Here is a 70069-nt window from a genome sequence, read left to right as displayed (position 1 = left end):
GTGTGGATAGTGACTTACCTCACTAAGGCTTGCAAAAACCTTAACCTATCTAGGGATTCATCCACTCAACCATTATATAGGCCCATTTGACGTTACCCACCACGACAACCTCCAACACTAGGTTGAGGGCCTTCTTAGGACTTCCAACTTACATGCTTGCTCACATGTAATGTCATTCATCAATGCATGTATGTTATGGTCATTCAAATCAATATCACACGTCATCACAAATTCATCCACCAATCTCAACATCATAAGAGGTTATAACATCATAAAATCACAATTCATACGTTCAACTCACCAAAAATTCACATGAATGTGAATCTCATGTGGTGCTTTGTTGCATTTTGCAAGGGTTTATAACCTAGAAATCATAAAAAGAGAATATTTAATTATGAGCCAAGAAGGAGAGAGTAACAAGTAGGTATGGGATTTATGGAGTCTAGCTCTAGGTCAAAAAAATATTAAATTTTAATTTTATTAGAACGAAAAATTATTAAAAATTTTACATGGAAGAATTTCAAATTTGTTTATATTTATGAAGATGAAAAACATATTTTATTCTCTTTTAAATGGAATTCCAAATTTAGAATAAAAGTGTGTTTGTTCGAAGTAAAAATTTTAAAAAATGTACTCATAATATTCTCATGTTTATTACAAATTTTTAAAAAATATTCTAGTATATCAGTGATTCTTGGAAATGTTAGAATTTTCTTTTTTAACATATTTTCCTCCATTTCTATTCCCATGGAGAAGGATGGGTAAGTGATATTGTCATGAAAATATGAAAAAATTATTGTCTATTATACATATAACTTCCATTTTTATTTATTTTTAAAAAATTATTTCCAGAAATGCAACCAAATATATTTTTTAATATCCAATAATGATATTTTATGTTATATTCTAGGAAATATTTCCGGAAATGGAAAAAGATGTGATGAAACGCCCCATAAAGATTTGAAAATAATTTTAATAGGGTTAGGAACGAATCCGGACCAAACACTTAAATAACTAAATATAATGAATTCGAATTGATTCAACTAAAAAATGGGGTCAGTTCAGATTTAAATATGCAAAATTTGAAGGCATGGATATCGAGTCTTATAAATTAAATATGAATTGAATTAAACACGTACGTATCTATGATTTCTTTAAATAATGTTCAGTTTTCGATCAATCTGTTTCCCATTCATAATTAATTTCAACTCCAAACTTTGATTCTATTTTTTTATCTTCATTCTTTCAATTGATTCATTGACTTTTTTTTTCAATATATCACATCATTCCTTTTATTTTTCGTCATTCTTTTTAGTTTTCTCCCTTATTTAATGTGTTCCTATTACAAGGTGCTCTTTCCTTCGGTATCTAATAAGAATAATAATAGATCCAAAAATTATTTCGGAAATTTTCTCTCTCAATATTTTAGGATTAAATCCTATGTCTTTTTTATGTGATTTGTGACTAAATTTAAGAGTTTTTAGGGACTGAACTGCGTTTTATAAGCTTCCGTACCAAAAATAAGAATTATTTTGAGTTTTTCTCTCAATATTTTAATATTTGTGATTCTTAAGAATTATGATTCCAAGACACTCATTATTCTCATGGGAATCAGGATTCTTGGTCAGGAAAAACTTTTTTTTTACCAAAAGACCCTAAAGTAAAAGTTTGATCATTAATTTTAAACTAAAACATAATTAAGATGTATATTTAAATTCATTTCTGGAATATATTTTATTTTAAAATGTGTCACGATTAAAAATGATTTTAGTAATTTGTCAAAGGGACGCGGGTGCAATATCAAAACTTACCCGAGAAAATTATCTACTATATTAAGAATGCTCGCTGGAAAGAATTTTTTTTTAATGTTCCTTTGTTCACGAATTCTGATGAGAAATTTTATTGCTAATGCTATGTCCAAGGAAAGCGTTATTTACTTTCATATCATGTACATGCCTCCTTCAATACCTTCTGAACACGCAGAAGCTTAAAGACGTAGCTTTCAAACATCACCTGACCCGACAAGCTAATTTTACCATTTTTATGTTTTCCACCACTCATCGTGGTTCTTCCTTCAGGTGACCAAAATTTCACTTCTGTGAAAAAAGAAATGAGTGTGGCATGTACATCCACAGCATAAGGAAATGTGAACTGAATTTTGATTTCAAAAGCAAAGCAATTAGATGGATAAAGCCAAATGAATCGCATACCTTCTTTTGTACTCTTATTACATTTAAGAGGAGTTTCAGCATCACAATTGTTCCTGGTCAAAATTTCAGTTTCCTTAGAATTGTGTTATGAGAGTGTTGACCCAGCCACCAAGCAAAGAAAAAAAAAAACTATATATATAGAATTAAGAATGGACATACTTTCTTTTATCTACTTGGCTTTCTTGTTTGTCAGGCTTCTTCAGTAAGGATGATATCTCCTCCACATGACCAGAAGAGTCAGCTGCTACAAAACACTGTGTTGTTGTCTTTGGATTTGTGTCCTCGGTGCCTTCACATTCTTTCGTGTGATTTTTGGAAGATGGAGCATCTTCTGACATTTTCTTTTCTGAGGACAATTCATTATCTCCCAGGAAAACATCTTCTTGCTCAAAACTTTTGTTGGTGTCTTTTTGCATTTTCACTTGTCTCTCCCCTTTGCTTACACTTCCCTGCACTGACATATCAGTAGATGAAGTCTCACAATCGAAACCACCACAAGCATCTTCAGACTTTCCCTTGGGCTGAAAATCTGGAGATAAACTTGGACCGGTTGGCCATGAACCAACATTGGGGAATGCGATTGAAGAATCAAATGCAAACTTCTCAGAGGTGAAACTGCAAGGAGGTGAATCTGCAAGAGGTGCAGCTTTTCTAAATCCACCAAAGGAAGGACTGGCCTTGTTACTTAATTCAGGGGTAATAAAGACGCTAAAAGGATCTTCAATTTTATTCTTGGATCCGAAGACTGCAAAATCTGCCTCCAAATCTAGACAGAATGAGGCGGCAACAGAACTCTTATCAACTGAAGGATTTATTTCCTCAAACTGCCAACTGTTATGTGCGTCCAACTCTTCCTGTAGAATAGAGTTTGAGTCATGAGATGGCATTCGCTTTGATGAATTTGGCATACTTCTGTACTTTTCGTCCTTAGTACTGTACTTGTTTCTAGTGCTTGCAAAAACATTTCTATGTTTTCTAGGGCTTGCAAAAGCATTTCTGTGTTTTCTTCTGTTCTCTCCCGTCAATATTGTTGATGGTGAATGCGCAGTGGACACACCCCTCTCTGACATACAATGCAGACATTCCAATTAAGAATAGCACTTATGCCTTATGTATCAAATAGAACTATTAATCATATGCATAACCCTAATGAGTGTGCTTTTATGAGACAGAGAGGGATTGATGCGTTATATTACCGGCAGTGCGTGAGCTTGACTCTTCGCTGTCAGAAAGTAGACAAATAGTCAAACACAGGTGACAGTATAGAGAAACACAAAAAAATTACCACGAAACACGGGACTATTATGGTTATACCTCAGCAAGCTCGAATTATCCCTTACATCTTCTGGAATTAAATTTTGAGCATTGAAGTTCCCACCTAATCTATAAAATTAACGACAGCACAAAAACATAAAAAAATGCTCATCCTATTACAGAACTTCTAAGAATAATGCTCATACCTTGAGCTGCTAGCAACGTAAAAGTCAAAATCATTCTCTAATTCATCTTTGGAAAATGAAGACCGTGGCTCTGAAGATAAAGAAAAAAATGCATAAAAGTAAAAACACCATCATGGAGGGATATATAAATCGTTACTTACGTCAATATGCGACAGACTAACAAACCAACCAATAAAATCATACGTGCCAGATGCTCATTACACGACATCAGATCTAAGAATAAGTGAATCACATTTACTATCAGTCTAGTAGACCAAATTCTGACCCGTGAGCAGTTTAAAATGGCAAGCTTGGCTTGTAGATAAGAAAAATGAGTAATGATTGGTGGACACCTCTTCACTCCAAACATTTCACCAATACCTATCATTTTCTTTATCTCTCTCTTCCTATCATATTATATCATCTATCATACTTACATGTCTCTCTCTTTCTCTCAATAGGTATCGAATAGCTTTTCTGTGTCCAACAATAACATTCAAGTACAAAGCAATCACAAGTACTGCCATGAGTTTTTGTGTTTGAAAAAAACAAAATAGTACATACTACCCAAATAGTTAGTCCCGTACTAGAAGTAACTTTTGGCCAGAGAAGATGCTTAGTATTTACAACTAGCTGGTAATAACGGGTTTAGGGTTGAGAACTTGAGATACTATTGGTCAAGCACATAACCTGACTTGTCATCACGCGCATAATTGTAGCTCAAATTGAGTATATATAAGACATAAGTTTCCCGATATGTTTCATGAAGTGCAAAATGGCCAGGCAATTCCTAACATAATTTTTTGGTGCATGATATAACTGAAGAACAGAAACTCAAAGTCATAGTAGCGAATTAATTCAAATAGGTAAAAGGAAGTAAGATTCCATAGAAATAAAATCATCTTGTCAGTGTCATTGGTATTCCAAGAATAATTTCTAAAAGTTGGAAGTAAGATTCCATTTGATAGTTTAAGGAAGCTAAGTGTACCACTCATGTCGATCTCTTTCATCGCTATAGCTGAAGACCTGCACAGCCATACATACAACCATCTTTAAGTCAAATATCTTTATCGGAAACAGGAGAAGGTACGCTCTAGTACAGCAAATACCATTTCTTTGGGAGTAGGTCTTCAAAAGCATAATTTTCCATTTTGTAGGCCCCACTTTTCAATAATTCAGGAGATTTAGAACCCATTTGAAAAGTCTTCTTACAAGAGGTATCATATCCCATCTCGTTGTCAAAACTCTCATCAAGGAAGCCGGAATTTGCTATATTACACAAAAGGCGGAGAAACATTTTTTCAATATCCAAACAGATATTCAAGTCATTTACTAGAAACACTAAATATGTGACCGTGAATCGATGCCAGCTCTGGTATTTTTCAGATTATGGACCAAACCTAGACAAATGTGGTGGTCCAGGCAGGTTTTAATTGAATCATTGACCCAGGAAACTATATTGATATATTAAATATGAATGTTGCATTTCAGCGGAATCCATTAAGCAAGTGATGCAATAGCTCAATCCCTCTAGTGCATAAAAACAAATGATCCAATCTCTCAAGTGTGGTCATTGCTAAAGTGTAAAAATTATGCATCTCACGTTTCGTTCCTTCCTTTTCATTTTTTACCCTTCTTCAGTTTTATGGTTTCTTCATCTGTCTCAGCTACTTTTTTTCAAACTTTTCCGAGGGGGAGGAAGATGTTATTAGTTATTACATTTCATACAACCTTGATGTAACAAATGGTTACCAAGTTCACAAGAAATCAGTTGAAGTTACAGCAAATGCATGATGTTTTTAGCAACGTGTTAGCAAACAAAAGTATTAAACAAAAAGCAATACGATATAACAAAGAAAGAGAAAAAACAAATTAGCTATAGATTACCATTCCACAAGTCTTCATCTCTATTTTTAGTCTTGAAGAATTCTTCAATAACAGAAAAGCCACTTCTCTTACTATGGTCATAAAAATGCTTGTCGTTTCCAACAATTGCCGAGCTTTGCCTTACTTTGTTAAATGGGTAGTCCGAAGAACATATAGGTGAAACCTTGATATCTTGCATCATTGTATCCTATAAGTAGTGTGTCACATTTTGAATTAAAATAGGAAGAATGCAAGTATATCAATCAGAGGGGACAATATTATAAGTCCATTTCCAACTGTGATCTGATCCAAAGACTAAATAAAAGAGGCAGAATAGACTAAAAGAACGAGGAAAGAGGTTCTAGAAGAATAGAAATCAAATATGCACGTTGATATCTTGGATAAATTGCACTTTACCAGTTTACTTCTTTTTCAAATAACTCCACTCAGCATTTTTTTCGTAACTCAATCAGTCAATCCCTCAATATCTCAATTAACATTAACAGCAGTAAAACATTTAACTTAACCCCCTCGCCCCCTAAAATTTCCTATTTTTTTAAGCGGAATGTGCAAGTGGCATGGGTCTAAATTTCATTTTTCTGGGGGTAATGTAATATGTAAAATTAGTGACTTGGGCCTTGGGCCAAATCGTAAAGGCAGTCTTGGCTTGCGAAGGTAAGGCTATGTTATCTATCCTCTCTAGACCTCACTAGTCGGAACCTCACGGTATAGGGAACCTTTTACTAAGGGGGTTACGAGATAAGGAAAAAAAATGAGAATGATTACTTTGAAAAAGGGTGAAAAGGTTGGGTGTAATGTGTAATTTACCCTGATATCTTTTATCATATTACCGTTACCGGTAATTACTAAATCAGCTGTCTCTGCTTAAAACAGACAGATCTGTCAACCTTAATCATGATTGTTTCTAATTAAAATACCATAGCCAAGTGATGATTCACTAGGTCAATTCCCACTGCTTATATTATACTATTATATATTATATATTATATATTATATGTTATATATTATATATATACAAATCTGGCTTTTCCAAAGCAGACTCTCCATACTCAATGTTGTGGATAAATTTCATATTATAACTAGATTGAGGACTAACTCATCGTTCAACTCATCAGTGTTTAACAACTTTTCAAACACAATGGTCATCATTGCATACTGAAATTTTATTCCATGGAAAAGGAATAAAATAAAATACTCAAGATATAACAATTACGAAAGCACGTTAATAAAAGAAAACTGAGTATGGAAGATTTATATCAAGTCAGGTATCAACTAATGATCGATAAAGAACAAATAGCTATAGAAGATGCAGATAGGATTATTAAAAATGCATGTGTGTGTGGTAAGATGATTTCGATATATGCTTCACCACTTCAAGTTCTATGTCATTCAGCACATGGCTAAGTTTCTTTAATTTTGATTTCCTTCCATCCTTCTGCAATGGAGAGTAGCTATATGGATTTCTGCAAGCAACAAATTCCAAAACACATTAGAAAAGATTCAATTTGTCTATTCTGCCAGCCAGTGAAATGCTTGAATGCTACTAACGCTTTTTGTAAAAGGACAACAAGTGAGGTTATGTTGTTCATTAAAATATGGTCAACCTAATAAAATTTCAATTTTATATTCAATAACTTACAAGTGGATGTTGCTTTGTGTGAATGACTAAGCCTACCTTTCATAAAACGGAAGGGACAAATCCCCCAAACATTTACAGCTTGCAAGTAGTATAAGATATACTATTCAAAGAAATCTACTTGGGCACCATTATTCGTAAACAATTAAAAATGCCCTGATGAGTATTAAATGGTAACAGGTCATGTATAAAATGACAAAATGCTTAACTAAAATCTTCAAAAATGCGAGTGAGATGATATGATGATACTTTGAATTGAAGCTCATTTCAACATTGTAATTCAATCAAGATTTTTAGCCATAAAGTCATGCAACTGGCAATAGTTACACCAATCACACGCTGGGAATACTAAAAGTATTTAAGGTTAACGGAGTAATCTTACACAAAGAAGGAACAAACGAATGAAATCGATTTAATTACCTAGCCTGCTGTTCTGGAGAATGAACTGGTGTCTCTGTACCAACTTTACCCAAACCTAGAAGGATTCAGTTAATGTTATATATATGGGAAAAAATGTCAGTGTGACCAACCATTGAATAAACATTGGTATATATAAAGTTTCACTTTATCTGAATGTGGAAGTATATCATGCAATCATCTTAGAAAAAACACACAGAGATGTATTGGAACATTTAAATTATGAATACCACAAATTAATTTGAGAGACAAAAACAAACACAGAATGTTTTAAGATATCAAGTTCCGGAGGAAGGAACTAACATTAAAAAATTTGGTTTCATTGCTACATTTGAAGATCACAAATTTAATCGTTATCATCAATTTTTTACTTCCATTATTATGTTCACAAGACACGAAATTCAACCATCACCTTTGCTTCCTACCAAAATTAAAAAGGAAATATCCATATATATTGTTGATGAGCATATAACAATAATCATAGAGATCCAATATGAAGCGTGATGGGAACCAAAATAAGTGAAAAGCAATATATACCTTCAAGTGAAAAAGAAACATGATCTTCACAGGTTGGACACTTTTCTGCAGTGGCATTAGGCTCATCATCACAAAACAAATCCATAACAGAAAATTCCGAGTCTGAGAACAAGGACAAATCAATAGGTGAGACGAAGAAAGTAAGGACAGGCAATTGATGATTTTGAAAAAGGAAAAGCAAAGATAGATGTTAAATAAATTCCAGTGTTGTGGCCTCGAAAGAAAAATTGCTAAGATAAAATCTAAAATTTAGTACTATAGCAAGAAACACATCCCCAACATACGTTTGTTGAAGATCTATGATATACTTCTTACATTGATCAGTTACTGTCTTCCATTGATTTGGGGGTCCATTAAAAGCAGTATTCTGGTGATCAGGAGCACTCCTGTTAAGTGGGGAAAAAAAAAGTATCAATTCTTTAAATGCTGAAAAAAATTGGGTTTTAGGTGAAACAAATAAGTATGGTTGCAGGTTAGCCTAGAAAGAGTCCGCTTGTAATTTTCAACATATTCATCCAACTCCCAAAAGGAGAAGAAAGAAGCATGAGAAGTGGGAAACATCTGGATGGAAATAAGAGGTGAAACAACCAAAGCAAACCAATGAAAGGTTTGGTTCAGTTCCAAATTCTGTTATTAGGTTTATCTTTAAACTGTTTTGATTAATTTCATCTAGAGTTATGAAAATTTCTAAGCCACAGACTGAACAAACTCAACTGATAAAAATCTTTAAAGCTTGGAACCATGCCAATCCAACTCCCACATGCCCATAAAAAGAAACAAAAAGGCATAATGGACTCAGAAGAAACCAGTGAATGACATTTGTTTCTAGCCATGGATATATTACTATGTGGAGCAATAAGTTGAGATGGAACAATTGAAATCATGCATACAAGTAGGCAATGCAGTCATTCTCCAACCTCATGAATTTGATCCATTCAATTGCTTTAAGATTAACTAGTAAAATAGTAATAATAAAGTAGAAGGCTCAACAAATGTAAAAGTATCACTCACTTCTTTGATGATGTTTCAATCTGGCAGCACAAAGGTGCCCCTGCTTCTGTATACATTCATTATATATTTCACATCTTAGTTCCATATTGCATTTAAATAAAACCAGTCAGACTTGACAGTTTTTGCGGTTGGCTAATGTACTAGATCACGTACTTGCCTCTTCAAATCTGCAAGAATTTACTGAAGTATCCACATTGGTAAACATTGTTGGTGGATTTGTTGAGACACTGCCTGGCATGGTAGAAATGCTGATTTCTCCATCATCCCTCCCTTTTATTGTTGTACAGGCAATATGGAGGGAAATTGATATTTTAGTAAACAGGACATAATCAAGAAAAGAAATAGACAAGCAACACAAAGCCATCAGAACAAAGGAAACAAAAACAAGCAGTATTAGCTACATGGTTGTCCTTTGGGAAGTCTATCAGAACATGAAATTTTTATCCTAATGACTACTTTACCAGAAGTCCTGAATTTGCAATCAGGTTTTAGCACAGCAGAACAATTTCCATTTTAGCTAATTAGTGAAACATCAAACATGGGAAACAAAAGAAAAGGAGTGGATAGTGCTAACCATCCATATGCTATTTGATCTAAATCTCATGAAGGAACCTTTTCTCTCTTTTTCATATAAACGAAGAAGATCTAGGATAGGTTTGGAAACATTTAATGCAACAATCAGCAACAAATAACCCTCCATTAGCTAGTAATAGTCCTGGCTTCATGATTCATATGTGATTCAAACATGACAAGATTTGTAAAACACTATTTTTATTGTAGCACAAAATCTACGTGAAATTATAAGGCCCACAAAATTAAGATAAGCAATCTAATTAATCAATATGTGCTACAATAAAAATAGTGTTTTACAAATCTCGCCTTTCAAACCTGTAAAGAAACAGCAGCAATAAAACTGCTATTCGGAAAGAATATTAGATGCATACCGTTAGGGCAGAATGGATTGCATTGCTGAGGATTTGTTGACAAGTTTAGCAAATTAAGAATGTCCAGAGACCTTTGTTCTTTGAGGGTTTGTCCACTTATTCCCTGACCATCAAAACAGTTATCTGATCCTATCATCTGCAGATTTTGTTGTTGTCGTTTCCTTTGTTCAAAGTATTGCTTCTGCCTGGTGGTAATAAGTTCATTACAATTCCACCATGTAACCACCAAATTTCAGCAAAACCAATCTTCCCAGCCACAACCAACCAAACTCCATTTAAGTATAGCTAACATCTAAGTTTTACCTCTTCTGTGTAGACTTCCTTGACTGAAAAATTCCCATCCCAGCGCCAGTGATTATCATGCATCCAGTAGATACAATGTTTGGACATCAGAAGAGAAGCGAATATCATTCAATTTCTTTGTTCAAACAAATTGCAATTTGGAATCTACTTTCTTTTTTTCTTACTCAAAACCTCACGATTTCAATAGCATCTACATGTAATCAATTTCCAGGGTATATCGTCTTCTGAACCAATGCAAGTGATCATTTCAATGCAAAAAATTACGTTATAATATAGGATATTGTTAAACTTTGAAATAATACACAGATTTTGTTTCTTCTTAATTATACAAAATTTCGCAATTTGATTGAAAGTACATTGCAGTATGCATCAAAGCTCATACAAATTTCATCAAAAAAATCCAACTCACAGTAGCGACTTTCCGCCTGGATCCTCCCATCCATTGCAACATCGTGCAACACGCGATCTATAACCTAACACGAAACAAAGTAGAATCGCAACGTTCGAACGATCGCATTCGGAATTTGCTTAAAAAACAATCAATACAGTTATCAAAAGAGAAATAGAAAAGGCAAACGCGAAGTCAGAGAGAGATTTTGCAATTACAGAGAAGAAGACGACCTGCAATGGCGGCGATTCGAGATCTGAATCTCTGTATCGGAGCGTAGTGAAGAGAATATGATCGTTGAAAGGTGGAACTGAAGAACCCGCTGTTTCACTTTCAGTGTTTCTACGAAAACCGAAAGTTTCAATTTTCAACTAGAATGGCATCGCGGGAAGAAACTGAACTGAGGAGCTATATAAAGAAATTTTTTTAGTACCGAGTTTAAACTTTAAATATTAAAAAAAAATACATGCTACGTAAAAAAAAATCGATTTATATATTTCATAAGTTCTGTGGAAATAAATATTAATTCTTTTAAATTATGTATTCCACTTAAAATTTGTACTTTTATAGCATCAGATATAATAAGTACTTTTGTGTAAACTTTGTAATATATATATGTTACACTGGTCGTGGTTGTGTCCTGCACAAGAGCTCTGATTAGAATCTATAAAGTATAAACTTTTTATATGATTACAATTTTTAATAAAAAAAATTATTTTATATAAATATATGTTAATATATATATATATATATATATATATATACAAATACTTAAAAAATATGTAAAAGTAAAAGATCAAATGACACCAATATATCCATTATGACTATTAACAAATATTTTTTCATTCACACAAGTCTTTGCGCATACAAATTAAAAATTGAAATCATTTAATTATAAAACAGAAATAGATATCAACAATACATATTGATTTAATAGCTTAAAAGTGATGTAGTTTCGTCTTTGTAGTTTTTTTTTCTCACCTTGTAAAAAACAAAATTATCTTATATGACAAAAAAAATTAAAAATGTTTTATATTTTTTGAAAAAAAAAATATTTTTTACAAAAATAAAAATTCACTGATTTTATAAAATTTAAAACATATTTAATCTTTTTTTAATAAAAAATGAAATCGCTTTGTTTGGTTTTTTTTTTTATATTCATAACCGTTTCTAGCTTATAAAAATGTTAAATATTCTGATTATAATCTTCTCTCGAAAATTTCACCCAAAAAAAAAGAAGAAAACTTCTCTCGAAAACAAACCTTCCCGATATAATATTAGTGGGAAAATCAAATAAATGCATGTAGGGCCAACATGAAAATTCCAAGAGTCCTCCAAGTCCTCAAGAAGTAAAAAAGTTTAGTTTATGAATAAATTGAAACACTGATTTAATTTAACAACTCAAATCGATTTACGGTCAATTTCATCTTTAATAAATAATTAATCAATTTAATCCTTTACATTTTAAAAAAATGATGTAATTATTACTACTATTAACTTCGTAACTGCTAGTTTTTTTTCTAATTTCATACATTAATTAATTAATTTACAAATTTTTAGGTAAAAGTAGAGATATACAAATTTTTAACTTTCATTTTCACAAAAAGAAAAAGAAACAAATTAAAACAGTTTCCAACTTATCTATGTTTCACTTTCAGAAAAAAATAATGAATTATCTGATTGATGAAGGTTTTTATTTATTCTTAGGAGAAAAAATATCACCAATTGAAGTGGATGCTGTCCTTCTTTTTCTCATTTTTTTCTTTTTGGGTTTTACTTAGTGTAATAAGTGCTCAAAAGTTTAGTAAATGACCATTTTTACTAATTCTTTGAAGTTTGTATATTGATCAAATTATTTTACCTTATGATTATTGTGCTGTCATCCCAAGAGAAGGATCAAACGTTGATGAGGCAGAGGTGCTAAGATTTAGCAAGACGAATCTTGTTAAATGTTCAAAATGCGATGCTTTCAATGTTATTATAGATAAATAATTTCTTAATCCTTTTTTTTTGTCTCCATTTCTTACTACATGAATAATGATATGTGGGAGACTGAAAATTTATTGTAACAGTGTAAAAACCCTACAACTAAAATCGGCAAAGCGTAAAAGGGGAAGAGTTATTGGAAGTGTAGAGTTAAGATTTAGACAGGTATGATAATAGCATATCAGTTCGGAACACTGATATATTCTTACAAATATAATATTAAATTAAAGTCAAATAAAATTAATCTTTTATAATTCGATCTTGTGGGGTTTTTTTTAAAATTCTGTTATCGTAATTTAAATTTATCAACTAAATCTACATAATTATGTTATATTATTTTAAAAATGAATTTATTTTTATTAAATTTTATTTAATATATTTAGTTAAAAATTATTATTTTTACTTCTATTTAGCATTAGTATAAAATAATATTATTTTTATGTAACATAATAATAATAATTTGTATATCATTTGATGTTGAACGATATTTTTTTATAATATTAGTACATTTGTTTTTAACATTTGAAAGTAAAATATACATCTTAATTATAAAACAAAAAAAATAAATTATTTAATACTTATTATTAATTGTCATAATAAAAATCAATATAATTATAAATGTGGGTTGTTTGATTTGATTTGTAAACAAAAAAAAATATATGTGTGGTTTTGTAGATTTTTTTATTTTGGTTGTTTTCAATTTAAGTAATTTTCATATATCTTAGATCCATTTGGTTTTGTTTTGTTTTGAGTACCCTAGTTTTGTCATTCAACTTTATGAGAATAGATTTTGATTCAGCAAAACTATATCGATGTATAACAGAGAACTATAATTCTATAAAGCAGTTTGTACATTGTATCCAATATTTTAAAGATAAACATGAAATTAGTCAGATATCAAAATGAAAAGCACTGAAAAGCAAAATTCCTAGATATAAAAACTTGTATATAGTTATACAATGTTATGTACTTTAAGAATCACAATCTACAAAGGTTGTCTTCATTGTCACAAAGATGATGTAGCACCAAAAGCTTTAGCTATACCTGGTCATGTTATGGCATTGTCATGGTGCAGTAGACAGCTAGCTATTGACAAAATACTTTCTCGCTCATTAATTAATTTCCAGGTATTTATATATTATAGTTTCTAACGTTTAAGTTCATAAATGACTCTACCAAGGACTGTGAATTTGGAGATGAAGTGACAGTGGCAGCACCAAAGAACCCTTTCACCAATAAAATTACACGTTATTGGATGAAGTGTTCACATTATCGCATAAGGGATAAAATTCCTAAAACAAAAGAAATGTATCTGAATTTGTTCCTTTCACGCTTTGAGTGGTTCCAGCAAGGCACCATGTATGCTCTAAAGAAAGGATTAAATATTGCAAAATTATTAGATAACAATATCCCTACAATCAAAATCAAAAAGACTAAGTTGAACGACCAAGAAGCATGCATAAGAAAGATAGATCTCAAATCCAACATGAGCAATGACACCATTGTTGGTAAAGCTTCCACCTTTCATTTCTCGACAAACAAGTAATCCACAAGTATAAATACCCCAAACCCACAAAGATCTAAACCATACATCTCAACAATCTCATTCTCAAATTAAACATATTCTAAGCAAGCCACACACTATACGAAGGGGAAAATGGCAGAAGCCAATGTAGTGCTGTTGGATTTCTGGCCAAGCTCTTATGGAATGAGAGTGAAAATCGCTTTGGCAGAGAAGGGTATCTCATATGAGTGCAAACAAGAAGACTTGGAAGCTAAAAGTTCTCTGATTTTAGAGATGAACCCGGTTCACAAAATGATACCAGTTTTGATTCATAATGGAAAATCCATTTGTGAATCACTCAACATTGTTCAGTACATTGATGAGGCATGGAACCTCAAACCTTCTCTACTTCCATCTGACCTTTACAAACGATCCCAAGCCAGGTTTTGGGGCGATTACACTGACAAAAATGTAAGTTATATAGTTTTACATTACAGTAATTTGACCATATATAAACTATATAAGATGTAATTTGTTGAATAACTATTTGATTTCTCAGTTATTCTTTTCTTCTTTCTAGTATATTAATAATAAAAATGGATTCTTTCAATTTATAAAAAAAATTTCACACTCATTTTCATTACAGTGAATGTTATCTCCAATTATATAAATTGTTTTGATCATAGTAAATATGAAATTTTCAATACCCTCTCAAGTTGAAGATTAGATATTTGTGAACAGATAATGTTCCTAATAACTACAACATGATAAGTTCAACAACAATAGTTATGATAGATTTTGATATCATATTAAAATTTGGGTTTTGGACAACTCCACTCTCTAACTCTGAATTAGTTTTTGAAATTGAATAAGCCTAAAACCTAAATTTTAAGATGATATCAAAATCTAAATTATCTATATATAATTGTATGGTTGATTATTTTTATGAGAATAGCTGTTATTTAGTATGTTAACCATACACATTAACTAATAATAATATCTATGGACATGATAAGGGGATAGATGTTTACTATCTAGTTGGTTGTAGTTCTGGTTCTTTGTTTTTCAAATTATTTTATAAAGTTGATTTTAAGAAGGGTAAAGAAATTTAAGTGACTGTTTGATGTAGGTATACAATGCTGTGAAGAAGGTATGGACAGGGAAGGGTAAAAAACAAGAAGAGTTCAAGAAACAATTTATACGATGCTTGAAGACCATGGAAGATGAACTTGGAGACAAGCCATATTTTGGTGGTGAGGACTTTGGGTATGTGGATGTGGCTCTTGTTCCCTTCACTAGCTGGTTTTACACGGTTGAGACCTGCGGGAAACTAAGCATAGAGGAAGAGTGTCCCAAACTTCTGGCTTGGCCAAGAGGTGCATGGAAAAAGAGTGTGGCCAAGTCACTCCCTCACCCACACCAGATCTATGCCTTTGCCATGCAGTATAAACAGAGACATGGACTTGAGTAGATAGATGTTGCTGCTGATCAAATGCATGAACTCATGGGGAAACAAATTCTGTCTTTGGGAATAATAATGCATGAGATTAAAGTAATATGTAATATAAAATTATGAAAGTGCTTCTGTGTATTTGTTTCGTTTGTAGCATGTTTTGAGCTTTTATTCCATGTGCTGCGAGTGACAAATATTGCATCGAAATTTCATGTATGATGTGGCTGTGACATCCTGAATAAACAAGCTTCCATATCAAATAATAAATCTTTATTGTTCTTTGATGTTACTACAAAAGGATAAGACTCAACATATATAGAGATACCACTCCACTCTAGAATGAAGTTGAGTGATAAGAGAGAGAAAGAAAGAAAAGAAAATGTAGAAGGGATCAAATTAGATTAAGGTATAATTATTTATATCATTTTATAACTTTTAATTAAATAATATTTTTTTAAAATTCAGTTGGATTGAAAGTTTTTTTCACATAAATTATATAGATAAAATTTTATATTAATCTAAAATCATTTGTTATTTCGGTTATATGAACTAAAATCAACATAGTATAAATATTTTAAAATAAATTAAAATATAAATTATTTGATTTTTTTTATTGTTATTCAATTTTGACAAAATTTAATATAAATGATATTAATAATACATAGATATAATTCAACGATTAATAAATTATAAAATTTGTGTTATTAGTATATATTTTTTATTATTAAATTACAGTGTAATTTATTGACAGTTATTTACACAACAATCTTTATCATAATTGCAAACTTAAAACAAAATAGAATAAAATATATTCTTATCTCTATAAATATAATTTAATTTTACTTTAGTTATCAATTTCTTTTTGTTGATTTTGGTTTTCGTGAGTTTTATTTTTAAAAAAAATATTTCTATCACACCGCCACTTCATACATCACCTTATTCGCATAATATGGTTAGATACATGTCATATTATATTACTACTTACTAATAATATAAATTATTTTTAAAAGTTTATAAAAATTAAAATTAAGTGAAAAATGTGAGTGACTAAAACTAAATGAAATTATATTTACAACATATTCAAGCTAATATAAAACAAAACTTAAGTCTTTAATAAGCTTAATTACCCTTTCCTGTTTCATTCCTAACTAAAATTCTATTTTCAAAATCAAATTATTGGACACAAATGATTAATATGTTGAAATTAAGATTAAATTATTTGGATAGTATCCAAATTTGATCATTGATAAAAATAATTATTGATCAAATTTTATCTACCTTTGAACCGAACTTCAATCCAAAAGGGTTAAAAAAGAATAAAAAGGTAAATTCTATTGTGTCACTATTAGTTGAAGGGTTTTCAATACCTTCATGAGCCAACCAATAATATAATGCCATGTGTACTAAATTTTTAATTTTAATATTTTATTAAATATAACTTACAAAATTAACATATTTATAAAATATTCCTGAACTAATTTGTAAAATCGAACCAAGCACGTTGGTCGGACCGAAAATTTTGCAAACTAATCTAGAATTTAGTTTGAATAAACCACTAAATCAATCTTGAGAGAGAAAAAATGATATAAAAAACTAAAAAAATGGGTCAAAAACAAGTAAAATTTATAAAAACTAGAAAAAATAAATTTATGACATGCACATAATACATCTACAAATTAAAAAGAGTCTTATGATTTATGAAAGAAACAAATAAATTTCTAAAAAGGATCTTATGATTAAGAATGAAGGGAGTAACAAGTAACACTTTGCCACTTCCAAAAGCAAAAACCCTATCACACTCTACTTCCATCCATAATCGCAATAGTTACATTATACAAATTGTCACATACTCTCCTTGGGTGGAAGGAGAAAAAGTGAGGACAATTACTATTGTCACACTTCAATAATAGACTTTTTTAGCGTTGTATCTTTTAACCAATACATTGATGAAAATGGGTTAAAGTATAATTAAGGTGTAAAAACATTTAACAAAATGTGTACGCCAAAAGATATAAATATTAAAAGTAAAAATATTATATAAGAAAATCCCACAAAATGTGACATTAAAATATTAATGAATAAACATTGATATCCAACATATTAAAGAAAATTAAAATATTACATCTAATAAAATGTTTTCGAGGCAGAAGATATAATCAAAAAGCACTATAACATAATTTACTCAGTGTTATGCCAACTTAAAACTGACCTTTCAAATATTTTTTTATGATTCAGGTTATGAGGCTTCAAAGCCAAGTCTAAAGTGATATTGTTGTAAAATTTAGATGTAAATTTTTTTCTTAATTGTTTTAAAACTTTTCTCTTAGTTGGCATCATTAAATCAAATTAATTAGTTAAAAAAAATAAAAAACACAAACACATAAATATTTTTTACAAAAGAAGTATGTAACCATGATTTTTATTGCACATGAAGATATGTACGTAGTAGGAGTATAGGATCACTCCTTTCAAACTAAATGATAAAAGATATATATAAACTCCTTACGTGTTGTTGGACGTTTTTTCTATGCGTAATTGATTCCTGACTTTGTTCTTTAGGTTCAAAGATCATTTTAAAGGTTTTTTCAAAAGTAAATATTGGTGACAACTCCTCTAATTTTTAACATATATTTTTTTCCATTTTGTTATGATCCCGATTGAGAGGAACAACATACTAATATAATAATATGTTATACGTTTAGAGTATGTTTGGATAGGGTAATTTAATTAGGTAATGTATTTTTTATAGGGACTTAAATTCTTTTTCATTAAAAGTAATTGTTTGCATATTTTAGTAAAAGGAATTCAAAATTTTAGAATTTTAAAAGGAATTTTAGTTAGTTGAAAGAATAGAATTTTAAATTTTATCTTTTAAGAGAGTGAATTTCAAATTCTCAAAAGCAAGTTATTTCCGTACTTTGAAGACATGAATGAACTCGAGACAGTCTTCAACCGCTTCGACGCCAATGACGACGGCAAGATCTCTGCTGACGAGCTCGACAGCGTGCTCCGATTGAGTTTCATGAAGCAAGTGCAAAAATCTAATTTGATTTTCTGCTTTTTTCTTCTTCTGATTCTTAGTTTTCAATACGAACTCGAACCAAACATGGTTCAGACATACGACAAGACGACCTACCTGAATTGCATCACTGATTATTCCGACAATGGAACCTTCGTGTACAACGGCAAAAGTCATGGTTTTGGCGAAGCATTGGTCGTCATTGTTCCGTTGACCATAGTTGGACCGAACTACTTCTTCTTCGACGCCGACAACGGTGTGCAGTGCCAGCACAACTTGGCCTTCGAGATCGACGTCCAGCACGGCCTCGGCTTGCCGCCAAGTCTCAACCAGTCGCCTCTGCCGTCGTACTAGGAGCCTTCGAGTCCCGACGCCGCTCAATCTCTGCTGATCACGGTGGCTAGACTCAGCGCTTTCACGAGGTGGAGCTCCGCGGTGGAGATGAGGCCGTCTCACTAGCACTACTACATTCTCGCGAGGTGGCGCTTTCACATTGTCACATTCTCTCTTCATTCTCCCCGACAAACACAAAATTTTTAAAATAAATGAATTTAAATTGAAGCATTTGTTGCTTCATCCAAACACACTCTTAAGGATAAAAATAATAATTTTACTTGTTTAGTTATAATTTAATTGTCATGTATTAACAATATAAAATAATTTTATATTATTATCTAATCATAAATCAACGTTGATATGACTCTTAGGATAATTATCATAAAAATCAATAAAATTATTATACATGATGAATTATGATTTAACAATAAGGTGTCACTTTCAATGCATAGCCTATTTTCTCTTTTAACCTCTTAACAACATTTCTAATGAATACAATTTAAACAATTTATTTTGAGTTCTTTACCTTCCTACCATCCCACATGATAGTTAAACAATTCATATATTTTACTCCAATAATATAATTTTAATCAACTCTTAAATTATTCCCTTAAATGATCTTTAAATGATAATTTTTTTTTACTAACAATAATTACTAATATAATGAACCAAAACTTAACTTTAAACAATCCGATCACGGTGAATGATAAAAAAAATTAAATATAAATATATAAAAATAAATAACTCATTAAGCAAATCATACAATATAGAATCCTATTTCTATTTCTAATCCTAATCGGGTCTGGACTTTTAGCATGTAAGCCCATAGCAAAGAGAGATAGAGTAAGCATGTTTTAGAGCTACGTGTGAGGCTTTCACTAATTCTTCGACACTCATCGTCGTCGTCGTCGTTTCGTTATCATCATTATTATCATATCACCAACTTCACCCATTCACCTCACTCACTCTTTTCTTCTCTATTAACCCTCTTTTCGACGCCAAAACGATGTCGTATGTGCCTCCGCACCTCAGAAACGCCACCTCCACCTCCGTCGCCACCGCCAGAACCCCCTCCGTAACCCTTGACAACAACAACAACAACCACCACCACCACCACAAGCTCGCATTCCCCTCCAACACCACCACCACCAATTGCTCTCCCTCTCTCTCCTTCCACAACAATGCCTCTCGCCGGAGCTCCGCCGCGCCTCCCTCGCCGCGGATTCTTGCCACCCCCGACGCCGTCTTCCCCCAATGGCAACCCTCCGAACGCGTTTCTCGCATGACTCCCGAGCAGGTTCCAATCCAATCGTCGTTTCCCCCTCTTTTCTGTTAATTTCGTATCTCACGTGCTTCTCTCTCCGTCTCTCTCTCGACCTTTGACGCGAATGAATGTTTTGATTTCGATTTTTTTAGAGTAATGTGAGTCTTTATCTTTGTTTTTTCAATTCACGTGGTTAGGATTTTTCTTGAATCTCGGTGGAGGAAAATTGTGTTTCAATTGGAGTGTTTGTATGCTTGCGGAAATCGGTATTCAGCTCACGAAGTTGATTATGAGATTTTGGTTCAATTGGAATGAGGCTTATAGTAAAATGTAATGCTTTGCTTGCAACAATGAGAATCAGAGATTTTTTTTTTGTTAACTGCATTTAAGTCGAAGGCTTTGTTTGGATTTAAAACTTTAGGGCAGAGTTGTATTGCCGTGGAGTGAGCTTTAAGCGGAGTGAGATGGGATGAGGTGACTTTTGGCCAAAGAATATGTAAAAGTTGCCTTTTTTATATTAAATTGTGTTGAAGTTAGATTCAACTTTGTGCGTGATCCATGGCTGGTATAGATTTTTCTTCAATGCATTGGGTGCTGATGATTTTTTCCTCTTGTTTGTCCTTTTCTTTTTTACTTGATGCCAATAATCTCTCCCTCTACCATGTGTTTTGATTCAACCGTTTAGTTTGTACTCTTTTAGGACGCCTTTAATAGAGTTGTTATTTATTGTCCTGTTTTTAGAAGTTCATCAGCTAGCTAGCTAGTTTGTTTGTTTTTTCTTTTTAATCTTTACGTTTTAATGCTATACTTATTTTATGGTGTCTTCCTGTTTTGTAACTACATGAGAAAATATTGATTGCTGAATTTCTATTGCTTGGTATGTGCAGATTGAAGAAATCCGATCCAGGCTTAATCTTGATGTTGCTGTCGCATCTGACTCTCCTCCTGCACCTGCGCCTGCTCCAATAGAATCGTTTACTGATATGGTATTTAATTTTATTAATATTTAATCATATTTATATTTCTTCTAGGTAACTATGAACTATCTTAACTGATTTTTTTATAGCTGTTATTGATTTATTGCAAATGTGTGTACAATTATGACCTTCTTTTGCTCAGTGTTTGCATCCGAGTATCATGAAGGACATTGCTTACCATGAATACACCAGGCCAACTTCGATCCAGGCACAGGCCATGCCAATTGCTCTCAGTGGAAGGGATCTATTGGGTTGTGCTGAAACTGGTAGCGGAAAGACTGCAGCTTTCACAATTCCTATGATACAGGTCTGAACTTATTAGACATGACATGTTTGACTGAACTCATCTTTAGATACTGTGTGGCGCAAAACAAACCAATTGTAAATGATCATCCTTTTCTTTGTGATTTAATTGTTTTTCCTTCCTATTTTTAGCATTGCCTGGCCCAACCTCCAATTCGGCGCAATGATGGTCCCCTGGCATTAGTTTTGGCTCCTACCAGAGAACTTGCTCAACAAATAGAAAAAGAGGTGACACGTAATTTTTTGTGAATTAATTGTGGATTATCTAGGGAATAATTTATTGTTTATTTCTCCAATTCTAGCAATAATTTTAGAACGATATCCTAATGCTTTTCATATACCTTGGTTCACAGCTTGTCTATTTTCTATGTTTATTAAAACTTTTTGAAATTTGGATCTTTATAAAAATAATTTGTCGGTACAAAATTCTTGCTATCTTACTATGAATTATATGTTGTTTCATTTTGTATTGGGCATCTTCTCTTATTATGCCTGACACTGGATCTACACCAAGTAATTTCATTCTTACTATTTTTCCCTTTTTGTGAATATCCTCTTTTGTTTTCATTTTCTTAAGCATCTTTATGGTGTTTTGATTTTGGTAGGTTAAAGCTTTTAGCAGATCTCTCGAGTCATTAAAAACTGCCATAGTTGTGGGCGGAACTAACATTGAAAAGCAGGTAAATAAATGTTGTCATAATCTTTATCTCTTAGTTATTTTTTCCTGGTTTTGTGAAAGTTTGGTTAAAACAAATGATAATGGTTATTATTTATCTTGTTGCCATTGCAAAATTCTGTTAAGTATGACCTGAGAGCATCATACAATTTTTGTGTAAGTTTTTGCCTTGGACATGAGTTAAAGCTGTGTTTTCAGTTTCACGCGGCTAATTCTCCTTATATGTGCTGATATTTGTGTTATTTATATGTTGCACATATATGATGTGTATCCAATTCACGGATGCAACTATTCTTAAAATATATTGTATACCATACATGTAGGATACATATATAGTTTAAAATTAATAAAATACAATACAATAAATATACAATTATAATTCTGCAAATGCAACCTAAAAAATACTTTTTGGACATTATTAAAAACAAAATAGACATTATTAATCACTGTCATCATTATTAATCACTTCCTGTTGCCTAAAAACAATAGTGTCAATCTCATTTTCTCCTAAAGAGGATAGCTTCCATGTCTATTTCAGTAAGAGACTATGCTTCTATATCCAAATACAAAGGAAAAAAATAATGTTACCCATTTTAAAATTTAAAATAAAGATTTGACATAGATGGTGAGGGCGAGCCCTGGTGCAGCGGTAAAGTTGTGCCTTGGTGACTTGTTGGTCATGGGTTCGAATCCGGAAACAGTCTCTTTGCATATGCAAAGGTAAGGCTGCGTACAATATCCCTCCCCCATACCTTCGCATAGCGAAGAGCCTCTGGGCAATGGGGTACGAAGTTTTTTTATTTGACATAGATGGTGATGTCTAACAATGGATGCTTCCAAGAAACATATTAGTGAAGTATCCAAGAGTATTGGATGTGGATATGTATTCAATATTGATTACTTGGATTGGAGCAAATGCAAGCATCATGTTTCAATAATTCAAAAAATTCAGACACATGGAGTCTGGAATAATTTTTATTTTAAGTTTATTTCAGCTCCACTTGAAGGTAACATAATTTTGTATGTTCTCCTTTTGGTCTCTATGACAGAGGTTTGAACTAAGAGCCGGAGTTGAAATAGCTGTGGCCACCCCTGGAAGATTCATTGATCACTTACAACAAGGCAACACTTCCCTCTCTAGAATTTCTTTTGTTGTTCTGGACGAGGCAGATAGAATGCTTGATATGGGTTTTGAACCACAGATAAGGGAGGTTAGTATTTTGTGAGTTTTTCTCCTATATTTGAGGTTTTTCTTTTGTTTTCATAACAGTTTTAGTCCTGATGTAAGATAACTAGTGTGACTTCTTCATTGTAGTGTTGGTGCTTTCCTTTACAATGCTTCCAAATTTGCTTAATTAAGTTTTTCATAGCTGGAATATAGGCCGTTTTCAGATTACTACCTAACATTCATTTTTCTTCAACCAAGTACCTGGAAATTTTTATGTTTCATTTTACTACCCGCCGTTAGTTCCCTTCCGTTAAGTGATGACGTGGTAGACGGAGTGTCACATCATTACGCCTTATCACTAACACCTTAGCGCCACATCATCACCTTCTTCCCCTTCTCTAATGAAAACCACCACCGCCACCGTCAACTGCCACCACCTCGCCGTCCAACCCCTTCTCCCCTTCTTCCCCTTATCCAACAGAAAACAACCCACCCCACGCCACCAACAAAAAAGAACTCAATATGAAGGTTCAACCAAAAAAAAAAAAAAGAACAAAGGAAAAATAAGAGGGAGAGGGAAAGGGGAGCATTGATGCTAGATTGAAGATACTTGTAGCGATGTCTTGTTTAATGCTTTCTCTGCAACCCGCAAATGGATCCGACATCCTCCTCCAGACGCGGGAGTGGTTCCCTCCCTCACGCACCCTCGGCGCCATCTCCACCTTCTACCACACTCTGCGTCTTTGCCTCCAACAAGCACTCCGCCCCCTGATGATGCCTATGCCACAGAATCCATCGGTGACGACCCCCTCGCGACGTCCAGCGGCCCTAAAACATGGCCCTCCATGGAGGTGCATTCCCTCGAACACCAGGCTGGGATCAACACCTTCACTTTTGCGACCTTCGAATTGCCATTGAAGACGCTCAAGGCTAGGGACGAGGTCGCCGCCAGCCTCGCCCCCGCTGTGCTGGAGCCTCAGGAGGAGCCGCAGCAAAAGCAGGATGAATCTCAGGTGGAAAAGGATCCTTTTGCGGCGAGTGATGTGTTGTTTTCTGTTGGTGAGGTGAGTTGTTTTCTGTTGGTGAGCTGGCCGCTTGTGCCTATGTGTTTAGTGATAAGGCTTGATGACGTGACACTCCATCTGCCACATCATCACTTAACGGAAGGGAACTAACGGCGGGTAGTAAAATGAAACAAATTTTTTTCAGGTACTTGGTTGAAAAAAATGAATATTAGCTAGTAATATGAAAACAACCTATATTTTAGATATGAAAAACTTAATTAAGTCTTCAAAATACAATTGTTTCCTCTTTACTCTTTTTTTCAACTGTTGCAATGATGCTAAAACAAGACGTATTTTGCCCAAACTTCTTTAAGAATTTAACAGAAGTCCCTTTGATAAGAAAGCAAATGAGGTTACAATTTCCAAAGCAAAATTAGCAATGAAAATGATACCTCTTGTCTGGATGGAAACTTCATTTTCATTCTACAACTTAAGCTTCTTGCACTTCGATTTTGTTTGTACCTTGTTTGGGTTGGATTTTCATGAGCTAACTGTTATGGCCATGCTTGAGGTTCTTGTACCTTATTATTGCATATATGATCTCATTTGAATGGGTTATAAGCATTCAGCAATAGATAACCTTTTCTGTTATTTCAATATAACATTCTTGTTTTAATTAATAGTTGCTAGATGCCTAGATTACTCGAGAAAATATGAATATTCTAATATTTTCCTTAGGTAATGAGAAATCTTCCAGAGAAGCATCAAACACTGCTGTTTAGTGCGACTATGCCTGTGGAGATTGAAGAATTATCAAAGGTCAGGTTTCCTTCATTCTTGACAGAATTTTTAATGCATTGTTATTTTCACCTTTGAACAATATTATAATAATGAACAGGTGATATTCGGATATTTTGAAATGACATTGTGTGCTAATGTTTAGACAAATAACAATAGTTCTATCATTCATTATTTGCTTTTCACAAACATAAATTTTTAAGCAGCCTTGCTGCTTGATCATAACAAAGAGTAGCACATTGAATTTTGTAGATGTATGATAATTGAATTATCATTATTCTTTTTATGCATCTTTATTTTATCTTTTTCGTCCATGATTTTCTTCTATACAATTAAAGCTAGCCCCAAAACACATTCTTTTGAAGAACATTATTTTTCATCAATATATTTCTTTGTAAGTTAAGTTGTGGAAGGAAATTTTTTGAAGTTCACCAATCATTTGTTAAATTTCAGGAGTACTTGGCTAACCCTGTGCAAGTGAAGGTGGGGAAAGTGAGTAGCCCAACAACTAATGTTTCACAAACTCTTGTGAAAATTTCTGAAAATGAGAAGGTACATTTACTAAGCTAACAAAAGGAGATATATACTTTTGTTAAGAGCTGGACTAAAAGTTATAAATTTAGTTTCATGTTTCATAGAATATTTGCTATCATTAATTTTCAAAGATTGTTTTTAATGTTTGTTGGTTTCTTATTTTCATTCCCCTTGTTTCTGGAGGGGGTGCTTTATTCTAGGGAATTGTTGCATGCTAGTTCTTAAATGCATGGCATGAGGCAAACGTTTGCATAAAAGTAAAGAAGTGACGAGAAAATGGGTCAAGAGTGAGAGAAGTTATAGAGATAAGAGTGAAGAAAATTGAGAAATAGTGGAGAAAGTGAATAAATTATCTAGTTTATTTGCATTTTAGTTGCTTTCCTCAACATTTTATCTTTAGCTTTTCTTTCTTTTGGCTTCTTTTCTGAAATCTTATCATGCTCTTGTAGATTGATCGGCTTCTAGATTTGCTTGTAGAGGAGGCATCACAGGCTGAAAAATGTGGCCATCCATTTCCATTAACAATTGTGTTTGTTGAGAGGAAGGTATGCTTTGTTCTGTGTCCCTGCTATGTATCAATATTGCATCTACATTTGTATCATCACATATACGCTTAGATGCAAAATGTTAATAGTTAAATGCTCATATTTTTTTAGTTAGCTGTGCAGAATTATCTCTCAAGAATGGCATACTTACACGTCCCTTTTTTTTTTATAATTTTCTCACTTTGTATTGCAACTTAACTGAATTGTTTGTTCTCTTGTCTTGCATATTGTATTATTGTAATAATGCACTGTGGAATTGAATGAAGCTCAAGTTAGGATTGTTGAATTTAGTTTCCAAATCTTCTTAATAGGAAAATGATATTTGTTAATTTGATCAGTGCACCAAATTTGTTACATGCATTCCTGGAACTATGATTTTGCAACTTGCTTCAATTTAACCTGGTGAATTCACCTGAATAACCTGATATTTTGGCAATAGACATTAAGGTCTAACAATATGCTTTATTATCCCACGCAGTGGGGTCTGCAAAATGCAATAAATATATAAAATCCCATTTGATCAATGATATTGAAAGAAATTTCATTTAGGGTCATGCTTGTTGTATGAAGTTTTGCCAGATTCAACATAATTGCCTTGCTTTATTTTTCTTAAGTGAAATAGGTGAAGTGGATTCAGGGATTGAAATGGGTTAGTTGCTAGATATTGAGTATTTAGGTGGATTAGTTCCAAAATTTGAAATCAAGGGTTAGTTTTGATAGAGTTTCAAAGTTGAAGTTGGTTATTTTTATTTTAGTCTGAATTGAAATAATCCTAGTAGATTGTTTGAAAATTGATATCTTCGTATTTCTTATTATTAGTTTTTTAATGTTTATATAGACAAGGTGTGATGAAGTTGCTGAAGCGTTGGTAGCTCAAGGATTATCTGCAGTTTCTCTTCATGGTGGTCGCAGTCAGAGTGAAAGAGAAGCTGCCTTGCATGATTTTCGGAGTGGCACCACCAACATTTTGGTAATCTCTCCTACATTGCTCAAATTTTATCAGTACATTATTTTTCCTATTTTAGTTTTCCTTCCCGTACAAAATCTGTTATTCTTGTCATGATTCATTGCAACTAATGGTTCTGGATGGATATTTAGTAGTTATGAAAATATTGTCAAAAAAAGCCAGCAGTGGCTTGTTTAAATACAGTGAAGCCATCTTTAGCTTGTTTTATTCCCTTTGTTTGCTAGATGAAATTTCTTGTTGTATCAAACGGAGAAAAGCAGAAAATGTTAAGGCTCAAATGGTTACTTTTATGATCCAAAATATGTCAATTGCTCTTCAATTTAGTAAACTCATTAAATTACCATGCATTGCATTTTCTGCATGCTCAGTATATGGACCTTTGATATCCATATGTACTCCTTTTTTCTTCAGATAATTCTAGTTAAAATATTGGTTGGATTCTTGGCAATTTTTGCCTTGCTTAGTTACATTAAATAGTTTGGCATTTTTTATCCACTAACCATATTAAACCATTGATACCATATCATTCAGGTTGCCACTGATGTCGCATCTCGTGGCTTGGATGTCACAGGAGTGTCACATGTCATCAATCTAGATCTTCCAAAGGTATTTCTGCTCCAAGCAAAAACTATGACCTAGTTTTATCTGTAATCCACTAGAAAAAGATTATCAGAAAAAGTACAGGGATTTTCCAGTTAGTGGATTGCCATTCTGTTACTGCTATGATGGCATCTCATCTGCCTGGTATTTTTCAGTCAAATTTAATTTCCTTGACAAATGCATACCTGAAGCTTCAGTTATGGCTGCCTCAATTATAGACCATGGAAGATTATGTACACCGGATTGGAAGGACAGGGCGTGCGGGATCAACTGGCTTAGCTACTTCATTTTACACCGATCGTGACATGGTACTTGCTATCCCTTTATATATATATATAGAAAAAAGTGAACTGTTTTTTTATCTTGATTTTAACATTAATATGATTCTGCTCATTAGTTCCTCATGGCAAATATAAGGAAAGCAATAGCTGATGCTGAATCTGGGAACACACTGACATTTGCAACTGGAAAGGTACTGTATTCATTCTTCCAGAATATCAAGACTCTTATGGTCCATTTGGCATACCCTTAAAGCTAAGGGTAAAAATTAAAGAAATGAGTTTTTACCCATTGATATATATACTAAACGTGTTAGTAGTTTTTACGCATATACTATAAATACAAAAAATTCAAGGTACTATATATTCATTCTGCCAGAATGTCGAAGACTCTTATGGTCCATTTGGCATACCCTTATATTTTAGGACTCTTATGGTGTTAGTTTTGTTGAGCTGGGCTTGTACTACTTGTACTATATTGATATTTGACTGTGATTAGTACTATACATACGTGTTGGAGGTTTGTGTAACAGTCCAAGATGCTCAATTTCTCCCGAGCACTCATTTTCAGTATATTATATATAGCTTTGTGTGTGATGGTCAACTTTGTGCTCTAGGTTGCTAGAAGGAAGGAGAAAGAAGCAGCAGCTGCACAAAAAGAGGCAAACATTGCTTTATCCAAACAGTTAGGATTGGGAGCTGCTTCAATGAACATTGAAGATAAATATAAATTCATGATTACTGCCACAAACACTAAAAGAGAGGGAGCAGCAGATAGTGCCTGGGATGATTAATGAAGTATTTGGTTCTTCTCATATTTGATTGATGACAACTGCTAAAGCCTCTTTTAAGGTTGGTAATATGATGGTTATTTATTTATGGGTTTTGCTAACCAATGCCCTTAGGCACTTGGTTAAGAAATTAAAAAGGAGATTTTTATTGAAAATCATATGGGGACACATTTAAAAATCAGAGTGCGCATTTTTATGCATACTAACAATTTTTTTTTTCTTTTTACTTCCTTAACCAATGCCCCAAGGGCACTAGAACACTGGTTAGCATATTTACCTTTATTTATTCTGGGGTTGGGTTGTTTCCATCTTCCGTTAGTGGTCCTGACTGGTTAGTCAAACTTATTTACCATGATTCCACTTGCAACAATTATTTTTCTCTCCACCCTATCTAATGGTTTCCTGGTGCATATTGTTTGTTTTGTAGTGCTGGTGCATAATTGATATTGAGTGCATTTATAGGTTTGTTGCTTCTATAAGATGCAGGAGATGGAGAAGTTTCTTGTCAAGTTCCCAAGTCTACGTATTGTTTCACACCGTTGTAACAATGTAGCTTGCTAGACGCCTAGGTGTTTTGTAGAGTTGTAATGTAGGTAGTGCATCTTATGTAATCATAGAAGTGCAAGTTTTCCTTAAATTTGTGTTGCGCCGAATATACCTTTATTCGCACAAATATTTCATCATCATTAAATGTATATGTCCAGCTTGCTGCATTTCACACACTCATGGTTTTTTTTTTTTTTGTCACCATGACATTAGTGCGAAGTATCAATCAATTTTGTTAATAATTAAATTTCGTTAAAGATCTTGATTGATAACTTTTAGTGAGATTTTTCTTTCTAATCATATTTTTTTTCATCCACATGACTTGAATCTGAGACCTTATTCAAGGGAAATCGAGTTTAGGATAATTCAGATCAACGACTTATTAGTTCCATGGTTTGTTTCTGTGTTAGCATTTTTTAATATTCATGTACCATTCATGAAATTGGGGTAATCTTTTTTGTTGGTATTCATTTTACTCGATATGTGTTTTTGCATCTCTGATGTGACAAATTGAGCAATTTAGTGTGTAGAATAATTCAAAACATTTAAGGGGCCTTTCTTCTGCATGAATTTTAGATATTCCTAATGAGAAATTAATACTATATAATAATTAAAATTGACATAAATGTTATATTAATTAAAATATGACAATAGTATGTTGGAGGTGACTGTTCATTACATTTATCACTTGAAAATTGGGATATCCCTTTGTTCAAAATGGCTATTCAATTAAGAACACATTTGAAAATTATAGTATTTTCTTGGCTTTTTTTATCAAAAGGGGTGAATATTTTTGTAATTTTTCAATCGAGGGTATATTTTAAAAAATTACTTAAAATAATTTCCTTACAACTTCAACGTCGTAAAAAAAAGAAAAATTTAACTGAAGTCGTAAATAATTTTATGACTTAAGTTAAAAAAATAGAAAATTCAAAAGTTTTAAAACCTATTACGATTTATCTCCTTTTGGGTAATTTTTTAAAACATATTCTCGGTTGAAAAATAACAAAAATATTTACTCCCTTTCGGTAAAAAAAGAAGCCTATTTTCTCCCTGCATACAAGACCATGTTTGGTATCTTATTGTATAACTAATACATATTTTTCTATTAATTTTCCCATAAAAAACGTGTAGGGATTGTTTGGTTGTGAGGAGAAAATAAGAGAGAAAAGAATAAGTGAGAATAGAACAAAGAAAAATAGCTAAAAATAGAGTGAAAATGATAGTGATTTGGTTGAAGAGTAATAGAGTAGAAAATATGAGAAATATTTGAATTAAAGTGATTTGATAAGTAAAAAAAATAAAAGAATTAATTTTAAATAAAATATATTATTGTTTATTTTTATTATAAATAATATTATAATATATTTTTATTTTTATTATTAATAAAAATATTATTTGCATTATTTTGTTTATTATTATTATTATTATTATTATTATTATTATTATTATTATTATTATTATATTAGAAAAAGTGAGAAAAAGAGTAGGGAATAGGAGTGGTTGTGGGTTGGTTCATGACGATTTTAGTCAAATTCATGACTCATCCAATTAAATTTGATAGGTTTGATTCGGTTCGATTTTCACAATTTTTTTTAAACCCAACCCAAATTATTCATGAACGATTTGGTCTAGTTCGGGTCAACGAGTTATCCATTTAAATTTGATCTTTTTTTTCTTCTTCTTAAAATTACTATTTTATATCATGATTCATCCAAATATCCAATACAACTAACACAATATTATCAAATGTCTCAAAGCAGTAAAGTTGATTAATCTAATATCGTTAACATAATTTGTTACAACCAGGTTTATTGAAACAAATGAATAAAATATGATCTATTAATATTATAAACATGATAAAAAAAATAAACATGAAAAAAGGTGAAATAACAAACGTACATGAAAGTAATACCTTAAAAAGTTTCAACACTAGTAGTCTCAATACTTACTATTCCAACACTTGGAGTCTCAATATTAGCAATATTTAAAGTCAACCAAACAACTCTAAATTTTTTTATCGGTTTTGATCAATTTGATTTTGATCGGATCTATAAATTTAAACTTGTAAACCAACCCGTACATGAACGATTTTGATTAGTTGGGTTCGATTTTGATCCAAATATATAAATGACTCAATTCAGATAGGTTTGAATCAATTCAGATTTACGTATAACTCGTATATGTGAACACTCGTAGCCCGTATTAGTGAACACTCCTAGCAGGGAAGACACGCCCAAGCAAGTGTCATATCGTGTTCAAATATTCTCGAATCTTCTTAAATTAGAGTGGATAATTTTAATTGTGGGATCTACCATCTTTTTTTTGAAAATTTCCTTCTCTTATGCACAACCAAATCATGCATGCTCCCCAAAACCATCCGAAATCGTTGCCAATTCTAAACCCTAAACCCAATTCTCACCCCTTCTCTCCTCTTCATCGGTACCAAATCATCCCATAAGTTTGTTTGTTTTGCTTCAAGAAGATAGGCATAAGATAACTTGTAGTGAAAAACCAAACACGATTTCCATGAATTTGGGTCCCTATGGACATCACGGCTGACTAGTAGTTAAGTCGGGGGATTTTATTTCGTGCATGTACAATTAAGTGTAAACAAAAAATATATAAGAATTTGATAATATGCATTTTGCATTATAAACTCTAGTCTATAAGAAAGGAAGCATTTCTTTGCAGTGACATGTGACATCGTGTTCCCTTTATCTTCTTCCTTGCGTTGAAAGAGGTTAAAAGGTAAGCAAGCAAGTTGAAGTTGACGATAAGAAAAATGTTGTCTTTTAAGATGAGTAACGAAATAGAGATAAAAAGAACACTATTTGTAAAAACAAAAAAGTTATTATATAAAAGAAAACTATGAATAGCATAGGTCTAATGATAATAATGATTGAAACCGAACGCATCACACTATCACAGAATTTCACACTTTTAATGCTACACAAAACCAACTTCCAATTCAACAGAAAGATGGCGAGGGTACAAATATCTGCAAATCAACGGTCCACAAACCTAACCAGTTTCTCAGTCTCTTCTAACTGAACTGAACCGGATGAAATTTAACAAGTCAAATTATCCCAAACCACTTCTAAGTTATACCTTCTCATAACCTTGGGTGATATATATTACACACCCCAAAGTATATGAAAGACATCTTAGACACATAAATAACAATGATAAGGAAAAAAAAATTACAAAACAGGAAGGTAGGGTAGTATTATACAAGTTCACATGCAAATGAATCAACAACGGTGCTAATGATAGATTAGGTGCACAAAAGAGGAACCCTCTTGTTTCCTATGAAAGCTTGGCGAAGTACATTGTACCCATTTCTGTAATGCTCAAGTGAGAAGCATAGTTGTCTTATGGCCTCACGTTTCTCTTCAGCTCCTTCTAAGATCTCAACCCTTTGCCTCTCAATCTCTTCCTCTTGTTTCTTAGCTCTTGATGTTAGTTCCTCCACTTGTTTATGTGCCTCTTCAATCTCATCATCTCTTGAGTTTATAACTTCCTTGAGTGAACCAACTTCTTCTTTGAGATTATCTCTATCTAACTTCATAGCATCAAGGTTTACATTGACATCTTCTATGCTTTTCTTTTTTGATTCAATCTCTTCCTTTAGCAGCTCAATTTCACCTTTGAGTGTCTCTCCCATCTCTATTTTTTCAATGTGGATTTTTCTTATTTCCTCTTCCAAAGATTGGCATTGGCATTCCCATTCCTTGAACTTCTCCTCCAAATGAGTTTGTTCCCCCAACAACTTGGACATTTCGGACTTCATATTTGCTCTCTCAAAGAAGATTTTCCGTTCTACATCAGATAGAGCAGCTTTTAAATCTCTAACCTCGTGATCCCGGTCGGCTACATTAGTCTTCATCCTTGCATGCCTTTCTTGGAGTTTAGAGTTCTCTCTTTTCTGAGAGTTGAACTTTGTTTTCCAACTTGCAATGTCCTTCTGAGCCAAGTCAAGCTGTTCCTGCAATTGCTGAATAGTCTCAAATGTTTTAGTAGCCCCGAATTTCAACGAAACAATTTGCATTTCTGAAGACTCAAGTTTTTCTTTAGTCACCCTTAGCTCCTCCCGAAGTTTCTTCAACTCCAAGGTTTCCCCTCCCACCTTGATCCCTTCTACAATTGAAGATAATCCAACACCACCCTTCAAATTTTTTGATTCCATTGACCTATATTTTTCAAGCTCAATCTTCAGCTTACCAATCTCCTCTTCTGATACCCTCAACTTCTCATTCACAATCCTTAGCTCTTGTTCATATGCATTAATCTTGACACGAAAATCTTCGGCGTTGTTCTCAATTTTCAATTCATCATTCTTCACACGTTCCTCCTCATGCTTTTCTTTCCCCTCATGTGGTATCTCAATATCCAATTCCATCACCCTTCTGTGGATACTATTATGATCATTTCCATTCCCAAAGAAGCCTGAAAAACTGTTCATGGATGAAGCATCATCATAATCCTCATCAGTCTCTGTCAATGTAGAAGAACCATCTCCATCCTTTTGACATGCATCAAAAGCATTCACATTCCCACCAGAACCAAGAAAAACATCAAACCCCGCGGCGCGATTTGTTGATATACGACGCCCCATCTTCCTAGGAGAAGGAGAAGGCACGTAAGAGTTTGGCTCAGAACCATAATCTGAAACACCTGAAGCCTGTGATTGAAGATCACACGGTGTGTTGATGTGATCAAAACGTTCAGCCATTGATTTGTAGGCACGGTAGAACTCTTCAACAAGAGAAATCAACTCTGGCCTCTTCTTGTAATACATCTCAGCTTTTTGTGCAAATGAGTCTCCATCCTCTTCCATCAACTTCTGCATTTGCCTCACGTTGCGTTCCATCTCTGAGGTTAAGGATCGTTTTGTCATTTTCTTTGAAGGCATTGTGGTGAAAAGTAAATAAAATATATATGATTATGGCATAAGAATTGAGATTTGAAACAAAAATAAAATAAAATAAAACAGAAGCAAGAAATGAGATTCAACCACCTTTCCCAACAACTGTTGCAATTGCAGAGTTGGGAATGGTGAATCCTTTTATTGGCAGTATGTTTTCTGAGGGAGAATATTGCAACAAGATGTTATATGACATGATACCAACGTTATTTTTTGTTTACTTGTTTTAACTTTTCCTTGTTTAGAATGTGGAAGTGCCCTTAAACTTGTTATGGGGAAGCTACAAATGTTTGGAAGAATAGAAGATATGATTTTGTTAAGGAAAGGCTTTTGGTTTGTTATATGGTGGATTTAGGCACTGGTACTTTGATAAAGGAGTTAATATAAATATTGTATGGTATAGTTGATAGATATACATATTTGTTGAGAAAGGTTTACTTCTTAAATAAAATTTCAAACTAATAATATAGCATAATTGATTGACTAAACTAGGACACTTTTATAAATTATTTATCAAAATGAAATTATTTTCAAACATACTATAAAAGTGAGATTGTTTAGCCATTAACAGAGTTAACTTATTAGTTAAAGTAATATTTTTTATGACATGCCATCATTTTGTTTTTTTTTTCCTTTAAATATCGACTTGAAAGTTTATGACCAGCGTGATTAAGAGACGTCATCTAGACTTCCAATTCAATATTTAAAAGAAATACAAAAATATTAATGTGTCATGAAAAAATACTAATACTATTTTGAATTATGTGTTGTCCCAATCAATGGTAAAAAAAATCCCACTTTAATGATATGTTTCTAAAAATTCTATTTTGATAAATAATTTCTAAAAGTGTCCTGGTTTACTCACTCAACCATATACTAACACTTATTTAAAAAATTATAGGCAAGCTTCATATCTATAGAATCAACTTATTGATTCATTTGGGTCACTTTTTATATATAAATTATTTTCTTTTAAATAGATCTCTTCCGAAACTAATAATGCATGGGTTTATTTATATCGTGGATAAGGTCAAACCGCAAGTTTGACTTGTCAAAATTGTGCCACATAATTATTTAGTTTATTTTATTAAAAAAGTGATAATGTGTCAATAAACTTACAAGTCAACCTTATCTACTATTAAAGCAAACTCATACCTATTTTTAAAAATAATTTGTAAAAAGGACTCAAATGGTCGATCAGCCCTATCATCATTTAACTATTATCACTCAATTTTCCCTTATCCCATTTGCATTTACACCCTCCCGCTTTCATGTCTAAATTTTGCTATTAAGAATGTTTTGTATACATATAATACATTTACAATTTATACATTTTTAGATGGCGCTCAATGCTTAAAGAAGGAAAATAATAATAAAAAAAAGACTTAGTTGTTAATTTGGTCCTTAATTATTTTTAAAAAACTCAATTATGTCCCTATATTTTCGAATGCTTCAACCAGGTCCTTTATTTTTTTTAAATGTCCCAAAGTAGTCCTTTATTTTTAAAAAATGTTTTAAAATGATCATTTCCGGCCAACTAAAGTTGACAACATTAAGTTAAAATAGATTAAAATAAATATAATTTAAAGGTGAGGTGCGGTGGAAACGTAATTAGAGAAAGAAATAAAAAAGTGAGAGAAGGGGACAGGGGGTGTAGGGATATGGCTAAAGGATAGTGAGGTCATTTCCTACTTTTTTTGAAACAGCTGGGTGGTGGGAAGAGTAAAACTGAAGGTGAGAAAAACAATTCCCCCGAATTGGGCACATTGAACATAGACATGGAAACCAAAACCAGTGGACATCCGCGTACAAGACAACGAACCTCGAAACTTAAGGCCCATCTGTTTCTTATTCGACGTTAATTTTAAATGATTTGACCACTTAAATGAAAATGACAATTCTAAATTAAAAATTAAATCTATAATTATTATAAAGGAAATAATTTCATTTGATGTCATCTTTCTTCGGAGTTTTTTTACCCTCGATTAGTATAAACCACTGTAATATTTTATTTTAACTTCCATCAACAATTACATATTTCAAAACAAATTACACCCAATTACATATATACGTAACTTTCAAGTTTAGACACGGAGTATCTTTTTTGTACTAGTATTCAATAATATCTATTGATAGTTCACATGCATTGTAATGATCATTTTTCCAATTCATATACTATTATAAAGAAAAAGTCAATGACAATGTATATATTGACATCTATGTAATAAAATATAAATATTATTTTCCTTAAATTTATATACTATTATTTTCAAGGATGAGATAAAAAATAAATTTATTATTTTCCTTAAGATGTGTAAATTTTTATTTAATAGTATTTCTTAAATTTTAAAAAATATATCATTAGTTATTTTCAATTTTTACATTATTTTTTTTTAATTTCAACCAATTTTATCATCAAGATATTTAACGTTTTTAGAAAACATATTTTTTTAAAATATCAATTATTTACACTATATTAATATTTTAAAAAATTTATATTTGATTATTCACATTAAAATTATTTTGCCTTATCCAAATCTGATTTATGTTTTATATATAAAATCAGAATGTTTCATTTAATCATTTATTCTATCCTCTTTTAAATAATGACATTATTATGTCATCTTCAATTTTAAAATTTATGTCCAAAATCTTTATATTTTATTTTATTTTTTCTTCATAATTTTAATTTTTATTAATATCATTTTTAAATCTACCTAAGTTAATTATGTGTACGATTCTTATAAATTCATATATTATTTTAAATATTTTTTGTGTGATTTATATTTTTGAAAATTTACTTAAATTTAAAAAAATGCACTCCATCCATCAAAGACATTGTTGTTCGTAGACACTTATCCTCATTGCTACTTTTCTTTGTACGCTACTCACGTTGCACTTGCAATGTCCTTATTTTCAATATCAGCCATTTATTCACATACTAATAATTACATTTTGTTCTTTACAATACATTAGCTTCCAATAATCCCGTGCCTAAAAAAATACTTAGGCTTTATTCAATATATATATATATATATATATATATATATATATATATATATATATATATATATATACACTTAGGCTTGGCCCCAGACGTGCTCATGATTACTTTTATCCTGTACCATTCATTAATTGGTATCCATATATCTTCCTATTTTTGTTCAATATAATGGAGAAGAAAAAAAGCTTTACAATCGGTTAAAGAATTAATAAATGGTTTTTTTAATTAAAAATTATGGTAAGTTGTATATTATATATTCTAGAATCTAGAGCCATTAGACCAATTCTTCTTGAAATTTGACTGGTATGTGCACTTAGCTGGTCTCAATAGAAAAAATTGAAAATTGGAATCAAGGGTCTTTTGTCAGAAATGGAAGAATGCAAAAGTATTGGGAGGTTTCTTGGAAGCTAGTGTAATGGGTTTTGATTTTTATCAAATGTCTCCAAAGGATTATTTTGCTTGTTTTATGCACTTGTTGCCAACCCATTCATCTTTTTTCTGAGAACGTGGTGGCTGTATTCATTAAGTTTTGGTGACTTGGGGAGCCACATGTTGTGCTGAAGTTTCCTACTACACATAAGCCACAGTGCACTTTTCAACATTTAGTCGTTTTTTTCCCCTTCTTTTTCTCACGTGTATCTTTAGCAATTTTGTTCAAAGCACAACATGGTATTAAATGTAAATACCTCTTTTAACATGAATTCAAATTTTTATTCATCACGTTAAGAGAGACTAACCTTTTTTGTTAGACTCAATTTAACCCTTATTACACATAAAGTTTGTTCATGGATGGCTCACAGGATTTTTTATTTCATGCTATCCCTGCATCATTCAATCAATATGCATGGTGTGGTATAGCTGATAAATAATAAAACCTGTATAATATGTGATTAAGAGTTTAATGCTTGAATCCATATATATAGAATGATACTTGTTATAGAATGTCAAATCTTTAAATGAATCTCAACACTTCAAGAAATTAGTCTGTAGCTAAAGATATTTTGGGCTAAAAAAAAGAAATTGCATCATCCATAATACCATGCTTTTCTCGTTAAAGCTATTTTATCATAGAAAAAATATCTTGGTACATGTTACATATAAATGATTTAATATAGTTATTCATGAAACTATTCTTTGCTTGTGAGTAGGGGTATTATATCGGTTAACCAATTCATATGCTTAATAGATATGAATTAATTAATTAAATTAAACCTTTTCTGAATTTTGTTGAGAGTTTAAAGTTCCAAAATAGCTAGTTGAATGACAGATTTACATTAGGAGAAGAGTCTCATTTCAATGAGGAATCTCAATTGTAACTTCTCTTAGTAGTAATTTATACGTGGAATGAAGAGTGCTTCAATGCTTTAGTCTGTTGACTTTTCGTTTATAACATCCAAAATATACTTTAGAAAAAAGCTACACCATAAAAAAATAGTATTAAATAATGATTTGGGTTTGACAAATATCGTCTTGTGTACAACTTCCTGAGCCTTGAATAGTCCAAACCAGCGAGACCACAAGGAGAAAGGGTCACTTCAAAGAGAAGGAACAATGAAATTTTGCATGTTCTCCAATTTTTGAATTATTTGAATTGATGAAGAACACAGCTACCCTTGCATTAACATGACTTGAAAAAGTTTGCTGTTACCTTCGTAGAACCTTCCTACGTTTGGCCCCTTAGGTACTTACGAAATTTTAATATTCCCTTGAATTGCATTTGGTTTGATCACTCATCACATCTTTCAAAGTCTCTGTTACCTTACCTATCTCCTTTGTCTCCTTGTCTCCCTCACATCATTCAAAGTCTCAAATAGCCTTTTTGATTTGTAAAACCTTCGAACCATATAATCCGTTGGCTCTATCTAGCTACTACCAAAACTAAGATTCAAATCAGATGGTTTGATGTCTTCTTCACTTCATTTGTAAAAAGAGCTGAAATCAATCCTTTCACTTGTAAAACTAAATTAATTATGGCAGCAACAAGTTTATTTAAAGCTAGGCTTAGAATAAATACCAACCATAAAATTTGAACTTAACTTAATAATTAAGGGACCTGCCATGCCTGGGTGACCTCACAACAATAGGAAATGTGGTATGAGTATTTATTAAAGTTTTACTATGGTAGCCGCCCTTTAGCACCACAATTTCAAGTGAAAAACTCTCATCATGTGAGTGTAAGTGTGTGACTGATTTTGTGCCATTACATGATAGCTAGTCCATCAATATGCTCCTCACTTTTATGTCAGCATTTCAGTGACTCTCCAACACATCTAATTGGGTGTTCCTTCAGATTAGGTACCTAGTACAACACTTGGATTGCTACAGCCGAAGGTGGCCTACGAATCCATTAAAGGCTATTTATAAATAATGTACTAGTTACCTATTTTCCCAAGCATAGGAAAACACAGAAAAATGTAATTGAAATTGTAATTATGTCACATGTCCAGCGCTGGATATGATTTTGTTTCTACTTGCTTAGAACGTACCTTGCTTAATTTACTTGCACCCAATAAGATCATTGCTTATTTTCTCTTATTACCCTTAAAAAAGAATAAAATATCTTAGAGTTGCTATATGATACTGGAGAAATCTAAGTTTTGGTATAGTTAACTTTTGGGTAAATAGTTAAATGAGTTTAATCACACTAAAAGAAAAGGAGAGAAAGTTTCTCAATAACAGTTCAGAAATCCTTATATTTCAGAACCAAAATTTCATAGAATATTTTAAAATATATTTGGAATTCACTTTTTCGGTCAAGTCTCCTTCTCGGCCACTTGAGAATATAATGGCTCAAGTCTTGTTGACCTTTACATGAAGAATAAAAAACGTAAGGAAATTATCTTATATATAGGCCTCTAGTGTAAGGTTTAGAAAAAAAAAAAGTGATAAAGTAATTACATTAATTAGGTTCATTATTCATTAGAGAAAAGTCATAAGATATCTAAAGCAGTGTATAAACAGGAAAAACAAAAATTGAAGTTGTTGGCATGGTTAATGAACAAGTTGAGAAATTGAATGGTGGTTAACAACAGCATGTAGCCACCACTTCAAAATGGTTATACTGAATAAGCTTTTTGCTCACTTTATCTTGTAGTCAAGAATGGGTCGAATGAGTGAAGTAAGAGACAAACAACAACTCCCAATAAGGCAATGACACTTTCTCTCTTTCATGTGCAACTGCAAGCTGCACAAATGCTAGGAATTAAAGAATTATTTGAAATAGACTGTAAATAGTGTGTCAGCATTTGTTAATGAAAAGTTGTGCATTTGGGTGGTCAGCACTGCAAAAAATCTCATCGCTTAAAAAAAAATTCATTTTATTTTAAGTAATTATAGAAAAGGAGAAATAAATTAAATTGTTGGATTTATGAAAATGCGGACTGTGTTGGTAATTTTAAATAATAACCAGGCTTCCTATTCGGGAAACTAAACAAGATTACAAGATGCGAATTCTTGAGTTATTATATTATTTGTATAATAAATTATTAAAGTACTTTTTATAAAAAAAATTCCTTTTTTATCTCCATCACATTAATAGTCTTGTAATTTATATTTCTCTTCTTATTTTTCTCTTTATTATATAAAAATTTGTGCAGAAATGATTTATAAATACATTTTTTTTCTTTATAACTTCCCTTAATTTCCACGTTAGGATTATGAGAATATTAAATTCTTTCAGAAATAATCTCTACTTTATTTTAAAAAATAATACAGTAACTTAATCTTTGAGAATTCTAATTGAAAAAAATCATTAACTCACCGACATAACGATGGTCTAGTACTTGAAATAGAATGAAAATTTGTTTTAGTGTTTAATAAAAAAAAATTGAATTGAAGATAGTGGAAGAGGCTGTGTTGTATAATAATGTATGTACGTATAAGGTAGTGGCTTGTTGTTAATTTGAAAATCGAGATAATACTGGATAAATTTGAAGTCGTGTATAACACTTTCAGATTGAATCAAATTTCGGGGTTCAATCAAAATTGTTCAATCGGATAAAATCAGAAGATTATAATTCAAGAGTTTTGTTTTGGTCTTGTATGTTTTGTCACCCGTTATGCTTTATGAACCAGAATGATTATTTATGATCAAAGAACAGGTGGTTTTTGGCGGTTGATGGAAGTTATTTCTTTTTAAAAATTGTCGTTGATGGAAGTTTTAGTAACTTTCATATAACTTCCAACCGTTGATGGAAGTTTTAGTAACTTCCATGTAACTTCCAAAATTTGCCTAAACCGAACATCTCGTTATTACATTAAAATAAGCGTGCATTCTTATTTTAACATAATAAAGAGATCAATTACACTAAAATGTCCAACAAACCTCCCCCATTTTAGTGTAATTACCGATCAAATCACCAAAGTCATAACATACAACAAACTACTGCATAGATGAAATATCGTGACGATTGAATTTCATCTTAGCAAATTACACGTTTCAAATATTCGAATATCAGGGTATCACTAAGGATTGAACCCTTTCTATTCATAATGAATACATGAAGATAAGTTGCACAATAGTTTATAACATTACTCTTGCTCGACACTAGTTTACTAGCCTGTGTCCCTATCCTTCATAAACATATCAAAGCTAAGTCCCAGCTTCTTGAAGCGGCTAAACTTCATGCTTATATAGGTAGTCCTTTTCTTTCTTGCACCTGCAAATGCAATTTTTCAAAAGAACCATTGAGAAGTTATACTTCAACCTCCTTAACTTACAGAATCGAACACATACCTTTTGGGATACTTTCGATGATGTGTTTCAATCTCTACATGTTAAGCTTTCCACATTGAATTCAGCACCTAATGTCATATTAGATGGGAATTGGGTATCTTAACATAAGAGATTTCAGATGGACTTTAATCCTAATCCCACAGCCGACCTTTTCACGAGATCTCTACTTAACCATTTGGTTAAATGATCGGTCAAATTATGCTGAGTTCTCACAGCCCTACATCCCCAAATTTTGAGATAACTCAAATTTGGTGTCTTTTTGTTCCAAAGTTCATATGGGGTAACCTTATTCCTTTTGTTAGGAATTCGATTCAACAAGTAACAGGCTGTCAACATAGCCTCACCCCAAAATCCTTCACTTAAACCCGAATAGGATAACATGGAATTCACCATTTCTTTCAAGGTTCTATTCTTCCTTTCGACTACACCATTCTATTGTGGTGTATAGGGAGCTGTAGTTTGATGTATTATTCCAATAGATTGAAAATAAACCGAATCATAATACTCACCTCCCCTATCCGTACAAAGAGTTTTGATTAGCCCATTTTGATGAAGTTCTACCTCTTTCTTATAAATTTTAAATTTATCAAGAGCTTCATCTTTTGTATTTAATAAATATACATAACAATACCTTGATGCATCATTAATAAAAGTAACAAGATATTTTTTATGACCTAATGATGGAGTAACATGCAAATCACACAAATCACTATGAATAAGGTCTGAGACTTTAGTCTCACTTTTAACATCCTTAAAAGGTTTCCTAGTGATCTTGGTCAACATGCAAGTTTTTCATTTTTCAATGTTCATATCAAAAGGAGGAATCATACTTGTTTTTGACATATCTTTTAATCTTTTGTAATGAATATGTCCTAATCTAGCATGCCAAATTTCTGATTTTGTCATATTAGTTATAGAACTACACGAGGCCATACAAACAGATTCATGAACAAAAAGAACATCAATGTTTAATTTAAACATTCCATTACAACGATAACCAAATCCAACAAACGAACCATGTCTTGACAAGATGTACTTGTCACTTTCAAGTACTTGCTTGAAACCACAATTATTTAAAACCATACCAGACAATAAGTTCTTACGAATACCAGGTACAAATAAGACATTATCCAAATACAAACTTTTTCCAGAAGTAAAAACTAAATTCACACAACCTAATCCTAGGATTGGTTCAGTTGCAACATTGTCCATCTTCACAATAGAGCCATCATCGATTGGTCTAAATTCCTTGAACCAACGACAATCTTTGCACACATGGCTTGTTGCTCCCGAATCAAACCACCAAGCAACGTCATCATCCTGCACATAGAATGCATCATATATTAGTGATACATAATTTGAATTCGTATTCGAATTAAAATTATTCACTACAATCTGACCTTGTTGCTTTTCAGGATCATTAGACTCACTTGGACCAGCCTTGTTCTTTCCTTTGAACACCCGACAATCCCTCTTTAAATGACCAGGTTTCCCACACTTCCAACATGACAATTTTGTTTGTTTGTTTGGACCTTTGTTCTTATTTCCTTGAAATTTTCGTTTGTTACCTTTAGCATTGTAATTTTGCTTAACTGTTCGACTTTCCTCTACCATATTAACGGAAGAGGAACCTGCTACGTTTTTATCATTGACTTTGTCAATTTCCTGAGCCCTCAGCGACTCCTCAATCATGAAATGACTACCAAGTTGAACCAGAGTCAACTCTTCCTTCTTATGTTTCAAGGTATGCTTGAAGTCTTTCCAAGAAGAAGGCAGTTTATCAATTATAGATGAAACTGCAATGGATTCATCCATTTTCAAATCATGTTGAGTAAACTGACCCAAAATCCGCAGCAGTTCATTATATTGTTCCATAACAGGCCTCGAATCAATCATTTTGTAATTAAAGAAATTACTAACTAAGAATTTGTTACTTGAGGCATCTTCTGCCATATACTTGGATTCAAGAGAGTCCCATAATTCCTTAGCAGACTCAACATTTTGATAAATATCAAAGAGAGAGTCAGACATACCGTTCAGAATGTGTCCACGACAAATGTAATCGTCGTTCTCCCATTTCGAACGCTTCCTTGTTTGATCCAGAGTTTCGTCTTCCATAAACACCGACATCGGTGTACTCAACACATACACCACATTCAATGTTGTCAAGAGAAAGTGCATCTTCTTCTGCCATCTTCTGAAATCCTGCCCTTCAAACTTGTCCAACTTCGCAAACTTGCTTGTCATCTTCGAACTATCGTTCGTCATCTCGAAAGATTTGATTCAATCTTTTGTTGATTAATTTGAAAATCGAGATAATACTGGATAAATTTGAAGTCGTGTATAACACTTTCAGATTGAATCAAATTTCGGGGTTCAACCAAAATTGTTCAATCGGATAAAATCAGAAGATTATAATTCAACAGTTTTGTTTTGGTCTTGTATGTTTTGTCACCCGTTATGCTTTCTGAACCAGAATGATTATTTATGATCAAAGAACAGGTGGTTTTTGGCGGTTGATGGAAGTTATTTCTTTTTAAAAACTGCCGTTGATGGAAGTTTTAGTAACTTCCATGTAACTTCCAACCGTTGATGGAAGTTTTAGTAACTTCCATGTAACTTCCAAAATTTGCCTAAACCGAACATCTCGTTATTACATTAAAATAAGCGTGCACTCTTATTTTAACATAATAAAGAGATCAATTACACTAAAATGTCCAACATGGCTTGTCACATTTGAGCTTTTTCTGCTTCGTATGATCGTATCTGTTTTGGTCACCAAATCAAACATTTCATGCATGCACTTTGAACATCGTTAACCCAATAATTTCGGGATTTTTATAACTTTTTTTAAAGAATGAATACAAAAACTAGTTTAGTCAATGCATTAATTTTAAATCATTGGAATGTAGATCAACTGCTATGAGAATATATATATATTTTTTATAAATTACATGTAAGACAATCTTATTTGAATTTGAGATTAAATACGATTATAATAGACAGGTAACATTATTATATCTTAACCAATAATCTCTAATTTCAAATTATGAATTTACAAACACATTAAATACTAAAAGTAAAAAATTTGTTGTCTATACTAGATTTACTATACTTTATTAAAAATATTAGCTCTACTACACTCAAACAAAATTTTCTATTGGCTGATACTTATGTCCTCTTATCCTATAAAATGTATTAATATCTGACTAGTTAACATTATGCTCACCTCTTAAAGAAAGTTATACTCATCATTTCTGAATATATATTTAATTTTTTAAATTGGTATATAAATATTTTTTTATTAAATTAGTTTTTAAAACTCTTAATCTAAAGATTAATAGGAATGAAGAAGAGTAAATTAAGTAGTTTAATTTAAATATAACTTTCAATATTTAAGGAATAAATTAATGGTTGATAACATATTTTTCAAGGACTAATTTAATTATTTATTTTAATTAGTTAATATAATTTTTCTTCTTTTTATTGCTAAAGCAGGAAAAAAAAGAATCTTCAACACTCAGCAGCAATATGCTTGTATCGTTTTTGTAATTTTTGTGTGTACGTTGTATACTTATATCTAGAATATGGTACTTTCTATCTCAAATGATTGGCCTAGACCTGGTCATTAAGGAGATATATTATCTGTCTAAATTATTGAAGTTGTGACCTGATATGAGATTTTTTAAATATGCAAAAAAAAATAGTACTTAATATGAAAAATAAATTCTTTAAAAATATAATTATTTTTTAAAATATTAATTAATTTAATCTTGTATTAATTTCAATTTACGTAAAAATATAGTTGAACAAAAATCCCCCAAAGGAAATGACAGTCATAATAAAAAATCATTTTTTTGTCGTTTTGTACTTGCAATGCCACTTAACACAAAAGTATATGAACATTATTAGATAATTGATATACATAAGATAAGATAGTGAAAGGTCACCTCTAAGGAAGCAAACCCTCACTTAAGATATTTGTTCCATATTTGTTATGTTAAAGATAATTGGCGGCAGATTTTGTAAAAGGAAGGAAAATGCTACTAACATGTTTTATCACTTTATTTTTCCCACACTCTTTTATTAAACAAAAGTTACTTAAATTTGATGAAATATGTGAATTTCAATCATTCCGGATGAATTAGTATGAGCATTTAACTATTAATTTTAAATTTGAAATTTGAATTTCAATATCAATATGTAATTGATTAAATATTTAAAGAAATAGGTTTATTATTTATAGTGGCTTGACTTAGGCCAACCAATGATGATGGTGAAACTTAAAGTAATTTTTGTGAGAATATTTTTTATTCTAAATGAAAAAATTACTGTATATATGTTAGGTTTTCATGTCAAAATATGTAACATTTTACTTAATAAAAATTAATAATGAATATTTTTTATTAACGTGTTTTAAATTTGAGTTTTAGTTATTTTCTTTTTAACCTAACATAATTTTATCTTGACTCAAATAGAATTATTAGACCTGATTTTTTTGTTATCCTTTTTCGTGTTATTATGATCTTATCTCTCCAAAACGACGTAGATTTAATTTAAAACGACGTCGTTTTGAAAACACAACTTTCTAAACAACATCATTTTACAGGGACAACATGAAAAAATATAACAAATAAACAAAAGCAAATAAGAGGTGAATCTTGATTGGGTTAATGCACCTATTACGTGACGTCCAAGGAAGCCAATTTCCCCTTTGCCTTTGAAATTTAAGAGTGCATAAGCCGGCGGCGGCCACTATGTTGAGTCATTTGAGAGAAGCATGAGCCAACAAGGTAGCCCACTACTATTATTAATTTCATTTCAACCACAAGCAGCCACCTCTTTGTGGGCTCTTGGGGGCCCACACCCCTTTTTCCATCCATGTCTTTAAAAACTATGGTCAATTAAATAAGATTTATTTAAGTTACCCTATAATTGCATTAGTGGCTAAAAGAGTTGCAATAGGCTGAACTTAAGTTGCCTTATAATTGCTTTAATTTAGTGGTGATGAGTTGGAATAGGCTGAAAGAGTAATATGGAGTTTGATTCTCAGTGAAATAAATAAATAGTCCACATTTCTTTTCCTAGCCTCTACTCTCAAGTCTCAACTACCAAATTGAAAGAAAATTATTACACTTTGATATGGTAATTAGTGGGTATCTATGAAAATTATTGATAAGGAGTATGATTATTATTCATTAAATGAGTTTGACTTTAAGTATGGGTAATTTTTCATAAGATTTTACAAGTACCAATGTAAGTCTAAATATTATTAAGACTAATCAGTAGCAAATTTCTTGCAAATTTGCAAGAGAGCAAGATGTACCAGTAGAAAAAAGTTGTTATGACCAAAAAAGTTGTACCAGTAGGAAAAAATATAGTAGTATAAAATATTGAAATACTTTATCATCCAATATAAATGTTCTTTATAACTATTTTTTATTTGTTTTTAATGTACTTTTTTTACTAGTATTTGATTATATTTACTACATTATTAAAGTCCGTGTTGCTGACATTCTAATTAAGATTAGTAAGAACAGAAAATTAACACAAACATTAGTGTATGACTATGAGTTTCAAATATTAATTTATTAATAACACGTAATCTCTGTTAACACACTAAAACTATGAGGTTGTAATATCAATCATTTTCTACCCTTTAATTTGTCCAATTTTTAAGTTAATGATACAATGTCTTTACCAAAAAAAAAAAAAAAATAGCGTTACAATTTCCTTTTTTTTTATGTACCAAAAAGATCATGAGAATGACTGTATCTTTTAGAAACAGAGTAAGCCTTGCGATGAAAGAGAATGCCATTTTTCTATAGGTCTGAAAATAGAGTTGGATTTTGAAACAGTAGGACCAGGTTGAGCACACTTATATGAATGATTGCCTTATTACCTTTCAATTAAAGAAAATTCCATTGAAATAAAAAAGTGTATCTTTCTCCCATATAAGCATTACCTTTAATCAATCTTAATTATTGTCATACATAAGTTGCTGTACTTATACTCCATCACGTTTCAAATATATTTTGATCATATCCATTATTCAACTATCAATTTTCTATTAAATTAAATAAAAAGCAATGAAGAAAAATAGAAAATCGAATATTTTGAACAATATTTTACGCTGAATTTGCAGGATATATGTTTCTAATTATGATTTCTCCCTCTAGATATCCCCTTCTTATTTTATCAAAAATAAAAAAAGACAACCCCTTCTTACGTTTTTCTGCCTATTTCACACAAAATATCTGAAGCATGTACATTGGCAATTCTTATTGGAATAATTAATTAACCAAATCATTCTTGTACCCTACAACTACCTACAGAATCCCACAAGGCGAACCTCAAAACTAAAATCTTCCAAACAAAAAGGCAATCATTAGTTTTGCCCTTACCAAACAAGGCATTATGCCTACACAATTAGAATAAACAAAAAAACTAATCATGCATGGTCCCAATATAATAAGATAATGGTTAAATTCGTTTTTTTTGTTTTTAATTTTTTTAAAAGTTTAATTTGGTTTTCTGTATTTTTTTTGTTTAATTTAATCTTTTAATTTTTAAAATTGATTCCATTTGATTCTTTAATTTTTTTTTCAATTTGATCCTTTAATTTTTAAAATCAATTTAATTTAATTTGATTTCGTCATCTAAATTAATTTGAGTGATTATATCATCTAAATTTGATCATACCGTCTAAATATATATTTTGTGACGATCTAAAATAATTATTTAATAGTTTTAAGTAATGATAAAATTTAATTTCTTAATATTGTTAGTCCAATTAAGATAATATGGTAAATCTATTTTTAAAATTGAAAGAATAAATTAATTACAAAAAATTAAAAAACCAAGTCAAATATAAAAATTAAATTAAAGACTAACCAACTAATTTAACCTAACATAATCTAACTTTAGACACCAAAATTTTAATTAATACTAATACTTTACTTTATAAAATTATATAAGAAACTACAATAGAATCATTCTAATACTTTCCATCATATCCTTTTTCTCCATAACAATACAATTAATTACACAAATTAACATAGGACAAAATTCTCTACTACTACTTGGATCACTCTATTGCTCTCTAACACTCTACTAAGCTGCACAAAAACTTAGTCACGAGGGTAGTTTCGGAATTCAATGCAGAATACGACAAAAAAACTTCATTAGAATTACTAAACATTCCCTGTATTTTTCTCGAAATGATAAATACGCCCCTTAACTCGGCCACGTCAAGAACTCGTCCGGGTCAAACTCGCCGAAATCTTCCTTCCCGAACCGCTGACTCAGCACCCCTAAGTTAACGTCTGTCAAACTAAACGGCGCATCGATGTCAAACCCGAACGCGTCGACCTCGCCGTAACGGAAACCGTAAAGTGGCGTCGAGTCTCCGTCAAAGTAAGTGAGAACCGAAGTGGGAGATGAAAAACCTTCGCCGGAGAAAGCCGCCTCCGGCGGCGCGGTATCATGTTCCGTTTTTCCGGCGGCGGAGAGGGGGAAGTTAGTGACGGCGTTGGGGCCCTTGAGCTTCAAGGCGGCGTCGTCGTACACGGCGGCGGCTTCCTCCGCCGTGTCGAACGTTCCGAGCCAGACCCGTTTTCTCTGATTCGGGTCACGGATTTCTGCGGTCCACCGTCCCCATGGCCGCTGCCGGACCCCGCGGAACTTGCTACGGCGACGAGGCACGGCGGGTCGTTTCTTGGGTAGGGTTAAACGGGTCGGATCAATAGAAGAAGACGAAGAAGGTGTTGGTATTGGTGCTGGAGTTGGGGCTTCTGAGAAAGAGGGAAGGTTTATGGTGATGTGGGTGATTTGTCTTTTCACCTTTTTGTGTTTCGGTGGGTTTTTTGGGTCGTCGTCGTCACCGGAGGAGTCAGAATCGGTGGCGTCATGGTCGGTGAGAATTACCCGGAGTAGCTTCTTGCGCGGAGGTTTGGTTTTTGCGGCGGTTTTGCATGGTGGGTCGCCGTCAAAATTTGAGCTTGAGGCTTGTGGGTTAAAGGGGTGGTGGAGATTCAGCGGTGGTTGTACGGACATGAAAGTTTGGTGTGTGTCACTCATTTTAGTGAAGAAAAGAGTGAGGAAATGGAAAAAGGTGGTAGTGGTAGTTTTAATTGCATGAAGCAAGTGAGAAATAGAGAGTGGTGGGTGATGAAGGAAAATAAGTTGATGGCAGTAATTTGCTAGGTGTAGAAGATGGGAGGGTTTAGGGTGGTTATTGCAAGGGGTAAGGAAGAGAGAGAGACAGAGATGTTATTGTTATAGTGAGTGAGGTTGGCGGGAAAGAGGAGAGAGAGTGGAGGGAAGAAAGCAAGGAGAGAGAGGTAGGATTAAAGGGTATTTATGGTGCACCACGGGGTGTGTCCCCATTGGAGGATCAAGGAAATATTTTTCTCGTGAAAGGTGGAGATTTGGGTAACGAATTGAAGGAGAGAGAGAGAGAGAGAGAGAGAGAGAGGGAGAAAAGAGTGAAGACAGAAGAGTAGAGGGAAATTGGAGGGAGTGTGAGTGAGTGGGGAGGGTCATGACTCACTATAGTGTGTGTTTGTGTGTACACGTCGCTGTCGGCAACACAAAAAAATCCTCAGCCTCTCTTAACATCTTCTCCTAACTATAATGATCATTTTAATTTTTTGACACTTTTTTTTTCATCTTGTGTTAACTCCTTCAAATTTGGGACCAAATTATCATTCAAAACGTGTCTAACAGTTCATTTCGTAAAGCGAACCTTCTTCTTTTGTGTGTGTAAATAGTAGTCTCTATTAGACTATTAGCAATTAAAATTTGATTTACGATAATGAGGGGGTACATTACAAGAGACCGAGAAAGTGAACAAAGTCAGGTCCAACGAAAAAACGATGCCATCTTTCCACGTTGGTGAATCTCAGACCACGCAATTGACGGGGTTCCATGTTGGTGGAATTTTTCTAATTAGGAGATTAGAAGAACAATGGCTGCTACAAATATACAAGGACGTGAAGCAATGACCTATATAAACTGGAAAATTGACGTGACTTTTTATAGTTTGTTATTAAAGTGGTCGCATCACATGAATTAAAAAAAAAATCAATGAAAGAAGATAAAAAGAAAAGGTACAAGTGAGGGACTAGTGCCAAGTATACCGTTGTTGAGCATTGGGCTTATCCAACCCATGATGACCTTGCAGATGCCAGTAATATCTTTTCAGTACAATTTTTTGCAGAGTTTGTCTATTCGCTGTGAGACACTGCTTGGATGGGATACCTTAATTAACAGTACCTGAGTGAGTTGGAATATCAATCACACAAAAGATTACAAGTCAAGATTTTTTTTTTCTTCTAATGTGCAATGTTACTTGAGTTATTAGAAGGCAAATATAGTCACATAATTTAAAGAGACAGTGTAAGACTACACATGCAACTTTGATCCTAAGTGTTGCAAGTATTATAGGACATGAACCTACGGCCTTAGATTTGCTTGAATCACTAGCACAGAAAGGATATGAAATTATGAACTAATAACAAGGGAAATTTTCATATGGGTAGATGTCATAAAGAGATAGTAATAAATTTGACAAGAGACATTCACAAATAAAGAAAGAGAAATGGGGATTTCTTTATTGCCTTTTATCATCATCATGTGAGGAAAGAGGCAAAAGAACAATAGCTAAGAATGAATTAAACAATTGAAAGGAAACGTTAACATCATAAGACGGGTCTGAGTATTTTAGGGAGGAAATTGCTTAAAAAGCTTTAGTTAGGTTACGTTTTGGCTTGAGGAGGAAGCAAAGACATGTAAGCATGCTAGCCAGTCAAGCACGTGTAATATTATCTACGTTGTGGCAACAATTTGCATTCGCTGATGAATGACCCTGACCCCTCTATTTTTTTGTTGCTCGTTAATTAAGTGATGACTCTTCTAATTAGCCTGTTTTTGCCAACTTTTCTCTGCCACTGTTATTATATTATTATTAACCATTGACTTCAATTCAAGCAACTTGTGATGAACTTGCCTCAAATGGGGGTGTCTTACATGCTGCATAGCTAGTGGTTTCCAGCAGGCATGTTTCTGTACTAAACATTAAATTCTGAAGTCAAACCCAATAATATCGTACAACAGTGTGTAAGGGTCTTTTCATCTCATTTGCATGATTTTGGAAATAAAATGGGTTTATTTTCCTTGGTAAGGAGTCTATTCAATTTACTTGCCTATTCCTTTCATTTTCCAGTGTGCAGCACGCATAAAACACGTCCAGTGTCGAGAATCACGACAGTGAACTTTCACTCTCCCGAAGGACTATTTTGTTCCTCAAAATTATGACTAACTTTTGGCAGATAATGTTGAAACGCTTGATGGATTAGTGGGTACTAACAAAATCTTAATCGTTCTTTCGAGAAAAAAATAGTGTATAAAGATAAAATTGACATTATTTCAATCCCTGGAATGGCCGAAAATACAACTTTGAATTTTGTTACCATTCACTACTTGATATCGATGACGGGTACCATTGTGCGTCCTCACATGTCACCAAAACAATTGCCCAAACGCACACCAATTTGAGAATCATTGATAGCAAGAGGCCAAGCTTCTTTTAAGCACACAATTGACAAGGTTTAAGGACCCTTTGGTGTTTGGACAATGAACTCAAGGTGTGACCAATAACACACAAAAAAGTCTACTATTATTATGGCTATTTAATGATTTTATAATCCCACTAGAGATTTTTTTTGTCCCAAGCCAAAAAAAGATCAAGTTCCACGACAATAGGCAGCTACTACCTGTTCCTAACTATAATTTCATTACCATCATTTGGAATAGCAAGTCAACAAGCAGAAAATTTGTGACATTTTACAACAATTTCTTCCATGACCGATGTCTTGCAAAGAAATATTCACAAGTAATCATCAATTCCCTTACCATGGTTGATTTCCACTGACAAAAAAAAGACAAAACATTCATTAAAAGTATATCTTGTTTCTTCATAAATCATGATTGCGCAGCTACAGTGAGCAGCTAAAGGAGGAGCATGATTATCCCATGGCATACTTCTGTGTCCAGCTACGAGCAGTGGCTTCATACTTAGCCTTGTCAGCCTTGTACATGTGGGCAATTTCAGGCACAAGCGGGTCATCAGGGTTGGGATCCGTCAACAATGAGCAAATGGACAAAAGGACCTAAAGTAGTGGATGTTAGTTTTTCCAAGTTTCAAAACAGCCCCATGTCACATAAGGTTGACGTCATCATTCCATATGCAGGTCCATTAAAATTTCCATTAATCATATGATTATCGCATCAAGGTGGCTTGAAATTTATATCGTCAACACAAAGAATAGATGTCTATTTGTTTTTTAGGCTAATTCTATACTAAATAGATTGCTACCATGAAAAAAAATTCTAAAAGTTGAGTAATGTATTCCCACTTCACATTCTCGCAACATTTTTTCTCTATCTCCTTCACATCACTCAACTTATTCCACACTCCTATCTCCTAATTGTAGAAAGTGACACGAGAATGTTAAGTGGGAATAACATAACTCTTTCTAACATGGTTTATAGTTTTCTCAATAAGCTTCTAAAACCTAAACAATAAACAAATCTTTAGTTAATTTTTTATACTAGACTCTCAGACATTAAAAACATTAATGAGACAACAGTTCCACACAATCTGTATCAATAGAAACTAAACAAGGACACAACACATGCATAGACAATTTTACGCATGAAAATAAGCCACATTCCTTGATTTGAGTATAAGCTCCAATTTCCTGACATTTAGCAAGGTTTGTATTTCTGAACTTAGTAGGCACAGACATTTACATGCCAGAAATACATATTTGTCCAATTCTTAAAAGTGGAATGACAAATCTTTCTATAAGAACATGGTAACACAGAAATTACAGCTAGATATGACCAGTAACTATGAAGCACGGACTTCAACACCGACACCAGACACGACATTGACATCCCGACACGGTTAAACTCTAAAACATAAGACACAGGGACACGAGATATACATACACACACATATAATAAGCATCAAAAAGTTATATTAAGTAGCACCATTATCATTCAAAAGAAAATTTCACAAGGCAAAAACTTTGTCTCTTTAAAAAATAATCTAAAAACAAACTTGCTAATATATTTAATAAAGAGTCTCACCTAAAAAAGAACCAAGATAAATCATCATAATTGAAAAGATAAATAAAAAACTGTTAATCTTAATCTATCTAAGTTCTTCCTCCTCTTACTACGCGTTGTATTCTAATTTGATTTAATCTAAATTCCAATCTGTTATTATAATTTAAAATATAATGTTTTATCTTTAAGATTTAAAAAAATATAGGAAGCATAAACGACGTGAAGAGGAAGCGTGAAGAGTAAATAATAAAAAATCTAATCTATTATTATAATTTAAAACCTAATCTTTTATCTTTTAAGATTTAAAAAAATATGATTTTGAAAAAAAAAAATAACAAAAGCCGTGTCGTGTCTGTTGGCTTCCCATGTCTAGAACGGTGTCTAAGGTTTTTTTTTTTAAAAAAAAAAAAAGCTGGACACGGTGAATGCATGTCCGATGCATGTCCGGCACATGTCCATGTCATCAGCATGTTGGAAACAGGGACACCGCTATTTGGGGCCGTATCGATGCTTCACAGACCAGTAAGTAACATGAGCAGAAACTTTGTGCAAAATCTTTAAATATCAAGAAACACAGGATAAGTAATTCAAACCTTAGAAATGGTTAGTGCTGGGCTCCATTGTTCTTTTAGAATGTCAAGGCATATACTTCCATTACTATTGATGTTTGGGTGGAATACCTTAGTCCTAAATGCAACCTGCAGTACTCAAAGATGCTAAATTCAGCATTTCTAAACTATTACTCTTGACAGATGTTCAAGATATTAACAAACTTGACTACCAGCCAGTATCTTGAACAAATTAAACTAGGTAATTCTACTGTACTTGGATGCATAAATTTATCAAATAACCACATCAAGAAGAATAAAAATAATGCATATAAAAAAATGAAACAGACATAACAACAGGAAAATTCATTTGACATCTCAACGTTTTAAGCAATCAAGTGATGGCTGTCATGAACAACATCCGAATAATTTAATTTTGCTATTAGCAATACTTTCCAACACCATCCTTCACCAAATGTGCAAGAAGATAAAGGGACAGCCAAAAACGAAAGACCTATAAACCATTTCAGAACAGAACTATAATCCAGCCAATCTGGCACCACAGTATCTCTGCAAAAATAATCCTTACTGATAATCATCAATTTTCTTATAAATGCAAAAAGGGATAGGAGGCACTAGTGTTCACAGAAGGAGCAGTTATGAGTATCAACCACTATACACAAGTGTCACCAATTGCCATCACCTTGACCACCAGAGCATTTGAGCCACTGAGGTGAGGCAGGTTTTTGGCTTTGCACCTCAGATAGCCTGAGGCACCACCACCCAAGGCAAATTTCCTTCCTCCCTCCCCAGCCCAATAAAATAACAAGAATAAATAATATACGCCCTGGCAGTGTAAAGGCTTTGTACATTGTTACCCAATCACAAATCGCAATATATGATAAATTTATTGACTTTTAAAACTACCTTCAAAGCCATACCAAGGTATGATTTCTGATTAGTTGACACTTGACAGTGTAAAAACTTTGACATTGACAAATGACAATGTATCAAATAATATTATAACAAGCAGAAGAAATAGAAAATACGCTCCTAAAATTCCAAGAGATTCCATTCCTCTCTTAGTTTTGACACTTTTAGGAACCAGGGATGACAAACAACCCCCTTTCACAACAGTCAGAAACCAGAATCATTAACCCTATTATGTTTTTGAGGCACTCCCACAGCCAGACAAGCAAGCCACAAGGCAAAATCAGTTCCTTACTTCTTTCATGTAAAAACTATTTTAAAATGATCATAATTTTTCAATTGTAACCATCTCAATATTGTTGAATCTAGACTGCACTCCAATCTTTAAAAATCATTTAATCTTCATTGATTTTTATATATTCCTACTTCATAGAAAATTGAACCACTATCACAATGAAGGATACCAGCATTTGCAGCAATGGAAAAACTGACCCTGACAAGCTGCTGAACTTGAAAGACTGGGTAGACCAGTATAACAAGGAACTGATCCACAATACAGTCTGAAACCTATCATGGGCACTCAATAAGCTGTTTTGGAAAGTGAAAGCCAGTCAACCTGGCAATAGTGCAGGCAGTGTCTGCTAAAGTTATCAAGAATTTAACTTGATCTTGCACTACCATTGTAGACAGGAGGAGCCATACCACCAAACTACCATTTGGTTTGCACTCTTTCTGCACAATCTCATCACACAAAATACATTTTCCATAATAGAGAACGATAAATAAAGATGCAACATCAAAACAGTACAAGCTCAACATGAGACAGTGCAAACTTATTTCTATGCAATATCAATATACATCGAACAAGTCTCAACATAGTTACGACATTAGAAGAACAGATAATACAAGAAATTAATGTAAGTAACAAAGTAGGATAGATCATTGCCTTTGGTGGTTTGAATGGATAGTCAGGAGGAAAATGAATTGAAACTAGGAATACGCCACCTGTATATGGGCTATCAGGAGGTCCCATGATTGTTGCCTGCCAGTGAAACATATCCTCCGCCACGGGACCTGATATTGACAACATCACCTTCCAAAAGTTAACACAAGAAAAACACATCACAAAAACTATCTTCATAAACAAACAACTTCAAAATTAGGAAATCCTGAAGGCTCGAGTAAAACTCTTAATCAAGGTTTTAAAATATGGTCCCTGACCGTGATTTCGAGTAATGGCCGCGTTTGTCTGCAATTTTCTGCAACATCAAGAACCATAATGCGACCACAATATAAAACCTTGCTTCTTCTAATCATCCCTAAGATCTTTGGATAACAATTATAACCACATCTTGCTAATATGATAAAAACAGAGACACAATAATGATACAATACAATAACAATGGATTAGGTTTTGTTCTATTGAAGAATCAGTTCAATTACATGATTATATAAGGTGAAGGGGCAAAAGAACGGCATCAGAATACGAATTATTCGAAACTGAAACGATTTTAAGATTTTGCAAACAAGGTCATGCATACACAGAAAATAACATAAAGGGTTCAATAATTGAAACTGGTAGCGTAGCGTTTAATTTTAGGGTTCTGACCTGCGCTGCAGGATGTAGGAGGGTCCTTCTGCAAATCCTTGAGCTCCTTCACGATGCGTTTCGATGCCATAACTCAAAATCTTGGAAACAGAGAGACCCAAAAACAAATGATGAAGAAAAAGAGAGCAGAGATAGGGTTGAAATTGAATGGGGGGTTGACTTGATTGACGAAGAACTGAGAGAAAAACTTTGGGTTCTAGAAGGTTCCGTTTAGCGTAGGATCAACGTCTACATTTGAAAGTTAGGTGCAAAGAATAAAAAATGAACGAAAAAAATATACATACATGAATAATTGAAAATATTTTTTTAATGTGTGTATTATTTACAGTTTAGTGAAATAATTAATAAGTTTAATTCTGGAATACTTTTATTTTTTATTTAAGGTTTTGTATTATAAAGTAAAAATAGGTTTCATATGAAAAAAATACTTTAACTTTAAAATAAGAGTATTTTCTATTAATAAGTTTTTTTTTTATTCCAAACAAGCTATCAATTTTAGATTTTTTATTTCAAACAACTTAGAAAATTTACTTTTTTGGACAGGAAATTTTTTACTTATTTTCTATTCATTTCATCTTTTTTTCCCTAAAAATTTAATTATAAATAATTTTTTTTCTAAAATAAAGTGCATATTAAGAATTTCGTTAAAATAATTAATGATAAAGATGTTAAAACTACGTGTATGTTAAGTTTCACATTGAATTATCCAAAATCATGTTAAAATAACTATTAACTTAATTTTAAGTAAAATTTCACATGCTTAATTTGTATGGGGAGGAATTAATTTTCGTGTTATGAGTTGAAGTAACTTTAAATTTAATTAAGATTAAAAAAGTTATTATGGTATAAAACAATTTTTAGGAAAAAGAAAAAATAATTCATGTTTGTTTTGTTTACAAATAGAAAATTCATTTCTTAAAAGAAAAGGATTTTATGAGATGTTGTTTGTGGATATCCCATTTTATCCGAGAATAATATGAAAAAAGAAAAGATAAAAATAAAATCTTTGAAGATTGAAAAAAACCAGGATAAATTTGAAAAAAAAAAAAGAAAAATCTTGATGATTTGGATTTTGGAGAAGATAGGAAACCTGAGAATAATCTAAAAAAAGATAAAAATAGAATCTTCAAAGATTTGAAAAAAAAAACAGAAAATCAGAGAAAATTGAGAAGATAAACAGAAGAGAAAATAAGAAATTATTTGTTTCCGATATGTTTAAAAGAACGATCCACGATCATGATTTGGACTGTAATATAAAAAAAAATTTAACTAAAAGCTTGTCTTCATATAATCAAAGATTTCTATAAATTTGTTTTTGAGTAGAAACTTATAGTTTGAAATGAGCATCGATGAAAAACCTATAATTCAGTAGGTTATGAATAAAAAGCATTACATAAAGACAAAACATATTGCAAATGTCCATTGTCAAACCCACCTATAGATAAGGCCATGCTTGTAAAAGAAGGTATTGTTATAATATGAAGGCAAGCTTTTAATTAATACCTTCTTTCTCAACCTTGAATTCGTTAATGTTTTCACGGATGATGGGAAAATAAACTCCAATGGTGGCTCTGATTTTTTGGGCATACCGCGAGAGGCAGTATCAGAAGCACTACAGAAGAAGGTATTCTTGGTGGCAGTATCAATTTTGTGATGTGTTATTTATTGAAGTTATTAAGCCTTACTTTATTGGCAATGATCCTTATTTATTGCAATTGCTTCATCCCTTTATGTCTTTTGTCATGGAAGAATTATGGCAGCGCCTTCCTTCACCCAGGGAATGTAAGAGAGCAGAATCTATCATGATATCATGTGATTATCCATCAACTATAGAGGTTAGATTTTTTTCTGTTGAAAGTGTTAAACATGACTCAGTTTAAGATACCTCCTATGTTTTTATGATGTGTGTTGTATTTAAGCATGCTTTGGCTATTCAATAATAGGATTTTTGTTTTTTGAACATCAGGGCTGGAATAATGAAAGGGTGGGGAGAATTAGATCGACATTATTGAGTCTACTGATAAGTCTAGGCATGACAACGAGGCGGTTTTTGTTTATCCCACTCCCGCCCCCGAATCTCAAAACCTCCCTCTACCCCACCCCCAAAATTCATTGAAATAAAGGAAAAATTTAATAATCCAACCGAGAAGGACATAAGAATTACAGAAACAAATTAATCCACAAGAGAGAAGCCACATATATATATATATATATATATATATAAAGGGTATTTTTGTAATTTAATAGGTACAGGGGCGAAACGGATATCAGCATTACCAAAATTGCCTCTGCCCTTGAATTTGAAATGCAGGGAAAATTGAAACTCGAACTCAATCAATTAGGTTTTTCCAATCAAAATTAGACGATTTGGATGGGTGTCCACGGGTGCGGGTCCCATTGTCATGCCTAGTTAAGTCTCTCATGTCATTTGCTAAGGAAAGACGTGACAGGTAGATATGCGAAAGTAACATTTGCTTTTTGTACAAGTCTCAGGTTTGCCGTTGTGTTTTCCTAATATCAGGAACCTCTCTTCTTTGGGGGATAAATGAGAAAACTTTCAAGTAAAATAAAAATTTGCATAAATGAGCAAAGGAAATCACCCTAAAGTAGCCAAAAACAGCAAAGCAAATGACACATGATACATTTAGGGAGACTAGGGCATGCGTGTAGTACTTTGTTTATTTGTTTCTGTCAAATATTAAAATTTCTCGACTAATTAGATGGTTATTCATTCTAACATTCTTATCTGATTCTAAAAATGATGCTTATGTTGCTAGGCAACCGGCTTTTGTTCTCTGCCGAACACCGTGGTTACAGAGATTATTAACAGCCACCAATTAGAGATTGTAACACTAGCTAATCTATCCTCTTTGACAGTAAGTTTCACAGTTGCTTTATTGTGTTCTCTTTTCATGTATCCCTTGTATTTTTGTTTGGTTATTTTTGTCATTAACCATATAACACCTTTTCAATTCACTTTATTGCCATATTTTTCACTTTTAATGATATGATTATGTGATTCACAGGTAATCACTGAAAATGATGCTGTTCCATTGGGATATGCTGACACTGTCGTAAATGAAAAGCCTTTCTGTTTATCTAGAGCTTCAAAGAACTAATTCTGCAGAAGCATAAAAGGGGAAGATCAAGAAGTTTGGTCAAATTAGTAAATCAATCTTCTTTTCTTTGTTAATTTTGTCTACTCTCCAACTATATAAGTGGTTGAAACATTGATAACAAGGTCTTTAATTAGACCATATATACATGTTCACAATGAACAGGACCGAATTTTATCTAGAATGAAAATTTTCAAAGATGTTTATGTCTCTAATGGCTTGTTAATAAACTTGGCAATTTGCAGAAACTCTCATCCCTATGAATAAATTACTCGTCCTCCTCCGATGAAGGATGCGATAAAATTGTGCTTAAGCAAAACTAGTTTGTAATTGCTTTCTTCAGTTTGTTGAAGGCCTGCAGCAAAATTGTACGTACACATCAACAATTAGGAAAGTCGTTAGTATATTAGTTAGTTTGCTTCTAAATTTTTTTTGTGTCGTATCCAAAATCTACGTACAAGATGATATAAGCATAATATGTATACATAATACATCTACATTTATATGTTACATTACATCAAAACAGAGTTGATTCCTCAAACCAACATCATTTAGGCGTGGAAAGTGCATGGTTAATTTCTAATGTTTCCAAAGGAGAACTTGTGTTTTTTTATTATATCATATTTGCATTACTGCAAACCAATGGGATCATTCACTACACAGATTACATAGAAATATTCATGGAAATCATTACCAACTTATGTAGATATATAAAACAAATTCATATTTTTTTCAAGACATTTTCTCACAAATACCGGGTCTGTTTGTTACAGTTTTGTTTTTAAGAATAACATTTTTTAATTTTTGAAAAAAAAAATATTTGTTTTTATATTTTCTTGTGTTTGTTTTAGCTTTTTGAAACAACCAAAAGCTAAAAACAATAATAAAAAAACCTAGCCTTATTCAGTATTTCCAACACAAACTTTTGAAAACAGACAATGATGTCAAGATAATTAATTTTACCTGGCAGCAAACAGCTTAACATCACATTCAGGCTTTCTTCCAAAATCCACATCCTCCCTCTTGATTTGATGACAAGATGCTAGAAAGGGAACATTATTCATCTGCAATTTCCCAACCTGAAAACCAATGTGTCCACCCACATACAAATCAAACACCATCTCATAGGCTTTGATGTCTGATATCAAGTCCTCCGCAGCATACTTGTCAACATCAGCATTTTCCAATGTCATGGTCATGTCCAATTGGGTGTCATTCAAGGGATTTTGATAAAAGCCACCTAGTTTTTTCTTCCCCAATAGCACATCCTCACTAGTGACATCAACATCAAGAGGCCCATATAAAAGCTTAAGCTTATCATTCTTGTTAGAGAATATTAATCCTAAGCCTATAACCGCATTCATCTTTTGTGACCCATCATCAACTTGCAACTTTGTTATGTTGAAGGCTCTCACGTTGACTTTTGGCATCCCTGACTTGAGAAAAGCCAAGTAGGTGATGCCAAGAAAGAGAATGGCTATGATTAAGAGGAACATGATAAGGCATGACCATGCACAACATGCAAAGCAACAACATGGGAGGTAACGTCCCTTGTCAAGGTGGTCGATGGAGGAATGGAGCCCGTGTGGCGGCCGGAGGACACGTCGAAGGCTACCACTTGGATTTTTCGCCAACGCCGGCTTGCTCTTTCCCTCCTCCATTTCACCACCACACCTGTGTCCAAGGAACGTTACTTAGTTTAACATGATTAGCCAAGAAGACTGGTTATTTGTATGGTGGCTTTTTTTAACTTCAAAGATTGTGTCACCACAAATGCACTAAGCTATATATGGTAAATCAAGGTTGGCGGATAAACATATGGAGGCAAGAGAGGTTCTTAGAGGGGCATGCAGTTTCGCCTAGCTATAGTTGACATGTATAGTTAAAATTCTTAGTTAGTTAGTTAAGATATTCATATAATGTAATGTAGATATTTAACAAATTAGGAGAGAGAAAGAAAGATTATTAGGCGAATGCAATCGAGTACTCGATAGTATGTTACAAAGCAAAATGCTATGTGAACAACCTTTAAATAGGCAATCAATGTTTATTGTTATAACATTAATTTTATATATATATATATATATATATATATATATATATATATATATATATATATATATATATATATATATATATATAAATTGAAGGTTGCGTCAAAAGGAGTTGTTTTTTTTTCCTGAATTAAATGAATGATAAATTATTGTTGTTTAAAATATATTAATCTTTTACGCATAAGCGTAATATTGCACAAGTGTCTATGCTGCTGGTGGTTCTAGTTCTTTTCAAGGGGAAGTAGGAATGGCAGTGGAATTTATGTGCCTAACTGAAAGACCCTTGACTTTTGCAACCATGAGCGGATCAGTGCTTAACATAAATTCTTGATAAAAAAAAAAAATTGGCATTTCACAAAATTGTGACACCATAACCTTTTTTTTCTCACAAAATTGACATTAGACATAATTTTTTTTTCTTAGCAAATGAGGGAGAAACTATATCTGGTGATGCACAAAGTTTGCAGTGAGAGGAGTAAGAGTCTACAAGCATTCTTCACATTGTTGAAAGATATCAAAATCAACTATCTTGTAAAAGCTCATCAATTATGGGTGTCAGGATTAGTTTCTTTAACTTATTTTCTCAAGTCTGACTATATCTAGAAGAGACTTATGCATTTGAAATGGCCACCTTAATTTATTCCTGTACCATGTTTCTCAATGATTAACTAAACCCCATTTCTAAAGTAAGTGACTAATAAGATCCAATTGCATTATCGCTGCTGAACTGATGGTTCTGATTGGTCACCCTTTTGATGATATGAACCTTGTTCTATCCTTTTGGGAGTTTATTGTCTCCATCAGAACTCATGTTTCTCTTGCTAACATCATCTGTGCTGTGCCAATGGTGGGATGAGAGTAATTTCATTATATCTTTTATTAAATAAAGCAACATGCAAGCAACTGAAATATTAAGTGACATTTAATGTCTTCCATGATGACTGTAGCAGCTCCAATTCCCCAGAGAGAGGGAAATAGAGAAACCTGTTTAGAAGGGAAGGAAACTAAAGAGGAGCCACGAAAAGCTAAACTGAATATATTGTTTTGAAAGCAATTATTGATGTAACAAGAGACTTAAGACTGAAGAGAGGTTGATTTTTTTCTCTCAACATTACCTAGTCATGGATAAGGTGATCTAATAAACATATCCAAATGGTGTTAAAACAGCATAACAACAATTACAAGGGACCAAATGTGCTTGAATCGAGATCATTAATTGAATCAGGATGTTAATACATAAGAATTTAAGAAAAGCAACCTAACTACAGAAAATAACTCAAGGAACATCTGTGAGAAATATTGAACAATTGGACAGAAAGGTGACCGAGCATGCACTCTTATATACCCTTTTATTGTCACTTCCTGGTTAAGCGAAAGGCACTGTTAATCTATAGAGTTTAAACATTTGAGTCCTTAGATTTATTTTCTTCAGAAGATGGCCGGTTCTCTGAGTCAGATTGCCGGATCTCTTCGATCATTCTCACTACTTCATCCATGCTAGGTCTCATATCTGGCATCTTTGCCACACAGGCCATGGCAATTTGCAACATTTGAACCATTTCTTCTTCAATGTTTTGGTACCTCATTAGCTCCACATCAAAAACTTCGGCCGTCCACTCTTCCCTAACAACAGACTGAACCCACCTAGGGAGATCAACCATATCATCACGTCCCGGAGATTGGAGAGGAGCCTTCCCGGTAAGCATCTCAAGAAGGAGGACACCAAAGCTATACACATCGGATTTATGAGAGTGTTTACGGGCTTCAATCACCTCAGGAGCACGATAACCTGCAGTTCTAGAAGGGGTAGCAGGAACATTCATAAGGGGAGCAAGGCCAAAATCAGAAATGCAGCCATCATTATCTTGGTTGAGGAGGACATTTGAGGACTTAATATTTCCATGTGTAAATTTGGGACCACCAACAGAATGAACGTGGGCAAGTCCTTTGGCTGTTCCAAGGGATATTTTTATTCGAGAGTCCCAGTCTAATGGAGTTCTTCCACCTGTCCTACCACCTGCAATCAAATTGAAATCCAATTTACGGTAAAGTGAAGCATATTAGATGGCTTTAGTAGATACTATAACAAGGACAATTACAACTGTAGATAGAAAATAAAATAGTCCAAAAGGACTTCAAACATCCAAATGTCTCTAAACAAATAAAACAAGCCCACACAAGGGATAAAAGAAAACAAGTTTAATTTTAGAATTTTGAATATTTAACAGAAAATCAGAAACTAAGTAAAAGAAATGCATACCGTGCAAGAGTGTGTGTAGGTTGCCACCAGGGACATAGTCATATACCAAAAGTTTTTCATCTTTTGAATAATAATAAGCACGAAGCGGCACAACATTTGTGTGCTGTCCAACTCTTCCCATAATCTCCATCTGCTGTTCAAAGTCCTTCTTGCCTACAACAACTTCTTTCAATCTTTTCACCACAACTGTCATTGACTCCTCCAGTATGGCCTTATATGCAGTACCATAACTACCCTTCCCCAGAACTTCAGCCGAAGCTCGCAGCAAATCCTCAAGATCAAAATTATAAGAACTTCCCTCAAAGAAAACCAACTTGTTCTTCTCAGGTTCTTGAACCCCACTTCCAAACTCTTCTTTTGGTTTCTCACCCCTACCACCACTAGGACCCTTCCCTTTAATTACATTGGAGCCTCTGTCATCTTCCTTCTTTAAACAGCAAATAAAGAAAACAAGAGCAACAAAGAATAGCACCACAGCTCCTCCAACAGCAATAGCAATGATAGCTATTTTACTCAACTTGTTTTTTGAGCTTTGTCTTCCAGGAGTTGATTGAGGTGGAGTCGAGGAAGGAGAAGGTGTAGGGGGAACCACAGAGCATGGCTTTAGAGGTGGTCCACATAAGAGAGAGTTTCCTTCAAAGGAAGAATTTGGAAAAATCTGAAGAGCTTTAGGAATTGAGCCATTCAATTGGTTGTAGCTTAAATTCAAAAGCTTGAGCAGATTGACATTGAGATTAGGTATCTGTCCGGATAGCGAGTTGTTCTGGAGATTCAAACTAGTTAATTCCGACAAATTTTGAAATGTCGTCGGAATAACACCGGTGAAGGAATTATATGACAAATCGAGTACAACGAGTTGGAGAGACAATGAGGCAGGTATATCACCAGAAAGGTTATTATGTTGGAGGTAGAGATACTGAAGAGAAGGAAGAGAACCAATGTCAGCAGGAAGATTTCCACTGAGTAGGTTGGAGCGAAGGCTAATAATTTTCACAGCACCAAGCTTGCCAAGTGTATTGGATGGGATGGTGCCAACTAGTCCAACTCCAGGGAGCCGGACTTTAACAACACGAGTTCTATTTTCATTGCAAGTGATGCCTACCCAAGATGTACAGACTGAGGTTGATGGATTCCACATCAGGTTTCGACGATGCGGGACGGCATTAGCAAAATCAAGAAGGGCTTGCTTATCAGAACTTAGATCAGCAATAGCCAGAGGAAAGAGAATAACTATGACAAAAAGAAAAGATGCCACTGAAGTAGAATGGAACTTCATGGAGAGTTGTTTGCTGAAAGGAATAAGATATTGACAGTTAAATTTGGAGTAAACTTTGTGGGCTGTCATACTTTCCTGCTTTATTACCATAATCATAAATTAAAGTTAGGATCCAGCAGAATGAAGAAACAATATATAATAAACTCGGGTAGTAGAATTCTAATGACAACATTTCAGAAAATAACAATTAAAACAGAACCATTCACGATTAATAAAAAGGAAGCATCCTAATTGAGAAACATATAGTCAATTGCAAGCCCCAGGTAAACTTTTGCTGTCTCCTTTTGCTTACTTGTAAGATCTTCACCATTAAGAGAGAGACAGTAGGAGAATACACTTTCCATGAACAAAAGAACATGAAATATCTACTGAAGCTCTAGTTTTACAGCTAAGAAATGTACTACACCAGCACACCATTAAATATAGATTAAAAGGAAACTTATTTTCAAGAGTTTATCACATTGAATCTTTATGTATCTTCTCTAAACAATTAAATCCTGTAAAATAGAAGAAGCATACTTCACTTTAGCTACATTTTTATAAAGTTACAACAGAACAAAAGCAACTTAAGCTCAGCAACTTGGATGTTATTTACAACAGTCACAATCCAAAAAAAAAAAAAGAAATAAAAAAGTTCTATTAAGAGGAACAAAAGTACTTGCATCATTTGGATCTTTTTCAATCAGCGGAGAGGAAAACATATCAAATGACAACTATTCAAAAAATGTACTCGATACAGTCAAAATAGTCACTTTAAGCATGTCCATTCCTAAATTATAAAGCAAATACAAAGAACAATCAGCAGTGAAGACAATTTGTTAAGAAAGCTTTGGCAAGAAAGGACATGGACAATGTTTGGTTTATCAGAATAATCAATCCCTCCTAATTTTGTCGCAGACATAAGATTATGCTAGACAACATAAAGAGAAATTAAGTTAGAAAGTGAATGAAATTTTTCTGCTGCTACAAGAATATAATTCATGTGCAACAAAAAAGAATTTCCAAGATGTTGGCAGAATAGAAAAGTCAGGGAGAATCCAAGGAGAGGACAAGATTCACTGTAAAATTAAGTCTTGGACTCTTAGGAGTAGGCGGCTTTTTTAGCTTTGTGGTAACTTCATGAACTGTTTGATAACTGGAACTAACATTTCTGCACTTTATTCTCTGAAACACATAATTTTATAGCCAATTACGAACCAACACAAGCTTCCCTCCTGTTTTCCCCTTTTTTGGCTTCCCAAGAAGTAAGAGGAATGACTTGACTTTCTACATTGAAAGAAATGACTGGCCAAAGAACTCAATTTTTCTTCAAAAGCATACCCCACTTGATAGATTGTGAAGGAAATTACAAGATCAGAAACAGTCAAAGAAGTTTACCTACTAAAGTTACAATAATGTGAAAAATAAAAAAAATCTCCTCAATTACCTTCAGATCCTAAGCAAAAACCAAAAAGCAGGTGTTCCAAACATAACAATTATCATCAAGAAGAAAACAAAACTGGTTTGGAAGCACATTCCAGACCCCCAATGTTGAGAAGCATTCACTACGAAGAAAAACAAAAACTCAAAGAACCAAGATCTGCATGCTAAATTAGGAGTACTGTACCACTGGATATGCAGAGAGAGAGAGAAAAGGGACAAATTTTAAGTGAACAGTCACCTGAAAGGAAGCATGGGAGAGGTTTAGAAGCATGTGTTTGTCTCAGAATTCACTAATTCAGAGAGATGAAACAACACAAGAAGTAGCATTTGCTGAAGCAGAAACTGAAGTTGGTGGGGGTGCTTATGCTTCAGAATCTCAACTAGTTGTTACTAACACAATCTGGAAGTGGGTTTCATTGGGAAGAGCATGCAGAACACAAAGAGCCCATAAAGCAAGGGAATTTGGTTGAAATTGAGGAGCATTCTAAGCTAGAGAGAAATAGAATGATAGCAGCAGCTACAAGGTACAGAAACAGAAGACAGAAGCTTCATAAAAAATAAAAAAAATAAAAACATTGAATAAAGTGACTTAATTTTATTGTTTTTGCAGATAAATTAAATGAAGATAGAGAAACAAAAAAAAATGAATAAAATTGACAGCACAGCAAGGCAATGCAGAATGGAATGGACACTAACCTCCTCAAACTCAACCTTCTCTTTCTTGACCTACCCAGACCCAGAGAGAGAGAGAGAGGTTGAGACTTTCTTCAATTTTTATATTGATATTTGTTTATCATTTTTGTAACTGAAAGTTTTAGAGTGGTTTGATATGAGAGAGAGAGAGAGAGAGAGAGAGAGAACAATGCACACGTACTATGATTATCTGTGATGAGATGACGACTCCTTAAACGGCTAAGATGAAAAAGTCTTCTTTCAGTTCTATTATGTTTTTTTTTCGCCAAAAATTTTAAATAAATTAATTAATAGAAAATGCAACATCAAAATTGAAAAGGCAAATTTATGGTTTTGGTGACTTTCTACTAATTTTCTTCTGTTATATTTTCTATCTAACCTTTTTCAAGGTATCCTTTGAGGTGTGAAAAATTATTTAAGCGATTGATATTTTTTAATATATTTTTATATGTATAAATTTTAAAATTAAACTTCTGATAACATAATTAAAAAGATATAATTTTATTGTTATGTTATATTATATTATTGATAATTTCCACCCTTTTCTTAGTTATATTTATATCTTTGTAGATATTTTTATCTTCTTTTTTCTCTTTTTATTATATCGCATGACTTATTATATTTCTTTTTTTTATTTCTATACTTATGACTCTTACACTCAAAAAAAGAAAAAGTCTACAACAATGTTTTTCCCTTACGTAAAGTCCACCTTAAATTAGTGTGTAAATTTAGGTCGGCATTTAGGTTAGCTTGACAGATCAAGCATTATTTGTATTAATAAAATAATGATTTATTCCAATTTTATGTAGACTACTGGTTTGTAGGTATTTTCATTATTAATTTACACAATGAAAATTTTAAAATGGTTTTTTTTGGGTAAAATTCTAAAATTCAGGCAATTTATTTATTAATTATGTTAAAACTTCAAAAACATATTATTACTTCAAATGTATAAATATGCTGCTACACTTAAAGAAAACAGTGATTATAATAGCTTAATTATGAAATTTTAGACGTGCAGATTTATTTAGAATTATATTAAGCTGAGTAAAATAATAATTGTTCTTTTTTGTATTTGTAGAATAAAAAATAATAAGATTTACAATAATAACTTATGCATCATCATGATGTTGAATTAACTTCTTATGAAAAAATAATTGTTTTAAGTTTATTAATCTAATTTGTATAATTATCGGATTAATGATTTGAGTTACTATATTAAACTTCACTTATTTCTACAGGTACTTTAACTTAATTTTAATTACCTGACACCAAAATTATAAACCCTGCATTTTCTTGATAAGAAAAAAGGCCAGTTTTGGAAATATGAAAAAGTTGTCAACTTTGCCTTCATTTTCATGTTCTTCTCTCTTCCTTTTCATCTTAACTACTATCAATTAATGACTCTTGGCTGGTAACTAGAGGATGTGAATGCCTTTAGTAGAATCCTAGAAAAGAATTTATCACCAAATCACATGCATTAAGTGACCAACACATTTTATTGGGGCTTGCCTTTACTGTGTCCTAAATTTTATTTGTCTTGTTTGCTTAGTTGTGCTTGAGTGAATTATTCGGAATAGTGTAATATTTCTTAATTAATAATTTTAATATTCATAAAAAATTATTAAATAAAAATTCGAAATATTTATTGTCTTAAAATTTTAAAAATATTTAATACATTTTTGTCTATAAGACCTTTATCTTTTTTTACTGGAGACAATTTTAATTGAGCCGAATAAACTATTGTTATTATAATATCAATTCATTAAGTTCAGCATTATAATAACAAAATCCTTACTTTTTTTTTCTTTTGCAAGGAGTGTATATAATGATAAGGGC

At 32.6% G+C, this 70069-nt stretch overlaps 9 protein-coding genes across 22 annotated transcripts; 3 read left to right on the top strand and 6 right to left on the bottom strand.

Moving 5' to 3' along the window:
- Positions 1 to 1846: 1846 nt before the first annotated feature.
- LOC114395542 lies at positions 1847 to 11152 on the bottom strand. 3 transcript variants are annotated; one of them, XM_028357350.1, is made up of 19 exons: positions 11006 to 11152; positions 10794 to 10857; positions 10385 to 10407; positions 10082 to 10266; positions 9291 to 9407; positions 9138 to 9183; positions 8442 to 8512; positions 8127 to 8228; positions 7593 to 7647; positions 6906 to 6999; positions 5537 to 5723; positions 4759 to 4918; positions 4638 to 4675; positions 3671 to 3740; positions 3525 to 3593; positions 3407 to 3432; positions 2370 to 3273; positions 2211 to 2263; positions 1847 to 2096 (listed from the first exon to the last, which is right to left on the bottom strand). In XM_028357350.1, the coding sequence occupies exons 2-19, from the start codon at positions 10833 to 10835 to the stop codon at positions 1945 to 1947; spliced, it is 2394 nt and encodes a 797-aa protein (XP_028213151.1). In that variant the 5' UTR covers positions 10836 to 10857; positions 11006 to 11152; the 3' UTR covers positions 1847 to 1944. The 3 variants fall into 3 exon arrangements, with proteins under 3 accessions (XP_028213151.1, XP_028213150.1, XP_028213152.1); XM_028357349.1 differs by having other exon boundaries at positions 10794 to 11152; XM_028357351.1 differs by lacking the exon at positions 3525 to 3593 and having other exon boundaries at positions 10794 to 11152.
- A 3260-nt stretch (positions 11153 to 14412) lies between these two features.
- Positions 14413 to 15733, top strand: LOC114394905 (probable glutathione S-transferase parA). The gene is made up of 2 exons (XM_028356589.1): positions 14413 to 14733; positions 15392 to 15733. Exons 1-2 carry the CDS (start codon positions 14416 to 14418, stop codon positions 15731 to 15733), a joined length of 660 nt encoding a protein of 219 aa, XP_028212390.1. The 5' UTR covers positions 14413 to 14415.
- Positions 15734 to 19909: 4176 nt separating this feature from the next.
- On the top strand, positions 19910 to 29697 carry LOC114397551 (DEAD-box ATP-dependent RNA helicase 20-like). Of its 4 annotated transcripts, XM_028359636.1 has the most exons (15): positions 20077 to 20367; positions 21222 to 21320; positions 21454 to 21618; positions 21747 to 21842; positions 22220 to 22294; positions 23340 to 23501; positions 25201 to 25281; positions 25714 to 25812; positions 26244 to 26339; positions 27178 to 27309; positions 27838 to 27912; positions 28125 to 28214; positions 28304 to 28378; positions 28802 to 29036; positions 29403 to 29697. In XM_028359636.1, the coding sequence occupies exons 1-14, from the start codon at positions 20077 to 20079 to the stop codon at positions 28976 to 28978; spliced, it is 1713 nt and encodes a 570-aa protein (XP_028215437.1). In that variant the 3' UTR covers positions 28979 to 29036; positions 29403 to 29697. The 4 variants fall into 4 exon arrangements, with proteins under 4 accessions (XP_028215439.1, XP_028215438.1, XP_028215440.1 ...); XM_028359638.1 differs by lacking the exons at positions 28802 to 29036; positions 29403 to 29697 and having other exon boundaries at positions 19910 to 20367; positions 28098 to 28214; positions 28304 to 28363; XM_028359637.1 differs by lacking the exons at positions 28802 to 29036; positions 29403 to 29697 and having other exon boundaries at positions 19910 to 20367; positions 28062 to 28214; positions 28304 to 28363.
- Positions 29698 to 32437: 2740 nt separating this feature from the next.
- On the bottom strand, positions 32438 to 34589 carry LOC114396259 (protein NETWORKED 4A-like). Its single transcript, XM_028358160.1, has one exon. It carries the CDS (start codon positions 34434 to 34436, stop codon positions 32799 to 32801), a length of 1638 nt encoding a protein of 545 aa, XP_028213961.1. The 5' UTR covers positions 34437 to 34589; the 3' UTR covers positions 32438 to 32798.
- Positions 34590 to 49166: 14577 nt separating this feature from the next.
- LOC114394995 (pathogenesis-related genes transcriptional activator PTI6-like) lies at positions 49167 to 50699 on the bottom strand. The gene has a single exon (XM_028356677.1). It carries the CDS (start codon positions 50264 to 50266, stop codon positions 49424 to 49426), a length of 843 nt encoding a protein of 280 aa, XP_028212478.1. The 5' UTR covers positions 50267 to 50699; the 3' UTR covers positions 49167 to 49423.
- Positions 50700 to 52934: 2235 nt separating this feature from the next.
- On the bottom strand, positions 52935 to 57655 carry LOC114396718 (ubiquitin-conjugating enzyme E2-17 kDa-like). Of its 3 annotated transcripts, none has more exons than XM_028358845.1 (5): positions 57410 to 57655; positions 57022 to 57059; positions 56806 to 56874; positions 54916 to 55020; positions 52935 to 53358 (listed from the first exon to the last, which is right to left on the bottom strand). In XM_028358845.1, exons 1-5 carry the CDS (start codon positions 57477 to 57479, stop codon positions 53215 to 53217), a joined length of 426 nt encoding a protein of 141 aa, XP_028214646.1. In that variant the 5' UTR covers positions 57480 to 57655; the 3' UTR covers positions 52935 to 53214. The 3 variants fall into 3 exon arrangements, with proteins under 3 accessions (XP_028214646.1, XP_028214647.1, XP_028214645.1); XM_028358846.1 differs by having other exon boundaries at positions 56747 to 56874; positions 57410 to 57649; XM_028358844.1 differs by lacking the exon at positions 57022 to 57059 and having other exon boundaries at positions 56747 to 56874; positions 57410 to 57649.
- A 1062-nt stretch (positions 57656 to 58717) lies between these two features.
- LOC114396124 (valine--tRNA ligase, mitochondrial 1-like) lies at positions 58718 to 60725 on the top strand. Of its 2 annotated transcripts, XM_028358019.1 has the most exons (4): positions 58718 to 59033; positions 59159 to 59244; positions 60187 to 60285; positions 60436 to 60725. In XM_028358019.1, the coding sequence occupies exons 2-4, from the start codon at positions 59212 to 59214 to the stop codon at positions 60526 to 60528; spliced, it is 225 nt and encodes a 74-aa protein (XP_028213820.1). In that variant the 5' UTR covers positions 58718 to 59033; positions 59159 to 59211; the 3' UTR covers positions 60529 to 60725. The 2 variants fall into 2 exon arrangements, with proteins under 2 accessions (XP_028213820.1, XP_028213819.1); XM_028358018.1 differs by lacking the exon at positions 58718 to 59033 and having other exon boundaries at positions 59104 to 59244.
- On the bottom strand, positions 60577 to 62223 carry LOC114396122 (NDR1/HIN1-like protein 6). The gene is made up of 2 exons (XM_028358017.1): positions 61489 to 62223; positions 60577 to 60880 (listed from the first exon to the last, which is right to left on the bottom strand). Exons 1-2 carry the CDS (start codon positions 62184 to 62186, stop codon positions 60865 to 60867), a joined length of 714 nt encoding a protein of 237 aa, XP_028213818.1. The 5' UTR covers positions 62187 to 62223; the 3' UTR covers positions 60577 to 60864.
- Positions 62224 to 63656: 1433 nt separating this feature from the next.
- Positions 63657 to 68388, bottom strand: LOC114396554 (probable inactive receptor kinase At5g58300). Of its 6 annotated transcripts, none has more exons than XM_028358589.1 (4): positions 68234 to 68388; positions 67776 to 68054; positions 64840 to 66193; positions 63657 to 64596 (listed from the first exon to the last, which is right to left on the bottom strand). In XM_028358589.1, the coding sequence occupies exons 2-4, from the start codon at positions 67806 to 67808 to the stop codon at positions 63977 to 63979; spliced, it is 2007 nt and encodes a 668-aa protein (XP_028214390.1). In that variant the 5' UTR covers positions 67809 to 68054; positions 68234 to 68388; the 3' UTR covers positions 63657 to 63976. The 6 variants fall into 6 exon arrangements, with proteins under 6 accessions (XP_028214390.1, XP_028214391.1, XP_028214394.1 ...); XM_028358590.1 differs by having other exon boundaries at positions 64840 to 66190; XM_028358593.1 differs by having other exon boundaries at positions 64840 to 66128; positions 68234 to 68387.
- Positions 68389 to 70069: the final 1681 nt, after the last annotated feature.

Source organism: Glycine soja, chromosome 18 (assembly GCF_004193775.1).
Source record: "Glycine soja cultivar W05 chromosome 18, ASM419377v2, whole genome shotgun sequence".
NCBI classification, from domain to species: Eukaryota; Viridiplantae; Streptophyta; class Magnoliopsida; order Fabales; family Fabaceae; genus Glycine; species Glycine soja.
Note: the sequence above shows the minus strand (reverse complement) of the source record. Positions and strands in the feature narration are given on the sequence as shown.

Bases quoted from the DNA above. Each gene is read 5' to 3' on its own strand.
- LOC114394905 (XM_028356589.1), top strand. From the start codon at position 14,416: ATGGCAGAAGCCAATGTAGTGCTGTTGGATTTCTGGCCAAGCTCTTAT. The intron at 14,734-15,391 runs GTAAGTTATATA...TGTTTGATGTAG, and splicing joins GCGATTACACTGACAAAAAT to GTATACAATGCTGTGAAGAA.
- LOC114394995 (XM_028356677.1), bottom strand. From the start codon at position 50,266: ATGAGTGACACACACCAAACTTTCATGTCCGTACAACCACCGCTGAAT.
- LOC114396124 (XM_028358018.1), top strand. From the start codon at position 59,140: ATGTCTTTTGTCATGGAAGAATTATGGCAGCGCCTTCCTTCACCCAGG. The intron at 59,245-60,186 runs GTTAGATTTTTT...TTATGTTGCTAG, and splicing joins ATTATCCATCAACTATAGAG to GCAACCGGCTTTTGTTCTCT. The intron at 60,286-60,435 runs GTAAGTTTCACA...TGTGATTCACAG, and splicing joins CTAATCTATCCTCTTTGACA to GTAATCACTGAAAATGATGC.
- LOC114395542 (XM_028357349.1), bottom strand. From the start codon at position 10,835: ATGTTGCAATGGATGGGAGGATCCAGGCGGAAAGTCGCTACT. The intron at 7,648-8,126 runs GTATATATTGCT...GAATCCTTCTAG, and splicing joins TGTTTCTTTTTCACTTGAAG to GTTTGGGTAAAGTTGGTACA. The intron at 3,741-4,637 runs GTACACTTAGCT...CTTTATCTTCAG, and splicing joins GAAAGAGATCGACATGAGTG to AGCCACGGTCTTCATTTTCC.
- LOC114396718 (XM_028358844.1), bottom strand. From the start codon at position 57,479: ATGGCATCGAAACGCATCGTGAAGGAGCTCAAGGATTTGCAGAAGGAC. The intron at 56,875-57,409 runs GTCAGAACCCTA...TGTCAATATCAG, and splicing joins TCCTACATCCTGCAGCGCAG to GTCCCGTGGCGGAGGATATG. The intron at 53,359-54,915 runs GTTTGAATTACT...CCACTACTTTAG, and splicing joins CAGCACTAACCATTTCTAAG to GTCCTTTTGTCCATTTGCTC.
- LOC114397551 (XM_028359636.1), top strand. From the start codon at position 20,077: ATGTCGTATGTGCCTCCGCACCTCAGAAACGCCACCTCCACCTCCGTC. The intron at 23,502-25,200 runs GTTAGTATTTTG...TATTTTCCTTAG, and splicing joins TTGAACCACAGATAAGGGAG to GTAATGAGAAATCTTCCAGA. The intron at 25,282-25,713 runs GTCAGGTTTCCT...GTTAAATTTCAG, and splicing joins AGATTGAAGAATTATCAAAG to GAGTACTTGGCTAACCCTGT.
- LOC114396122 (XM_028358017.1), bottom strand. From the start codon at position 62,186: ATGGAGGAGGGAAAGAGCAAGCCGGCGTTGGCGAAAAATCCAAGTGGT.
- LOC114396554 (XM_028358589.1), bottom strand. From the start codon at position 67,808: ATGCTTCTAAACCTCTCCCATGCTTCCTTTCAG. The intron at 66,194-67,775 runs GTGACTGTTCAC...ATGGTAATAAAG, and splicing joins TCTCCCATGCTTCCTTTCAG to CAGGAAAGTATGACAGCCCA. The intron at 64,597-64,839 runs GTATGCATTTCT...ATTTGATTGCAG, and splicing joins CCTACACACACTCTTGCACG to GTGGTAGGACAGGTGGAAGA.
- LOC114396259 (XM_028358160.1), bottom strand. From the start codon at position 34,436: ATGCCTTCAAAGAAAATGACAAAACGATCCTTAACCTCAGAGATGGAA.